General features: G+C 38.6%; 1 protein-coding gene across 1 annotated transcript; it reads left to right on the top strand.

Annotated features, from left to right (window-relative positions):
- The first annotated feature begins 64,474 nt into the window (after window positions 1-64,474).
- Window positions 64,475-68,342, top strand: LOC107771508 (beta-ureidopropionase). Its single transcript, XM_016590883.1, has 6 exons — window positions 64,475-64,771; window positions 65,636-65,743; window positions 66,649-66,837; window positions 66,931-67,158; window positions 67,227-67,451; window positions 67,753-68,342. Exons 1-6 carry the CDS (start codon window positions 64,631-64,633, stop codon window positions 68,113-68,115), a joined length of 1,254 nt encoding a protein of 417 aa, XP_016446369.1. The 5' UTR covers window positions 64,475-64,630; the 3' UTR covers window positions 68,116-68,342.
- Window positions 68,343-72,089: the final 3,747 nt, after the last annotated feature.

Below are 72,089 nucleotides of genomic sequence, written 5' to 3'. Positions count from 1 at the left end.
TCGATACACATCCTCAGCGAGCCATCTTTCTTCCGTACAAATAGTACCGGTGCACCCCAAGTTGAGGTACTGGGTCTGATGAAACCTTTCTCCAGTAAATATTTTAACTGCTCCTTTAACTCTTTCAATTCGGCAGGTGCCATTCTATACGTAGGGATGGATATTGGTTGAGTTCCCGGAAGCAAATCGATGCCAAAATTAATCTCTCACTCTGGAGAAATACCTGGAAGTTCATCTGGGAATGCATCTGCGTACTCTTTTACTACTAGAATAGACTGAAGTGTAGGTATCTCTGCATTCATATTTCTAACTCACACAATATGATAAATGCACCCTTTTGTGATCATTTTCCTTGCCTTCAGATAGGAAATAAACCTACCTCTGGGTGTCGCTATATTACCTACCCATTCAAGGACTGGCTCACCCGGAAAATGAAATCTAGCTATCTTTGCTCGACAATCAATTGTGGCATAACAAGCTGCCAACCAGTCCATGCCCATGATAGCATCAAAATCCAACATTTCTAGCTCAACTAGGTCGGCTGAGGTCTGATGACCACGAACTGACACCGTATAACCTTGGTAAAGCCGTCTAGCGATAATCGATTCTGTGACCGGTGTAGATACTGCAAAAGGATCACTTAGTATTTCAGGAACTATACCAAACTTTCCCGCGACAAATGGGGTAATACATGATAAAGTAGTTCCTGGGTCTATCAAGGCATAACCATAGTGAGAGCAAATGGTCAACATACCTGTCACAACGTCTCATGAGGATTCCTGGTCATGTCTACCCTCTAACGCATAGCTACGATTCTGGTTACCACCAGAACTGAAACCTCTACCTCTGCCTCGACCTCTACCAGCCGAATACTGAGACTCGTGCCCTGAAGGATGCACAAACATAGATGATCCTGTTGCTGAATTCGCTGGTTGCGCCATACCCTTAGAATCTCTATTTGGGAAATCTTGCATCATATACCTACATGTATAACAAGCATCGGAACCGGCTCGGCATTGGCCCAAGGGTCCTCTACCGCAGATGGCACACCGCGGCAGAAATGGTCATGTATGCCCCGAACCTCGTTGTCACTGCAAACCTGATGCCTGGGAGCTTTCACCTGGTCCTGACTGAGTATAACGGTCATACCTGTAACCCTGTAGCTGAGGTGGCGGAGGTCTAGGTGGTCGTTCGAAGTACTGGGGCCTGTAACTACCCTGAGACTGCTCCTGAGACCTGGCAAATCTCATTCTCTTACGCTGCCCTGAGTCAGTCCTCTCCATACCCTGCTGTCGACACCTACCCCTTTCTATATTCTAGGCAAATGCCTGAATCCGGGAGATATACATATTATCCTGTAATGCAACGATGGCACATGCCTCGATCAACTCTGGGGCCAACCCTTCTATAAACCTTTGGATCCTGTCCCGCATAGTAGCAACTATGGATGGTGCATATCTGGCCAATGAGTCAAAACAGAGACTATACTCTCGAACACTCATATTGCCCTGCTTGAGGGCTAGAAACTGATCCACTTGAGCCTGTCGGATCTCCCGCGATAAGTACTGGTCAAGGAAGGCATCTGAAAAATTCTCCCAAATAGCTGGAGGTGCATCACGTCCCCTGGACCTTTTCCATCCCTCGTACCAAAGGATGGCTATATCTCATAGTCGAAAAGATGCTAGCTCAACTGCCTCTTTTTTCGTGGCATGTATAACCCGAAAGATCCTGTGAAGCTGATCTATGAAATCCTGTAGGTCCTCCATCTAATTTTTCCCCGTGAACTCTGGGGGGACTCAGAGCAATAAACTCTCGGACCCTCGAACTCCCAAACCCCTCAGAAGATCCTGCACTAGAGAATGCCCTAGCCTGTTGCTGGGTAGCTACCAACTGTGTCAACAAATGCACCGCACTCCTCAAGTCCTGATTTAATGGTAGCGGAGGGGTAACTGGATGTGCGATCTCCCTAGGAATCTCCTCAGGTGGCAGAGGAGCCGGTAATGGCTGAGTAGGGGTCTCTCCCTGGGCCTCCGATTGGGCCCCATCTACTGGGGGTACCTTGCTAGTCCCCTCATCTACTGCTGTTTCGCTCCTCTGGGTAGCCATAGTCTTCCTAGTTACCGTCATCTTTGCATGCAAACGCCAACACGTAAGTTTAACTCAAATTTCCTATAGCTCAGTTCTACAGCACGATTTAGATTTGAAAGAAGGGTAACCAACTCCTAAATGCCCTGTAGTCCCCTGCTTATAAATGTGGTGCACCACACATCTATAAACAAGACCCTACTAGAAACGGCTTGTAGACTCCCTAGGAAAGAATTGCTCTGATACCACTTTTGTCACGCCCCGAGCCTGGGGGTGTGACTGGAACCCGGTGCCTCATTTATCCTTGCATACCAACTTGCGACTTAAGAATTCTGGACATATAATGTCATACTTTGGCCAGGGGCCACATTGCAAGACAATTCGCAAAGCAAAATATAAAACTGAAGAGAGACTAACGCTGACTAAATGTCGACATAAAGCTGGGCCGGCAAGGCCTCATAACTACTATAACTAACAAGCCAACAAAATATACGTACAGGGCCTACAAGCCCAACATACTTCACTAGCTGACAGGATATGTCTTCAAGCCTCTGCTGATAGATGTACTGTGATCAGAACAGGGCCCCAACCTACCCATAACCTATCTACATATATACACAAGATGTACACCAAACTTCTAGACCCGGCAACTCTGAAGGACGGGGAGCTTACCGATAAAGCAGAACCCGGGTAATACCTACTGAGGAGGTCTACCCGATTGTCTGTCTGAACCTGCACGCATGAAATGCAGCGCCCCCAGAAAGGGACATCAGTACGAAATAATGTACCGAGTATGTAAGGCAATAGACTGAAAGTTGAAATTGAACTGATAATATAATAACTGAAAGTAACTGGGAGTCAAAGATAATCTGAAGATATGCTCACCTGCTGATACTGACTCAACTCTCTCAATATAGTAAGTAAAATAGTTGTTCGGCCTTATAAGGCTCGGTATATATAACTGCTCTGCCGTAGTAGCCTCGCTCATATATAGTAAGTAAAATAGATGTCCGGCCTTATAAGGCTCGGTATATATATAACTGCTCTGCCGTAGTAGGCTCGCTCATAGGCGCTCGGCCATACTAGGCTCTGTATCTCGGCCAACTGGGCTCGCTCATAGGCGCTTGGCCACAGTAGGCTCGGTATATAACTTACCATCTGATCAGAGGTTGCCCAATAGGGGCCTGCTCATTGATTATAGCTCGATGATAATAAAAATACTGTAATACTGTACATATAGATTCTCTACTGTCTTGACTGGAAGAAGATAATACTCAATTGAACATAAAGTCCCGATAAGGGAGAATGCTATAACTTATGAGACTAGGAAATATACGTAAATTCAGGAATATGAATTTCTCTTTATGCCTCGTTATCAAACTCATGTGGTTACCAGATAATGCCAAAATGAAGGAAGGGCTTAGCCTTAACATACCTGGAGTAGGGAATAATCCGTATAATATTCTTGGAAAAGGTTGCATCGTACTCCACTAGGATCACAAAATCTCACGTTGCTAATGTGCTAATACTTCTTGTTTGAATTATTTGGTTGCAAGAACTTTTGTTGAGAATTTGTAGTAATTGACAAATTGCTAACGTTCTGATTGAAGTGTTCTTGGTATTGAATATCTTGGAAATGAAGTGTTATGAAAATGAAATTTGTTGAAAACTTATAAGAATGGCTAACGTACCCCACTTCTGATTGTAGTATTGTTTTTGTATGGAAATTCCTAGAATTGAAATGTCTTGTACTTAGCATATTAGGTTGCCACCTAATCAAAATGACTAAGAGTCATTTCTCCAAGAAGTGGCTTGCTGCCACGTGGGGGTGGGGGTGGAAACGTTTAATCTTTATCCACTTATTAGGTAATTAGGTAATGTCCTGTTACCCGGTAATTAACCAATTACCCGCAAAATTAAGAATTGTCTCAAGTTACTTAAAATTCTACTTATTTTCTATACACTTTATACATAATACTAACATGGTCATATGGTACCTTGTATGGTACTAGTCCATAAATATCAGGTATTATCGCTCGGCCCGTATTTTATCCCAAATCGACAACCTTCAACGAAACTCATTTTCTTTAATTCGTGTACCCTTTATCCTTCATGGTACTTACTTATTGCTTGTTATAAATAGCATAAATATGCTAACTTCAAGATAATCTCATCCCCGAGTCTATGTCAATTAACTGAAGACGAAACTTTAACGTACGAGAAATGCGAGATGTAACAGTATGGATTGGTTGTCTCCATGTCATGCTATTCTGGACTGTCACGCAAAAACCGTGATGTTAACGATGCGAGGGTTGCCAAAGATTGAATGGAGAGGTTCTCTAGATTTTGTTCCTGGCAGGGTAATTTCTTATTTGAAGGCCCAACGTATGGTTGGAAAGGGATGTTTGTCATATTTGGCATTTGTGAGAGATGTTGATGCATATACTCCTATTATTGGTTCAGTACCGGTAGTGCGAGACTTTTTGGATGTATTTCCTGTAGACCTGTCGGGTATGCCACCTGACAGGGATATTGATTTCGGTATTGACTTGGTGCAGGGCACTCAGCCCATTTCTATTCCTCTGTATCGTATGACACCAGATGAGTTAAAAGAATTGAAAGAGAATCTACAGGAACTCCTAAAAAGGGGTTTATTAGGCCTAGTGTGTCACCTTGGGGTGCACAGGTTTTGTTTAAGAAAAATAAAGATGGTACCATGCGGATGTGCATCGATTTTAGGTAGTTGAACAAAGTTACAATCAAGAATAAATATCCCTTGCCGCGTATTGATGACTTATTTGACCAGCTTCAGGGAGCGAGGGTGTTCTCTAAATTTGATTTGAGATCTGGGTATCACCAGTTGAAATTCGGGATTCGGATATTCTAAAGACGACATTCAGAATTCGTTATGGCCACTATGAAACCATCTTCAGTTACTGAGATTCAGAGCTTTCTCGGCTTAGCCGGTTATTATCGTCGCTTTGTGGAGGGTTTCTCGTCTATTGCATCACCTACGACTAAATTGACCCAGAAAGGTGTTCCGTTCAGGTGGTCGGATGAGTATGAAGAGAGCTTTCAGAAACTCAAGACAGCTTTGACTACAGCTCCAGTATTGGTATTGCCTACAGGTTCAGAATCTTATACTGTGTATTGTGATGCGTCGCGTATTGGTCTCGGCGTAATGCTTATGCAAGACGGTAGGGTGATTGCCTATGCATCCAGACAGTTAAAGGTACATGAGAAGAATTACCCGATCCACGATCTTGTGTTAGTAGCTGTTGTTCATGCCTTAAACATTTGGCGGCATTACTTGTACGGTGTCCAGTATGAGGTATATACCGATCATCGGAGTCTACAACATTTGTTTAAACAGAAGGATCTTAATTTGCGGCATCGAAGGTGGTAGGAGTTGTTAAGGATTATGACATTACCATTCTCTATCATCCCGGAAAGGCCAATGTGGTGGCCGAGTCCTTGAGTCATAAGGCGGAGAGTTTGGGCAGCTTAGCATACTTACCAGTAGCAGAGAGGCCTTTAGCCTTGGATGTTCAGGCCTTGGCCAACCAGTTTGTTTGATTGGATGTTTCCGAGCCGAATCGAGTTTTGGCTTGTGTGGTTTCTCGGTCTTCTTTATATGATTGCATCAGAGAGCGCCAGTATGATGATCCCCATATGCTCATCCTTAAGGACACAGTTCAACATGGTGATGCCAAGGAAGTCACTATTGGAGATGACAGTGCATTATGGATGCAGGGCAGGCTGTGTGTGCCTAATGTAGATGGTTTGTGTGAGTTGATTCTCCAGGAAGCTCACAGTTCGCGGTACTCCATTCATCCAGGTGTCGCGAAGATGTATCAGGATTTGAGGCAGCACTATTGGTAGAGGCGAATGAAGAAAGATATAGTTGAGTTTGTAGCTCGGTGTTTAAATTTTCAACAGGTAAAGTACGAGCATCAGATACCGGGAGGATTACTTCAGAGACTTGAAATTTCGTAGTGGAAATGGGAGCATATTACCATGGACTTCGTAGTTGGGCTTCCACGGACTTTGAGGAAGTTTGATGCGGTTTGGGTGATTGTAGATTGGTTGACTAAGTCCGCACATTTTATTCCAGTTGGTACAAATTATTCTTCAAAGTGGTTGCCTGAGATTTATATCTGCGAGATTGTGCGCCTACACGGTGTACCAGTGTCCATCATTTCAGATCGGGGCACATAGTTTACATCATAGTTTTGGAGAGCAGTGCAGTGAGAATTGGGCACACAGGTTTAGTTGAGTACAACATTTCACCCTCAAATGGACGGATTGTCCGAGTGCACTATTCAGATATTAGAAAATATGCTACGCGCTTGTGTCATTGATTTTGGGGGTTCTTGGGATCAATTTCTACCACTCGCGGAGTTTGTTTACAATAACAGCTACCAGTCAAGTATTCAGATGGCTCCATATGAGGCTTTGTATGGGAGATGGTGCCGGTCTCCAGTGGGTTGGTTTGAGCCGGTGAGGCTAGGCTCTGGGGTACTGACTTCGTTCAGGATGATTTAGAGAATGTCAAAGTGATTTAGGAACGGCTTCGCATGGAACAGTTTAGACAGAAGAGTTATGCTGACAGGAAGGTTCGTGATGTTGTTTACATGGTTGAGGAGAAATTTCTGCTCAAGATTTCACCCATGAAGGGTGTGTTGAGTTTCAGGAAGAAAGGCAAGTTGAGCCCTACGTATATTGGGCCTTTTGAGATACTTAAGAAGATTGGAGAGGTGGCTTATGAACTTGCTTTGCCACCTAGTCTATCAGGTGTTCATCTAGTGTTCCATGTATCCATGCTCTGAAAGTATGTCAGGCATCCGTCTCATATTCTGGATTTCAGTACAGTACAGCTCGATGGTAATTTGACTTATGATGTGGAGCCGGTGGCTATTTTAGACCGGCAGGTTCGAAAGCTAAGGTTAAAGAGTATAGCATCAGTGAAGGTACAGTGGACAGGCCAGCCAGTCGGAGAAGCTACTTGGGAGATTGAAAAGGAGATGCGGAGCAAATATCCACATCTATTTGAAACTCCAGGTATGATTCTAAACACGGTCGAGGACGAACGTTTGTTTAAGAGGGGAGAATGTAATGACCCGGCCGGCCGTTTTGAGTATTAAAACCTCATTCCCCCATTTACTACTCAATTTATGCTTTACAGTTGTTTTATGACTTACCGGGTTAGGTGGTTCGGGTCCGAAAGGAATTCGGAGTAAAACGAGACACTTAGTCTCATAATTAAAAATTTAAGTTAGAAAAGTTGACCAGATGTGGACTTATGTATAAACGACCTTGGATCTGAATTTTGATGATTCCAATAGCTCTGTATGGTAATTTTGGACATAGGAGCGCGACCAAAAAATTATTTGGAGGTCCGTATTGGAATTAGGCTTGAAATGGCGAAAGTCGAATTTTTGGAAAGTTTGACCAAGGGGTTGACTTTTTTATATCGGGGTCGAAATACGATTCTGAAAATTTTAATAGGTCTGTTATGTCATTTATGACTTGGACACAAAATTTGAGGTTAATCGAATGTGATTTGATAGGTTTTGGCGTTGTTTGTAGAAATGGAAAGTTTCAAAGTTCATCAGGCTTGAATCTATGTTTGATTTGTGTTTTTAGTGTTGTTGGATGTGATTTGAAGACTTGGCTAAGTTTGTATGATGTCTTAGGACTTGTTGGTATATTTGGTTGAGGTCCAGAGGGGCTCGGGCGTGTTTCAGATGGTATTCGGATTATTTTCCTTCATTTTGGCACTGCTGGTAGCTGCTGCTTGCTCGTATTTCAAACCTTCTCCGCGATCGCAAAAATTGGGATGCGATCGCGTAGATTTAGTTGGGCAGTGGAGATTTTTTTATATGTGATCGCGTGGGGATATCCACGATCGTGTAGGGTTAATTAGGGGGATGCTGTGTTTTGTTCTACACGATCGCGTGAAGAAGGATGCGATCGTGTAGCTCTGGGATTTTGTGACTTGTGAATGCGTGAAGAAGGTCGTGTTCGTATAGATTAAGTGGAGCGTAAATAGAAGTCACGCATTTTGTACTTCACGATCGCGTGGACGAGTCCGCGATAGCGTAGTCTGTGAAGTTGTGCATCGCGATCGCATGGAAAAGTCCGCGATCGCGTAGGGTTAAATCTAGGCAGTAGAAAATTGTTCCTTGCGATCGCATGTGATTGTTCGCGATTGCGTAGAGCAAATGACTGGGCAGTGAGTTAAAGTTCTTTCCCATTTTTCATTTTTGACGGATTTGAACTCGGGAAAAGGCAATTTTTTGGAGTTTTTCAAGGAAAACAACGGGGTAAGTGTTTTTAACTCAATATTGGTTAAATTACCCGAATCCATTGTTGTTTTTATCATTTAATTGGTGAATTAAGTTGGAAAAGTTTGAAAACCCTCTTGGATAAAGTTGAGGATTTGAGGGCCGAATTGTTATCGGAATTTAGTAATTTTGGTATGGTTAGACTCGTGGTTGAATGGGAGTTCATATTTGGTAACATTCGCCGGATTCTTAGACGAGGGCCTCACGGGCAATTTTTGAGCTACTTTTTGGATTTTTATGGAAAATAAGTATTTTCTTATGGAATTAATTCCAATAAATTTTATTGACTGAATCGAATTATTTGTGGCTAGATTCGAGGCGTTTGGAGGCCAATTCACGAGGAAAAGACATTGCAGAGAAAAGAATTACACGGTTTGAAGTAAGTAACATTTATAAATCTGGTACTGAGGGTATAAAACCTCGGACTTTGTATCATGTGATTGTTTTGGAGGTGACGCACATGCTTGGTGACGGGCGTGTGGGCGTGCACCGAGGGGATTGTGACTTGGTCCGTCCCGTGGAAACTGTAAAGTTGAATAACTTGTTGTTAGCTATGTGCTCTCCATGTGTCGTGGAAATTTGACTGTAAGTCATGTTAGAAACCATGTTTAGGCTATATGTTCGTACTGTTGGGACCCATAGAGGTTGTGTACATGTTGAACTATCTGCTTAATAGTTATTTTGTACTCAGTCATAGTTTACTTGATTATTTTATCCCAGCCTCTATTGTTCATTATTGGTGCATCATATCATTGTTGTTTGGGCTGATTTCATGATTGTTGAGAGCCCGAGAGACTGGAGAGATTTATGATTGAGCAAGGCTGAGGGCCTGATTGTGAGATATTATACTATAGCACGTGAGTTGTCCGCGCAGTACGTGAGTTGTACGTGCGGATCTAGATATTATACTATAGCACATGAGTTGTCCATGCAGCACGTGAGTTGTCCGTGCGGATTATAGCGCTTGGGCTGTAGGAGCCCCTCCCGAGTCTGTACACCCCCAGTGAGCGTGGGTACCCATTGAGTGTGAGTGCTGAGGGCTGAGAGCCGAGTGATTGAGTTGTTATGACGAGTTGAGTGACTGTTGCCTCGAGAGGTTGTACTTGCTTTTTATTTGTTGTTGTACTTAGTTTCTATCTGTCATTGTTGTGAAATTCTCCGAAAGATTTTATATCCGGATTACATGAACTTGAACTGTATAAAATCGATTTAACTAAAACTGCCGTTTGAAAGCATGTCTACTCTCTGCTGGAATTATTGAAAATGAACTGTAATTGTGTAGCTCGTCACTATCTTCAGTTCTTTATTTATTATTGTTACTTGTTGAGTTGGTTGTACTCATACTACACCCTTCACTTCGTGTGCAGATCCAGGTGTTCCCGGATATAACGAGTGTTGATTCTTTCGCACAACTGATTTTCTGGAGATTCTGAGGTAGCTGCCATGTTTCGCAGACCTTGCCTATCCTTCCCTATCTCCTTATTTACTGTATTTGGTCTCAGACTGTTATGGATCGTATTTTTCAGATTTGTATTCATAATTAAATGCTCATGTACTCAGTGACACCAGGTTTTGGGAGTGTTTTTAGTGGTAATTGTGAGATTTGTGGATTGTGTTTAAATATTATATTTTCAAACTTAAAAGAAATTGTGGTTTATTGAGATTGTCGGCTTGCCTAGTATCGAGATAGGCGCCATCACGACAGGTTAGAATTTTGGGTCGTGAAAAGTTGGTATCAGAGCCTAGGTTACATAGGTCTCAAGAGTCATAAGCAGGTTTCGTAGAGTCTTGCGGATCGGTACGGTGATCGCTTATGCTTCTAGGTAACTCAAGAATCATGAGAAGCACTATCCAACACATGACTTAGAGCTTGCGGCGGTGGTATTTGCATTGAAGATTTGACGTCATTATTTGTATGGGGTCTATGTGGATATATTCACCGACCATAAGGGCCTTCAATATATTTTTCAAACAAAAGGAATTGAATTTGAGGCAGAGAAGATGGCTTGAGTTACTCGAGGACTACGACATCGATATTTTATATCATCCGGGGAAGGCTAATGTTGTGGCGTATGCTCTTAACCGGAAATCTATGGGTAATTTGGCTCACTTGGAGGCATATCAAAGGTCGGTGGCCAAGGAAGTTCATCGGTTAGCTAGTTTGGGAGATCATTTTACAGACTCTAGTAAAGGAGGGTAATCGTGCAAAACAAGGCTAAATCATCGCTGGTTGTGGAAGTCAAGGAGAAGCACTACGACAATCCGTTGTTGGTACAGTTGAAGGAGGGTATTCATAAACATAAGACTATGGCTTTTTCTCTTGGCATGGATGATGGTACGCTAAGGTACCAAGGGCGACTATGTGTTCCAAATGTGGATGGTCTCTGGGAAAGAGTCATGACCGAGGTTCACACTTCTAGATATTCCGTGCACCCGGGCTCTACGAAGATGTATCATGATCTTAAGGATGTCTGCTGGTGGAATGATATGAAGAGGAATGTAGCAGACTTTGTAGCAAGATGTCCAAATTGTCAGCAAGTGAAGGCCGAACATCAAAGGCCCGTTGGGTTGGCACAGAACATAGGAATTCCAATGTGGAAGTGGGAGATGATCAACATGGACTTTGTGGTAGGGCTACTTCGCACTCCTCATAAGTTCGACTTGATTTGGGTGATTGTGGATCAACTCACAAAATCAGCACACTTCTTACCTGTTAAGGCTACCGACATAGCAGAACATTATGCTCAGTTGTATATCAAGGAAATAGTCAGGTTGGACGGCACTCCAGTTTCTATTATCTCAGATCGAGGGGCACTGTTCACAACTAAGTTTTGGAAGAAATTTCAGCAAGGTTTGGGTACTGAACTGAATCTTAGTACAACCTTTCACCTGCAGACTAACGGGTAGGCAAAGCGGACTATTCAGACACTTGAGGATATGTTGTGCGCTTGTGTTCTTTACTTCAAAGGTAGCTGGGATGATCATTTTAAACTCATAGAATTTTCCTACAACAACAGTTATCATTCTAGAATTCAGATGGCACCGGTCGAGGCTTTATATGGTAGGATATGTAGATCTCCCATTAGATGGTTTGAGATTGGGAAAGCAGAGTTGATAGGACCAGACCTCGTGCATCAGGCTATGGAGAAGGTTTAGATCATTGAGGAGCGGTTGAAACCCGGTGTTTCACGTATCCATGTTGAAGAAGGTGGTTGGAGATCTATCGCTTATTGTTCCACTTGAGGCTATTGAGGTTAATAAGGAATTGACTTATGAAGAAATTCCAGTTTCCAATCTTGATAGGCAAGTCCGTAAGCTGAGAAATAAAGAAATTTCCTCCGTGGAAGTGTTATGGCGAAACCAACAGGTGGAAGAGGCCACCTGGGAGGTCGAGGAAGAAATGAAGAAGAAGTACCCTTATTTGTTTGAGTATATATGTATTTATGAAGTTGTGTTCTATGAAAATGCTAAGAGTTACACTTCTATGAATTATGTTTCGCTTGTAAAATTGATGTTAAGGGTGTTTCTTTTGGTAATATACTGCTCATGAGACCACGGTTGGTATTGTTTTCATGTTATGTTATGTCATTGGTTTATGTATATGTTGTTAGGTTTGGTTTCTGGGATTCTCTAACAAGTGGATAGGTTCAATTACAAGGGAAACTCTCGCAAAACTTTTGAAAATTTAGGGAGTTAGTCAAACTAATTGGGAACTGTTGGTGTGTGAAGTAATAGCTGAATCACATTGGATGCTAAAGGCGGATTTTGTCCCTCATTCGAGGACGAATGATCTTAAGTGGGGGAGGATGTAAGGCGCTATAAATTTCTGGAAAGTAATTTAAGGTTTCGTGGTGCCTAGGTAGGCTAATGTATTGTATTTTCGGACCTTTTGGGTTGCACAGTGCATTGGGGAATTGTATCATTTTGGCCTCGCGTCGCCCAGCTCCTAGCGCGCTAAACCATGCTATATCCCTCACGAAGCTTGGTGTGTAGCACGCTAGACCGTGCTATATTCCTCGCGAAGCCTAGTCTATAGCGCGCTGTAGAGCTCATCTAGCCTGGTCTATAGCGCGATCCGGATTTCGGAGGGTCTATTCTTCTATTTTTATAACCCGACCCTATCTCGATAAATAGACGTAAGGGGCCATGTTTTAAGGGAATATATGATATTTTTAGAGAGAGGAAGTGCCCTAGAGTGAGAGGAGAAATCCCTATGCTAATTGTTCATCCAAAATCTTGCTCAAGCCTTGAAATTCAACAACAAAGCTCACTAGGTCTTCAACCAAGAGGTAAGATTCTAACCCTAACCTTCATTTTGAAATTTTGTTTGGGAATAGGTAATGGGGAGAAAGGTTTTGAGAATGAGGGTTGTTGTTTATGCATGCATGTACTAATATAGGTGGTAGGGAGGTTGTGGAGTAATTGTGGGTGGATTATTGAAGTAGGGGTTGATTGTGGGGTAAAGGAGTCCACCATAGGAGGACCTGGAGACCTTAATGCACACCCAGTGCTTGATTAAATGCTCAAATGAGCTGAACCCCTGAGAATCTTCCTAATTATAGTTAAATTTTATCATGTATTTAATTAAATTGAAGTCGCTAGGAGTTTCGGAACGTTGTAGTAAAATAAAGAAAGTTCAATCAAGGTATGTTGGCTAAACTCCTCTTTTAGAATTGAACCCCCACAATATCCTTGTAAATCCCGAATTGTTCATTATAAATTGATTATTCCGAATAAGCCTTGTGTCAAAAGATATATGTGTTCAATATGTATTTCAAATGTTCTTGTTATGTTATGTTACTATTTGAGAATGTGTTCAAGGTATGGGTTGCATATCTAAATGTTATAACTTCAAGTCGTGATTCTAATGAAAGCTATTATGCCAAATTGTGTAAGAAATCTCAATGTGCTTAAGACTCTTACATGCTCACACGTGTACTTAAAGTCTTCAATAAAAATGCCTTGTTGTTGATAATCCATGATGATGTTTGAAAGTGAAAGAGGTGAGCATGAAATATGAAATACGGCCAATGTGCCAAGAATGATATTACATTTGGGGCCACTTGTGCCAATAAAGACGTATAAAAGACATTGAAATGAGCTGAAATGAGTTGTAAATCCTTTTAATAATAAACATTTCGGGAGTATCGTTAGTCGCCGAGGAAGGGTAGGTTGAAATAGCCTAACCTTGAAAATACACATGCCGGTGTAGAAATGAATTGTAATTATTTCCCTCATTTGGGATGAGATTGATGTGATGAGAATATTCCTCTTTTTTGGCATGAGATGATTGCTAGAAAAGGGTGATGTCGATCCACACTGCATTGTGGTGAGACGGCCTAGCCGATCAGGTCGTGTTTGGACGCCATGTCTCATACATGGTGGTGATTGTGCTTTATATTGTGATTGAGATAATGATTGAAGTTTATGATAGTAATTGTGATTGTGGTTGATTTCTTCGGGTGAGACAACATAGCCGATCGGGTCGTGCTCGGACTCCGTGCAAAATACACGATGGTATATCTATATCGGTGCTATATCTACATCGGTGCTAATATCTCTCAACCTAAAATAATGGAAATCTAATTGAAAAGTTATCTTGCTCCTAACTTGATGTTTAGTATTGTTTGAGGCTTCCGTTGATTCTGTGACTGTTCTTTCTTGTAATGCTACATGTTCTAATGAGAGGGTGTTTAGTCATACATACTAGTACGATTCCATATGTACTAACGTCCCTTTTGCCGGGGGCGTTGCATCTTTAATGGATGTTGGTGGTTCCGCAGCAGGTGGCATTGATCATTGATAGCATCACACCCTCTTCCCAGCAGATTTGGTGAGCCCCACTTCATTCCGGGGTCATGTATCTCTTGTTCTTTATACATAGCATTTTGAGGTATAGCCGGGGCCTTGTTGTCTTCACTGTCATATCACTCTTTCGTTTCTGTAAGAGGCTCCGTAGACGTAGTGTGGGGTGTACCTTGTTTTGGGAAGGTTAAACTAAAAATGTTGTAATCGTATCACTTGCTCCACTTTAACTATGATTGTATAGTGTACTATTTTGGAGACTTGTTAATGATGTAACTTATGGAAATAAACTGGCGTTGTTCACATGACCTATTACCGTCTAATTAATGAAATGTATTCTTCTCATTATTCATGGGCGAGTTGGGTAGACGGTATTGTGCAGGCTTGCTCGACCAGGGTATCCCTATTGAGCGTCGGTCGCGCTCCCCAAGGTCATGGCGTGACACACAGAATAACTAAGTACCACTTTTTATTGAAGATAACTTAATGATATATTCATGTAAGCTTCACAAAAACCAACAGTAGTTCAAAGAGATTAAAGGGAGGGAAGTATTATACCAAGTATGTTTTGAATTAAACATGTATCTGAAGATTTTAACTAATCATGAGAAAACTGGGTTCAGTTATATAGCAATTACCAGTTGACTGTAACAAAATATGATCATGACTTGTTCTATGAAGAGGAAGATAGCTTAATCTTAACAGAATATCTAGTAGAGGTTCATGAAAAGAGGAAAATTCAATTCAAACAAGACTAGGTCAATAGATGCAACCAATAATTAGATGAGATCATGAGAATGTCATAGTGACAACCCAGAAATTGCTTCCAAAGTTAACAGATACAAGTATAGAGAAGAAAAGCACCTAAGCACTTAGATTTTCATGCTTAAGTTAAATGGTAGATGATATGAACTTAGGCACCTTCAGATTCATCTCAGTTATGATTATCAAACATTAAACTCAACCACAAGACAAACAGAATACAGAGAAGCAACATATAAACATAAATGTCACTCCAAAATCATCAATGAACGGTTGTGGAGCTTAGGTAAGTATGAACAATCATTCAAGACTCATTATAGCTTAAACATATAGACTGTTGGAACTCAGAAACAAAAATCATTGAGAATCACTTAATAACTTGATCAATCATCAATTAAAGAATCAAAAGGCATGACAAATAATCACGAGCAAACAATATACTCTCAGAACATAAGCATTCTCATACTAATTACAAACATCATAAACTATCTGTAATTCTCAGAAGATAACTAACACATTTATGGCATTCAAAAGAGATGAGCAAAAGAGAGAGATGAGGGATATGCTAACCGTTTTTAGGGCAGCAAACCAAACGAAGACTCTCTTAGTTTGAATAAGACCCCCAAAAACTTCAAGTTCGAAGCAGCGACAGTACCCAGAAATAAAAAAAGAAAGAAATAGTAAGGAACCCTAGCCTTTTGAACTCAAAATTGCTCTTAAGTGATCGTGTAGATGATTTCAGTGAGAGGTTGTCGTGTTCGTGTCCATGTGTTTGGTGAGAACATTAAAGGCCCCTTTTATAGTGCCATTAAGGCTCTGAGGTTTCACAAATTCAAACCAGTAGTGGAGAGTGACACATGGTAGATGATGATAGCAAATCGAGTGAAAATCAGAAAGAAACAAAGGGGGAAAGCAGGGTCGATTTTACCTGAGAGGAGGGATCGATTATTGAAGGCTTTGAACCAATGGACAAATCCTAAAACCCAGATGTCACTGCGTTGACCTCTGGGTATAGAATTTCATGATGAATCTCTGAAGGAATCTCCATGCATGCTCCGATTTGATGGAGCATAAGAGGATTTGAATGATTTAAAGTTTTGATGTTTAAGCTAGGGTTCCAGATATTAGGCGTTTGAATTTGAACGATGAAATGGGGAAGCAACCGGCGGGATTCGCGGATTCAGAAGGCATAGTGGATGATTTCTGGTCGATTTGTGACGTTGCACGAATTGGTGCAAGGTTTTTTTATTTATTAGGATGATATAGGTTGAGAGACGGAAGAGAGAAAAAGGGAAAGGAGGGCGGCGAGGTCAGAGGGGAAATGATTTTGGATTGGGGGTCGGTCTTTGAGGGTTATGTTTGAAAGATGAAATATGGGTCGTTTGATCATTTGATCAATGCCCCTGATAAATCGAGGCTTTATATGCTTAAAGAAATTAATTTGGAAAAATACGGGAACCGTTGGATTTGTGTGATCCACCGGTGGAGATACTATCTGATAACATGTCAAATTACAGAGAAAATGGAAATAATCGTGGGTCGTCGATGGTTTGGATCAACGACTTACATCATTTGTGTTTCTTATGTGAGTGTTGAAGACGGGTGATGTGGCAAGCGTTAATTGGTGCAAATATGGTGACTTGGATCGCCATGGTGGAAAAAGATGGGTTTTTGGGCTGGGTGTATTTTCGGACTCGGCTTGTCAATTGGGCCAACAATAATTTAAAAAATGGCATTTTACCTTTGATTTGAGAATTGCAATTGTGGCCTTTTGGTCTTTTAATACCTTTTGAATTTAATTTAAATAAACTTAATAGTTTTCAATAAATGTGGTAAAATTATAATTATTATATATACTACTAGTTACTTTAATTAATTAGCTATAAACAATACATAGTTTTTCTAAATTGTAGCACTAATTTTTGAATTTCTCATAATAATATAATTAACTAGAAATTAAAGAGTAATTTATCAAATTTATTATAGAACATATGTAATGTATATATAAAAAATATTTTAATAATCTTAAAAATAGTAAATATATTTATAATTACATAATGTTAACACTACGCGATTAATTTGAAAACTATCACTTAAACTAATTTGTAAGAATAGGTATTTGTTACTAGAAAATATTATAAAAATAATTATTGTAAATTATTAAGTATAAATAAATTAATATAAAAGGCGAGGGTCAAAATTGGCCGTCAACAACTGCCCATCTTTGATCAGAGACGATGAAAGGGTTTTCGGGCAAATAAATTGAACCAAAGCCAATTTTGTCCCGCCTTTAGGCAAGTATTGCAGGAAATGGGGATGGTGAATTGCAAGATTGAGTTAAGAAAGAATCTAGAAAGATTTGGGAGTATTGGGGGCCGAATTATAGCTTTGAATTGCTTATATACCTCGGGCTTAACAAGGATCAAGCCTCATATAGTTTTGGAGTAGAGATTTTGGGGAAGCGACACTCGCAGGAATTGCCCCAGTATCATATTATGACGATGCAGCAAGACAAAGGATTCGTCACTCATGATGGCTTGATTTTGAGGCCTGGTTTTGAATGATTCAAAATTTTGAGTTTCATTAATCGTCTTGAGCTTGGATCTTAGGCCCGCTAGTGTGTTGGTTGTCCCTATAGCGTTGTGGTTCGATCTACTGCTAAGAAAAAGTTCCACGTTGCGGTGTTTATTCCTACAAAATAAATAAAATATACGCATACCAATATATTAAGATGCGATGTAAATGATGCGGGAATGATGATGCCTGGCTGCCGGCGAGCCGTTATTTGGGATCGGGATAATGGGATACTTGATCTTGACTCGATTTGTTAGCCGGGATGTATACCGTTCTGCAGCTGTTGGAATATTTGAAAATTGTCTCCAATTGTTGGGAGAGCTTGATTGGTAGAGTGCGTCTTCGCTTGTTGGGAGAGATTTGCACTGAGGAATGTCTCCGCTTGTTGGGGGAGCTTGATTTGTAGAGTGTGTCTCCGCTTGTTGGGAGAGCTTTGCACTCTGATCTAAAGTAATCTCTGCTTGGAAGTGATTGACTAAAATCGTAATCATGCATGAAGTTGTAGGAGAAAAACATTAAAATATTCAAAGTAATAGTAAATGAAATGAAAGCATTCCCAAGAGATACTCTTGACTGCGAAACTAAGTTGCGGCCATCGATTGGCAGAACGTCGGTGAAGAGGTTTGTGACTGTCTATTCTGGCATCCGCTGCGACCGAGCGGTGATGCAAATTTCTTTGTTGATGGAGTTTGCAGTTTGCTATATATAAGGCTTCGATTGGCGAAGTCGTCGTTCGATTTGTACAGGGTGCTCTGATTGTTTGGGCTGACGGTTTGCTATATACAGGACTTCAATTGGCGAAACCAATGTTCAATTTGTATAGGGCACTCCGATTGATTGGGTTGACGATTTGCTATATACAGGACTTCAATTGGTGAAGTTGATCACTCTTTTTTTACATGGTGCTCCGATTGATTGAATAGGCGATTCGATATGTACAGGTTTTCCGTACCAGTTGTCTGATTCCGAGGTACCTGCAAAGGATTCAAAAGTTAGCTTTAGTTGTACCAGAAAATTTTAAGTGAAAGAGGAAAGAGATAGTCTTAGGCAAGTAGTGGATCCGTCATTTTTCCCAGTGTGGTTCTAGTGCTTCTTTATTCCCTGTCGACCCTGCACTCAAAGAAAACTTCTCAGTAGGGGGGAGTTGGTTTGTGTCGACCACAGTGTTGGTTTGCCCCGGCTTTTGGCATGATTGCACCGCGAAGTTTGGTAAATGAAACAAATTACTGTATAGGTATATTTGTTTTTTAGAAAACATTTTGAAAATGCTTTGTTTTTAAGGCAAATACCGTCGTTCCGGATTATGACATGTTACGAAAGATTCTCCACATGCGAACATATCCTCTTGAAATCTTTGTCATGTTAATGTCGATTTTCCGTGATGTTTCTGATAATGCGGTTGCTTGCTGTCGTGACTGCGTCCTAATTTGAATTAATGCATTACACAACTTTCCTAAGGTTATGACTGAACCCTTTCAGGTTGCCTACATATCCGAAATGGAATCAGGTCTGAACATAGTTTGTGGGTTGTGATCAAAATTACCGAGCCTTACTCAGGCAGCCTACGTATCCAAATGGAATCAGGTCAAATCGTAGTTCGATTACAACAGATGTAAAATCATGAGATTAAGAATGAAAATGGCCGAGTCTGACTTAGACTGCCTACGTATCCAACTGGAATCAGGCCAGAACATAGTTTAATTACAAAAGATGATTGAATCTGATGATGATTGCCTATGTATTCCTTTCTGAGGAAATCAAGTCGGTGTAGTTCTAGAGCAACATACAAAAGTGATATTTGGTTTTTTTATTACAAGAGAAAGGGGGAAGAGAAACCAAATCCTACGTGGATTGCCTATGTATCCCTCCGTGAGAAGTCAGGTTGAGAATAGTTCTGTTACATCAAAAACCTAACTTTGTTTGTCTTCAAATATAGTATCTCTTGATTGTGTCTGAGTTAACAAGCTTCGTGTTGACTATTCTGTCCATTTCCACCAAGATTAGAGCTTCTCCCGATAGTGCTCGGTGACTCACGTAGGACCTTGCCAGTTTGGTGCAAACTTTCCTTTGGCCTATTCTTGATGGGGAAAGATTTTCTTCAGAACCAACTGCCCCAGTGTGAACTGGTGAGGCGTCACTCTCTTGTTAAATGCACTGGCCATCCTGTTCTTATATAGCTAACCATGACATACTGCATCCATTCTTTTCTCATCAATGAGAATGAATTGTTCTTGTTTGACCCGTATTCATTCTACGTCATCCAATTTTGCCTTTTGAATGACTCTTAAATACAGTATCTCGACCTCTGCAGGTATCACAACTTTAGTGATTGTCCACTATCTTCCACAGGATTCTCTAGATATTCTTGTTGGATGCCTCGACTGCCCCATTAATTTGTGGTCTGTAGGCTGTGGAATTGTGTTGGACGATTCTGAACTTCTCACAGATTTCTCTCATGACGTCTTTGTTGAGGTTAGCTGCATTGTCAGTGATGATAGACTCTGGTATCCCAAATCTGTAGACGATGTTGTTTCAGACAAAATCTGCCACTACCTTCTTTGTGACGGCCTTGTAAGTAGATACCTCGGCCCATTTGGTGAAATAGTTGATAGCTACCAAAATGAAGTGATGTTTTTTTTATGCTATAGGCTCTATAGGTCTAATCACATCCATGCCCCAGGAGGCGAACGACTAAGGTGAACCTATTATGTTTAACTCATTTGGTGTAACCCATATGAAATCTCCGTGAATCTGACACTGGTAACACTTCTGTACATAGCGGATACTGTGGATTTCCCTAGTCATCCAAAAGTATCCAGCTCTCAAAATCTTCTTGGCTAATGTGAACTCGTTCATATGGAGTCTGCACGTCCCTGCATATATTTCTTCTAACAATCTGGTTGCTTCAGCAAGGTCTACACATCTTAAAAGACCTAAGTTTGGGGTCCTCCTGTACAAGACTTCCCCGTTGAGGAAAACGTGGTTTGCCAACCTCTTGAGTGCTCGCTTTTGACCATTAGTGGCATTCTCTAGGTACTCTATAGTTGCAAGGAATCCCTTGATGTCACTATACAATGGTTTACCATCTGGTTTGTTCATCTACATGGAAGCAATAGGCATGATGATCCTTGATCTCTACCTCGATGGGGTCGATGTAGTTCTTATCCGGATGCTGAACCATAGATGATAGGGTTACAAGGGCGTCGGCGAACTTGTTCTGAATTCTGGTGATGTGCTTGAACTCAATCTTTGTGAACTTCTGCACAAATCCTTCACACAATGCAGGTATGGAAGTCTCTTGACATTCTTAGTGGACCATTCCCCTAGGACTTGGTGTATCAACATATCGGAATCCCCTATGACCAAAAGTTCTTTGATGTTCATGTCAACTGCCATTCTGATTCCAAGGATGCACGCTTCGTATTCAGCCATATTATTGGTGCAACTGAATCTTATCTTTACTGATGCTGGATAATGCTGTCCAGATTCTGAAATCAGGACTGCCCCAATTCTGACTCCTTTGGAATTTGCTGATCCATCGAAAAACATTCTTCACCCAGGGTATGATTCTACAATATCCTCTCCGGCAAATAATACTTGTTCATCGGGGAAATATATGGTAAGTAGTTCATAATCCCTATCCACCAGATGTTTTGCGAGGTGGTCGGCTAAAGCTTGTCCTTTAATAACCTTCTGAGTTATGTACATAATGTCAAATTCGATGAGGAAAATCTTCCATTTAGCTAGCTTTTCGGTAAGCATCATATTTTGGAAGATGTACTTGAGCGGGTTGAGCCGAGATATCATATGCGTATTGTATGCCGACATGTAATGCCTTAGATTCTGAGCAATCCAAGTCAGGGCACAACAAGTGTGTTCTATCAAAGTATACTTGGCCTCGCAGGGCATGAATTTCTTACTTAAGTAGTAGATGGCCTGCTCCTTTCTCCCAATTTCGTCATGCTGCCCCAACACACAACTGAAGGCGTTATCCAAGACTAACAAATAGAGAAACAATGGCTTCCCTGGTTCGGGGGGGAACTAGCACTGGTGGGTCGAAGGCTTTATGGAACTCTTCTATCCATTTTGTTACGGCATCTTTCTTCAACAGTTTGAAAATGGGCTCGCATATTACCGCGGACTGGGCTTTGAAGCGACTGATGTAATTCAACCTACCCATGAAACTAATGACATCTTTCTTGCTCTTCGGTGGCGGTAATTCCTGAATGGCCTTGATTTTTGATGGGTCCAATTCTATTCCCTTTCTGCTTACAATAAAGCCCAATAGTTTTCCAACGGGGACTCCAAACGCGCACATTGCTAGGTTTAATTTCAAACTATACCTTCACAGGAATTTTAAAAATTTCCTCAAGTCGTCCAAATTCTTGGAACTCTTTCGAGACTTTATGATGTTGTCATCCACATACACTTCAATCTCCTTATGAATCATGTCATGAAAGAGGGTCATCATGGCCCTCATGTAGGTGGCACTGGCATTCTTGAGACCGAACGGCATAACTCTATAACAGAAGAATCCCCAAGATGTGGTGAAGGTCGTCTTCTCTGAATCTTCCTTGTGCATTAAGATTTGATGGTATCCAGCGAAACAATCCACAAATGACTGTAGTTCATGCTTTGCACAGTTGTCGATTAGGATGTGGATATTTGGAGGATGGAAATCGTCCTTTGGACTAGCTTTGTTGAGATCTCGGTAGTCCACATATATTATGATCTTTTCGTCATTCTTGGGTACTAGGATGATGTCTTCCAACCAGTTTGGATAGTTGGTGACCCTTACCACATTCGCTTCTATCTATTTGGTCACTTCTTCCTTTATCCTCCAACTTAAATCGGGTTTGAATTTTCTGGGTTTCTGCTTGACCGGTGGTCTAGTAGGATCGGTGGGTAGTCGATGCGAGACAACATAAATGTTTAATCCCAACATGTCATCATAAGACCATGCAAACACATCGATGTACTATCGGAGGAGCTCAATCAGTTTTTCCTGCTGCTCGGCTTCTAGGTGAATGTTGATTCTAGTTTCTTTTACATCTTCTTCACTTCCAAGATTGACCACTTATGTTTCTTTGAGATTGGGCTTTTTCTGACTCTCCAACTGCTCGATCTCCTGGGAGAGATTGTCGGGCATCATGCTCTCGTCATACTCCTCATAATCTGGGTCATTGCGCTCAACGATTTTGTCACATGTCAAAATCGCGGGACGCGGTTTTTAGCGGTTTGATTACTGAAAAGAAAAAACTAAGTATAAATAAAGTGGTAAATAAAGTTGCAATATTTGAGAAAATTATTCCTTTATTTTATCAAAAGGGGAACATCTTAAGCGTTCATGAGAGGCAAACGACAAATGTTACAAACACGGTACAAGCCTCAATTGATCGTGCTCTTTTCAAAAGAAAGATTTTACAGTTCCATACTACCAAGACTCCCCGGGAACTAAAGATGGACTGGCGGTCCAATTCTACAGCTCTTCCCCTAGTTCGGCATCCATGATAGTCGGTGTCTTGATGTCAGTTCCTTCACGGCATATTTCAATCATATTAATGAATAGCTCTCCCATCCCGTCGATGATTTCATCTTCGGGTACTGAACTTTGTCCCTGACTTGCAATATGCTCTGGCAAAAAAACCTTTTTTCCCCGAGCTAATGGTGCGAGCTTTCCCTTCTGGAGGCTGATCTCTTATGCCAACCCTTCCTTTCTGCCCATTATGTTCAATTAGCTCTGCGATTCCGTCTTACTTGGCTCCCCACTGTGTTTCTGGCCTGTATCCATATTTAATCATCTCCCTCATAGCCATCTTGGATCTATACGGTGACTGCATTCCCAAGTTTTGTCCATTCTTCTCCATCTCGGTAGTCTGCATGATTTCCACTGCGTGGAAGGCAACTCCGCCTAGCCCTTCAATGAATGGAACATCATACTCCAAATAGGCTGATTGATCCCCATTTGTTGTGAACCACGATTTCCTGACATCCTCACTCAAATTTCATGCATTGGTGCAAAGTGGATGGCACGACCCCTGCCATGTGTATCCAGAGCCTGCGTAGCAGCAAGTTGTAGGAAGAGAAGATTTCCATTACTTGAAATAACACTAGAAAATCGACCGGCCCGATCTGCAAGGCTAAATAAATTTCTCCAATAACATCCTTTTACGAACCATCAAAGGCTATCACCCTTACATGGCTTTGCTTGACTTCCCTCAAATGAATTCCTAGCTCTCGCAGGGTGGAGAGCGGACAAATATTAACTCCTGAACCTACATCGACCAGCACCCGGGACACTACTTTGTCCCCGCACTTGACAGTGATATGAAGAGCCTTGTTGTGACTTGCGCCTTGGACAGGAAGTTCATCTCTTCAGAAAGTGATCATGTTTTCTTCGACCATTTTCCCAATTGTCGCGGCCAGCGCTTCACTAGTGGTGTTACTTGGTACACTTACCCCACTTAGTACTTTCAATAGGAAATCCCTATGATTGTCGAAACACACTAATATATCCATGATTGATATATGTGCTGGAGTTTTCTTTAGTTGCTCCTCCACAAAATACTCTTTGCTTGATATTCTTTTCCAAAACTCGATAGCTTCTAGGTCTATTATGTTCCTTTTTGGAATTTGTTCTCTCCCCGGGTTTCCTCGATTGACATATTCAGGAGCGTAGCATCTCCCAGACCTAGTCATACTATGGGCTGCGGTAGAGTCTATCATTTTGGCCTTTCCCTTTTGTTGGTACGTCCATGGGACAGTTTTGTATTCCCGACTTTTTTCATATCCTGTAGCATCGACAGGTTGCTGCGGATAAGTCTGAACCGTCATTGTAGGCCTTAGTTGTACTGTAATAATCGGAGCCTTTTGAGGAGGTATCCTGGTAGCTTCTGCATTTCCTATAGTGACAATTGTTCCCTTTAGGTCATACTCTTCGTCCAATGTGATTATGTTAGCTCCATGATTTTGATAATTTCGCAGCGGATTGCGATTTACATTGGACGGTTCCAGAGTGCACTGAATGTCTTCGAACTTGATCGGTTCTCAATTTCATTTTTCAACTTAAAACAATCTTCAATATCATGCCCAAGTACATTGGAATGGTACACGCATCTCTTAGTGGCATCAAAATACTTGGAGGGATGTTTAGGGATCTTTCCTTCGACTGGGTGTATCAACCCTGCTCTTCTCAATCTCTCAAACAATTGGGCCATAGGCTCAGCAATCGAGGTATAAGTTCTAGGACCCCATTCTTCAATATTGGGACGAGGGCGTGGTGCATAAGCATGTCGATTTTGATGAGTAGTGGTTTGGACAGGAGCATATGATCGATGTGGGTTTTGGTTATTGTTGGCTCGAGGAGGGTTGTATTGTGGTTGAGGGTGGTAATATGGCTTGGTATTATAGACCGGAGCGTAGGGTGGTGGTGAATGGTTGTTTGGGGAATAAGAGGTGCTTCCGTGATGTGGGTTGGGTTGATAGTAAGGGACGACTGCTAATCCCTCTTTTTTCTTCTTCTTTCCGCTACCGATTGGCCCTGACTGGATGGCCTTGCTGGCCGCTTGCAGTGCTGCCATGGATTGTACTTTACCAGATTTTATGCCTTCTTCTAAGAAATTATTACACCCCATGTTTTCGTACGTGAAAGTACGCCATAAGTAAATTGATAGAAGCTCGGAAATGAGATAGTACATCCCGTATTTTCCTATGTTAAAATTTCGTCGTAAGCTAATCGACATAAGTTCGAGAATGAGATTATTTTGAGATTATAAGCATTAGGCTATTTCGAACAAGTGATGAGTAAATTCGTGAAGGTGAGAGGGTAAGCAAATCAAAGAAAATGAATTTTCGTCAAAGTTTAACATGTTGGGATAAAATACGGCCCGAGCTAAAATACTCGGTATTTATGAACTAGTGCCATGCAAGGCACCACCTGACCATGATAGTGAGGTGTATAAGGTATGTTAAAAGTGAGTGGTATTTTAAGTAATTTAAGATAATTCTTAATTATTAGGTAATGAGATATTACCTAATTAATTAGGAAATTATATGGGTAATTGGTTAATTATTGGGTAATGGGATATTACCTAAATAATTAAGGAATTATTGGATAATGATTAAACCCCCAACTAAGGAATTATGTGGCAACACCCCAATCCCATTTAAGTGACTCATTATGTCTTACATAGATGGCATATTTGGAGGGATTAGGAAGGCTTAGTCATCCAACAAGTGGGCCACACCCAAATGCTTTCTATAATTAATAAGACTATCAACTTACTTCATATTTTGGCAACGTAAATTCATGTGTCTTACAAACAAATTGAATCTCTTATAGAAGAGTGGTTGATCGTGAGCTCTTTAAAGAGCAAAACAAATTCGTACCAAGAATTGATAACGTTGGTTGATTGATTTTGTAAAGCGTGAATTGCAAATTCTACGAGAATCGGTTCAGGTATATTAAGTCTATCCCTTCTTTATTTTTGGCATAATCTATACGACACGAACGAAACGAGCAAATGCACAGATTCCATAAATAACTTTATTCATAGAAGTATTAGAGATGCCTATGTTCTTGAATTTCCATGTCTTATTATTCTATCGTCTTTTTATGGGTCTCAGAAAAATACGTATTTGATAAAGTCTATCCGACATGTATATTATTTTATGACATTCCGAGAAATTTTATAAACGTATTTCTTATGCATTTCATGCATTTATACATATACATTGACCCATGACCATATGGCGTTATATACGCGTATATATGTATTTATATGTATATGGGATATGGGAAAAGGTTACGGCATTATATACGCACCACCACCTGATCAACTGGTATACGTTGATGATTTGCCCACAGTGGCCGAAATGATATGATGGGATGCCCTCAGAGGCTTGATGATGTTATGAACACATATACCTATGCATGGTATGACATTTATATGCATATGCATGACGTTATAAAAATGAAATGATTCACAGAGCTATGCAGACGTACATGTCGAGTCTTTTACTCCATGTTTCTCTCATGTCTATTATTTACTGATTTTCATTCCTTACATACTCGGTACATTATTTGTACTGACGTCCCTTTTGCCTGGGGACGCTGCGTTTCATGCCCGCATGTCTTGATAGACATGTCGAGAGTCCTCCAAGTAGGCGATCAGCTCAGCAGAAGATATTGGTGCACTCCATTTGCTCTGAAGTTGCTTGTTTGGTCAGTATGATTTAGATGTGTATGGTTTGGTATGGCGGGGCTCTATCCCGATCTTTATGACAATTATGTATTCTTAGAGGCTTGTAGATAGATGTCATGTACGTAAAAGATTGTATGGCCTTGTCGGCCTATGTTCAATGTACGAGTGGTTATTTTGGTCTTAGAGGCCTATATGTCTTATGTATAAGTTGGTATTACTTGTTGTATTCTACCTATCTCACGACAACCTCTCCGGCTCAGTTATCTATGATAGTATGATACGAAAAGATACGTTATGTTGGTACTCGGTTGAGTAAGGTACCGGGTGCCCGTCGCGGCCCATCGATTTGGGTCGTGACAAAAGTGGTATCAGAGCAGTTCTGTCCTAGGGAGTCTACAAGCCGTGTCTAGTAGAGTCTTCTTTATGGGTGTGTTGTGCACCACACTTATAAGCAAGAGGCTACAGGGCATTTCGGATTGTCACTCTTTCTTCTCACTCTAGATCGTGTGGTAGAGCTCAGTTGTAAGAACTCAATTTCCTAAATTCTATCTTATTGATAATACGATGATGCCTCCATCCAGAAAGATGGTTGGTAAGAGATATAGCTATGGAAGAGTTGAGTCAGAGGAACTCAATTTTGTATCATGCTTATGATGAGTAAACATGAAGTTTTCAGCAGAACATGTGTGTAAGCTTCTTGATAAGGAGCCTTAAGGTAAGAATATCTACCCATATGGTGAAAAGCAATGAGAGATTTAGGAGGTATATATAAGTTTCAACAAGTAAAAGAAGCAAGGTGAAAAAGGGTACGAGGTACCCAGATAATGAAGATTATCAGTATTTACAATTCAGGCAGAGGAATATAAGCCTTTTGAGTTACCTTCAACAATAACAGAGGTATATATAATTGGCCACATCCATCTCATTTATGCCCTATGAAAGCAAACAGAAATAGTATAAGAGATGGACAGATATAAGGATCCGGCTGGGGTTAGAGTAACCCAAAATGGTAAATGGATTGTTTGTGTTAGTTGACATTCCTGAAGGATATTTTAAATGTGCTAATAGATCTCCTTGTGAGACACCCACAGGGTGCACTCTAAAATAGTACAGCTAGATATGAATACTACAAAGATAGGCACTGAAAGCCTAGAAGGGATAAATATTACCTTAGTTTGACTCGCGTCCCTAGTAGAGTGAGAATGTTAAGCAACCCGAAGAGCCATTAGATGGAGCAAAGGGGAGCTAAAAGCAAAAGAATGTCTTGTTCGAGTTTTCAAAATAAAGTGATAGACATAAATGTTAGCGGGAAATAAGAAAAGAGTTGATGAAGCATTATGAGAAAGATGTAATACATGGATGACAACGGTAGATTAAAAAGATGACAATATTACAGAGTCTACAGTCAATTGAAGGAAAAGACGAGAGGTGACAGGCCTTGAGACCACAAAAGAGTATAGGCCATAAAGTCATATCCTCATTTCAAGAAAAAAGTTGGTGACTCCAACACGACTACCGGAAAGGTTAGGCCCAAGAGTAATAAGAAATCAACATGGACGGATGAACAAGGTAAACTAAACATGAACTAGGGACTGAGTAATAGTCGGCATCATGAGAATTTCAGAGATTGCGTCTCGGCAATAATAGAATGGAGGACAGAAGAATACCCTTTAAAGGTCATTCAGGAAGATGCTTCCCTAAAGCAAGCAAGGTGAGCAAAGTTAAGCTTAAGGGATTGTATGTGCTAGTTACACTAAGTGTCACCCTCATGAGTGAGGAAGTTCGTTATCCTTGGTATAGAAGGTTTACCACGAGGCGAGTAAGGATTATCGATGTTATGAAAAGATGCCAAAGATGAAAAGGTAAAACATCTATATGTAGCTCGTCGTAACACTAAATCTTAGAACTCCCCTAAAGGACGGAATATGGAGTGATGTGGCATTAAGACAGAATTAAGTGGTTCTAGTAACTATGGATTAATAAAGGAAGAATGTGATAAGAATGAGAAAGGGATAAGATTGCACTTATTCAAATCCTACAGATATGCTATGATTCCAGAACATATATGCAAACACGACGTCAAGGAGAGGAGGTAAGGGTTCCTGCCTGAGTTGTTATTGATAGATAAGGAGCCAGTGCAGAACGTAAGTTAAGATAAATGAAATGACCCATGAAAGATTACGCAGAATATTGATATGAGAATGAGCCAATGAGTAGTTAGTAGTTGATTCAGGAAAAGACTAGTCATGGCAAGACAAGAGGATACAGACAAATCAACAGATCGTGCAAGATAAACATAGTGGACCCCAACATAAGAAATTCAGTCTCGCAGATATGACATTGTGATACTTGAGAAATATTCAGATAGGAGTCGGGGTAGTAAAGGTATCATATGAGTGTTACGGAAATAAAAGAGAGTCCCACTGGAAAGACAGTCAAAATATCAGTTCAGAAGCAACCCTACAATCACAAGGGCGTGGAGGTAAGTAACTACGGGTAATTATATGCGAGGAAGGACAAAAAAAATTCCATTGGGTATACGATGTGATAAGCTCACATCTTTACAAGAATCAGAGGATCCTCCCTAAGTACTACAATGAAAGACTAGCTGAGGAAATAAGGAAGAAGGATTCAACCTAAGCACAGTGACCAAAAGAGGAAATGGTCTTTTAACAACAGTCTCACAACAACATTGTATGCGCTTCATAAGGAAGTGGCACCTAGAGTGGCTAATGAGCGGGAAATGAAAACAAAAGTAATATTCGAGACCATATGAATTGCACAAAATTCCGACATGCATGGGAATTAAGATAAGCTAAGTAAGCATGCAACAAAGAGGCAGAAAGACTATGAAAAGTAATAGCTTGTGTTTAAAGAAAGCTGAGAAGGAACAAAAAGAATTATTCGATCAATGATCCAGAGTTAGTTACGTTATGAATGCACTTAAGAGTTCAGAGTATTATGCATGCAGCATATATGTTGATAATCATACATCTGTAGAAGACTCCGTTATAAGTTAAAAGAAAGAATTGAGTCCAGGTCATAGACAAAGGATTGAATTGTTAGAAGATTGTATCCTGGATATTCCATAGCGTCCATGAAAGGCTAAAGTAATACCATGAGCCACAGATCGGAAGATAGCTTAAGCATAAAGGCTGATCAGAAGGAGGAGGAAACTAAAGAGTTACATCAACGAAGTAAATCAGGAATCTGATTATTGGACCCAGAAATTATAGACCTTGTGATTGAGAATATTGCAGGATTACTCTTAGATATCAGAGGTAAAAAAGAGATAGTACAGTAGCGATATTCTATAATGGCTCTACGATAAAGCTAGTTAGAAGAGTACCCGTCTCATAAGAAGTCAGCATGAAGCTCCCACTGGATTGTGTATGCATCAGAGGTGCTAGTATTATAATAGAGCTTCAAGTCGTGGTTATGAATCATACCTATGTGGAAGAGAGGTTATGAAAGATATAGAATATATGATATGAGACTTTAAGATAAGAAAGGTGAAGGTGGACAACGTATGATATACTCAAATGCAGAAGGTTGTGAATAGTCCTTACTTCGGATAGAAGTACGGGGGTTCAATATCCAGGAATGATAACAACATCGTCAGTGGCATGTCTTCCAACCTATGGTTTCTAGGTATCGAGAAGCCTGGTTAAGAGAGTAAAGAAGAGTTAGAGATGATGTGATGTCTCACTTGATATTCCAGAATAACATAAGGAAATCTATCGTGAAAGCAAGTTGAAGGAAGATTGCGAGCAGTATAAATGGATACGTATAGGTCGCAAGCTAAAGTATAGTAAAGCGACAAGGTTTTATGACAGGAGTAAGAATAAGAAAAGGCGAGTGAGAAGATGATGAGAATGGATAAGTCCTTAAGATTAAGCCCGTGAGAACAAGAGAGATGATGGTTTCTCTAAGTTATAGAAAGCTCAGTATAGCCTGAATAAACTCAAAGGAGTCTAAGACTAATAGCATTTAGAAGAGATAGAATGATGCCCTGGAAATAGAATAAGGGTGTAATTGTGATAGATAAAGGATGGCGTTTGGGCCTTCGATTGAGTGATGATTTGAAGGGATTTCATAAATTGTACAGGATTAAAATAGCCACGTAAGTGAGTCACATTGGGATGCTATAAAGTACGGTTATTGAAGTACAATATCATCGCTAAGTGGATCAGGAAAATCACTTCGAATATTCCTCGATGCGACGTAAACCCTAGTGGCATTATATTACTTAAGAAATTTCCATCTATCAGTGGTAGATTGTAGATCAACATTGAGGTGAATCAACAATAGATGGATAAAGTTCCAACGTATGGGAGGAGATAAGGTTGCCATCCTTTAGATGAACAGTAATAAGGAAGCATGGAACGACTTGGATTTGTACATCTATGATAAGAAGCGAGAAGGTAACCTGGAGTTCGATAGCAAACCCCAGTAACGATAAATCGAAGTAAGAGTTATGGCAGTAAAGTCATACGAATGGATAACTGGGTCTATTGATGCCCAGAGAGACATCTTATCAAGTTCTGCATATTTTCACAAAGTGAGGCCTAGAGATTGGCTAAAAGCAAAAAGGAGAGAAGAGTCGTATAGGCGCACATACAAGGGCAAAGTCGTATATGCTGCAAGATAGAAGGTAGCAACAGCTACGAGATTTGAAGGATTTCGACCACAAGTCGTGGTGTGAGCAAGAGGCCTAAAGGGGGGAATGCCCTGGCCTTTGGATTTATTCAAAGAACAGTTGCCTAAATGGCAAGGAGAATATTAAAGTATTCGGAAGACATAAGTTATGAAAATGATAAGTGCATCAGTCAACATTCGAGGACGAATTTTCCAAAGGGGGGAATGATGTTACACCCCATATTTTTTGTAAGTGAAAGTATGCCATAAGTAAATTGATAGAAGCTCGGAAATGAGATAGTACATCCCACATTTTCGTATGTCAAAATTTCGTCGTAAGCTAATCGACGTAAGTTCGAGAATGAGATTATTTTGAGATTATAAGCATTAGGCTATTTCAAACAAGTGATGAGTAAATTCGTGAAGGTGAGAGGGTAAGCAAATCAAAGAAAATGAATTTTCGTCAAAGTTTAACATGTTGGGATAAAATACGGCCCGAGCTAAAATACTCAGTATTTATGGACTAGTGCCATACAAGGTACCACCTGACCATGATAGTGAGGTGTATAAGGTATGTTAAAAGTGAGTGGTATTTTATGTAATTTGAGATAATTCTTAATTATTAGGTAATGGGATATTACCTAATTAATTAGGGAATTTTGTGGGTAATTGGTTAATTTTGGGTAATGGGATATTACCTAAATAATTAAGGAATTATTGGATAATAATTAAACCCCCAACTAAGGAATTATGTGGCAGCACCCCAATCCCATTTAAGTGACTCATTATGTCTTGCATAGATGGCATATTTGGAGGGATTAGGAAGGCTTAGTCATCCAACAAGTGGGCCACACCCAAATGCTTTCTATAATTAATAAGACTATCAACTTACTTCACATTTTTGGCAACGTAAATTCATGTGTCTTACAAACCAAATTGAATCTCTTATAGAAGAGTGGCTGATCGTGAGCTCTTTAAAGAGCAAAACAAATCTGTACCAAGAATTGATAACGTTGGTTGATTGATTTTGTAAAGCGTGAATTGCAAATTCTACGAGAATCGGTTCAGGTAAGTTAAGGCTATCCCTTCTTTATTATTGGCATGATATATACGACACGAACGAAATGAGCAAATGCACAGATTCCATAAATGACTCTATTCATAGAAGTATTAGAGATGCCTATGATGATTTGCATACAGTAGCCGAAATGATATAATGGGATGCCTTCAGTGGCTTGATGATACTATGAACACATATGCCTATGCATGGTATGACATTTATACGTATATGCATGACATTATAAAAATGAAATGATTCACAGAGATATGCAGACGTACATGTCGAGTCTTTTACTCCATGTTTCTCTCATGTCTATTATTTACTGATTTTCATTCCTTACATACTCGGTACATTATTTTTACCAACGTCCCTTTTGCCCGGGGATGCTACGTTTCATGCCTACAGGTCTCGATAGATAGGTCGAGAGTCCTCCAAGTAGGCGATCAGCTCAGCAGAATATATTGGTGCACTCCATTTGCTCCAGAGTTGCTTGTTTGGTCAGTATGATTTAGATGTGTATGGTTTGGTATGGCAAGGCTCTGTCCCGACCTTTATGACAATTATGTATTCTTAGAGGCTTGTAGACAGATGTCATATATGTAAATGATTATATGGACTTGTCGGCCTATGTTTAGTGTACGAGTGGTTATTTTGGTCTTAGAGGCCTATATGTCTTATGTATAAGTTGGTATTACCTGTTGTATTCTACCTATCTCACGACCGCCTCTCTGGCTCAGTTATCTATGATAGTATGATACGAAAAGATACATTATATTGGTACTCGGTTGAGTATGGTACCGGGTGCCCATCGCGGCCCATCGGTTTGGGTCGTGACAGAAATCTCCCATCTTGACCAGCTCGGGGAATTTATGTCCCAACTTTCCCATCATCTTTTCAAAGTATATTCCCTCTTGGGCTCTGATGAATTACTTGGTTAGTTCACTGTCGTCCAGCAGAGGTTTCCCTGGCGGCCTCTGACCTCCACCGACGTGCATATTCTTAGAATGACTCAGATGGTTTTTTCTGCAAATTCACCAGTGCGAACCAATCAGGGGTGATCTCTGTATTGAATCGAAAACTATTCATAAAGTCCTCCACCATATCTTGCCAAGTTCTCCAATTTCGCGAATCCTGTCGAGTATACCAGGTGAGTGCTTCTCCCATCAAATTTCTTATAAATAACTTCATCTTAGCTTCTCGTTCCTCCCCACTCCGACTAACTTGTCACAATGTGCCCTCAAATGTGTGTGAGGGCCCCTGTCCCATTGAAGATATCGAACTTTGGGGGTTTGTATCCTGTTGGCATATCCACATATGGATGAATACACAGATCCTCGTAGTCCAAACTTTCACTTCCCCGGGAAACTTGGAGGCTCTTCATTTGCCTTCTCAACCTTTGTAACTGCTCAAATACTGACTCTTTTTCCTTACGCCTGGCTTCTCTCTCCATCTCGGCATATTGGTCAATCTCATAAGGCACCCTGACCGTGATAGGTGCTGTAAAGGTAGGTTCAGAAATGGCATATACAGGGGAAACATACTGCTCATGGGTGGAGGCATGTGCCACAGGTATGTGCTGGTTAGTGGTGAAAGTGACTCTGTCACGAGGAGGGGTAGTTGCATTAGTGGTAATAGGTGAGTTTTGTGATGTCTGGGTGTATTGTGGTACATAGGTAGTGTGAATAGGGGTATATGGTGAGCTAGCAGGGGTAATTGGAGGTATGACTTGAGTGGTGGGAGTTGAAGTTGGGGTGTTGTTATTTTTGCATGATGTGGAAGGAAAGAGGTCAGAGAGTGAATCCAAAGAAGGGAATCGAGGTGGTTGAAGAAATGTTGTCATGTCTAGGTGCACCAGTTCTCTGATATGCTCTTCCTCCTCCCTTAAAGAATCCATTTCCTGGGCCATCCTGGCTATGTGTTCATCATTCCTGGTGTTGTCTTTTTCCCCCGATCGCCCTGGACTATCGACTACGACCAAATCATGTTCAGTTGGGTCATTTTTTGCTGATATCTTTCCTTTTGACCTTAGATTGTATGGTGGTTCCGCTAGTTTTGATCGACACAAACAAACTTTCTTTTCTTTTTAGGGATAATCATAAGAAGAAAAATAAGCAGAAAGAAAAGAAAACGGAACAAGAGTTAGTCTCTTCATTTATACAAGAAGGAAGTCACACAGAGCAAATAATTTGTGCATTACAGCTAGCGTGTTTCCTAGGATTCACTGGGACCTCTCATTGCCGGAGGTAGGCCTAATGCGCAGAGATTTGACAAATATTTAGACTTGACACATTTAGATCTGAAGTAATTTATTTTCATTGATAATTTGGACTAATACAAGTGGGAACAAGGATTAGATCATTGTTTCATAGAACTGCATGGGCTTGGACATTTTGCCCTTTTGGAAAGTAAAATAGAAAACTAGGGATAAGGGTACAAAAGTGGGAAAGAGGGGAAATCAACCAACTCTAATAACCATCCCCTGAGTCATTTCCCATATCTTTCTCTTCTTCCGACTCCTCCTTTGGGTCTTCCTCAAACTCCTCCTCATCATTGTTGAATTCAAACTCCTCATCCGGATCTTCTTCTAGCTCTATACTTGACTCTATCTGGATGCATTCCATTACCCGGTCATCGTCTTCTGCAGGTGGTAACATGTGGTCAATGGATCCCGGGATCACCTGACGGTGCATTGAAGTGGTCACAAGATAATGTGGCAGGATCTCATGGTAAATCTATAAAGCAGCCACCGCATCCTCTAACCAGGCGATGCCCTCTCTGCTTGGCCGGGCCAATTCTTCTTCTTCTTTAATCCAGACGTAATACTCAGGAGTACACCACGAGTTTTGACCCATAGGCATTGAGACTAGGTCGCTCCACTATTCTTGTAGCCTTTTTATCCTGGGAATTGGGATCTGCCCATTGTACTCATCCTCATATAGCGATGTCTTTATCCACAGAGGCATGTCTTGGATCATCCCAAACTGTCTGAGGACCCGCAGTGGTGAGTATGGTTGAATGCCTTCCAGTCCGATCCGCTTAATGAAGTATTTCTGATGAGTCCTCAAGATTTTCCTTCCACCTAACTAGGAGAGCTTCTATTTGATCCATTCTCCATTAGATTTGTCAGTGTTTCCCCTCATTCTACTTGCCCATGTGGGGAGACCCAATGTCTCATTCTTTCATTATGGTTGCGGATCATATTGTTTACGCCCACGAAGTAGTCAATAGTGGCCTCGCACTGGAAGAAATGTTCAGTAGCTCAGATCTGAAGCAACAAGTTTCAGCCTTTAAAGAAATCATACGCTTGTGCACATGCGGATAGAGCCCTCAGCATCTTAGCTAACACCATCGGCACCAAAGTAGCTTGAAGATTGCCACAGAAGGTCGCCAGAACCACTAGTCACAAGTTGATAGTGATACAACCCCTCCATTGTGGGAAGACCAATAGTCTCAATAGTGCCATTGATAAAGTGATAGGCCTGAGACTCTCCCACGTCACTTGGTCACATTGAAACTCCCCTGAATACAATTTGTAGCTCTCATGATGGCCAAATCTATTGAACAGTTGGTCGAGGCTCACCCATCTGCCTTCGATACTTCTGAGACTCCTACTGTTATCATGGCCTAAGGCATCCAAGAACCGGTATCTAGGAATAGTTACTAGCAATACTGGCTTTCTTCCATTGAACGATAGCTCCGTGAAACTTGTGACTTCTTCCAATATTTGGACTAACTCACAGTCAGCAAATTTGAACACCACCTTAGCCGGATCCCAAAATTCTATCAACGGGCGAGTGAATACCATGTCTGCTCGGATGTTCAGCAATGTGGTTAATGCCCCCAGGTGCGTCCGAACCTCATCTCTATGTTCCCGCGAATATTCTTCCACCATTGTTTCAACTTATATGGTGCTCCCATTACCATGCTGATCTTAGGGATGTTTCGGTTGATTTTCATTTTCTGAGGCGGGTAAAAGAAAGATGTTTGGGTAACTGTTTGCTTTGGATCTTTAAGTGTCTTGTCAAGTTTGTTTGTCTTTCCACAGAAGCTATGTCGTTAGGTGTATGACTCGCTGACATTAGGGTGGCTTTCCTAATTGTGTGTCGGTGCCAAGGACCGACTCACCTAAGGTTTATGCAGTATGACCTATTTCACTATAGTAGCATGTTTCCTACTTTTGAATTAGACTGAAGGTTGCGAAAAGTTATGTCAGTTGACCTGATAAAGTCATTCTATGAAACTAGAGAGTTTTGAAAAGAAGGTTCGGAGGGGTGTAAAAGATAACCCTTGCGTGCCATTGTGTGGTAGTGTATAACCAAGACTCGATATGAAGAATGTGATGACAATGTATATAAAGCAGTAATAGACATGGGTGTAGAAACAATAAGCATGATAATTATAAATAGCAAATAAAGCAGGTAAGCATGTAATTGCAATTTTAACTATAATCAAAGCAAGGTATAAACAAATCTAGATGCCAAATTAGTCTAAGTCTGATAAGGCCAAAACCTAAGTGTGTATCCCCAGCAGAGTCACCATGCCCTATTTTGCACTAGTCAAAACAGGATTCAACTTGTGATTTCTCTGTTATTGATGAAGGAGAGTCGTCACCTAATATTTAAAGGTATACTAGGGTACCTATTTAATTACTAAGTCATGTTCCTTATAGGTATGCTAACCGGTGAGATTATGGCTAAGGGTTCTTGTTCTTCTAAGGGAAAGGTGTTAGGCACCCCTTAAAATCTACCCGAGGTATCTCCATAGGACATAGACTAATTTTTTAGGAACCAGTTATTATCACGATGCTTAATTACTATTAGGGAATGGCTTACTATATATATATTTAAGGGAGGGTATATATAAGGGATGTAAGACTTAAGAAGGATGTGAGATTATAAAAGAGTTATGAAAGGTTAAAAGAGTTCTGAAAGTAGTCCATATTTTATAAGGCTTGTAATAATGAGATTATGTTATGGAAGCAGTTGTTTTAAGGAATGGGTGCTTATATAACTCTAAAAAATATTTGTAAGAGAGTGAGCCTATATGTACCTTGATTATAAAAATCTGAAAAAGAGGTAGTCTTTTGGAAATCCATTTTTTGGACGATAGTACTTCACTGTTTGATGAAAATTTGATTTTGTGTCATGTTAGTAAAAATCGGCGATTCTTTCTGATTTCCTTTCTGAAAATGGGGCTATTGTTTTTTACTAGAGTCTGGGCTTCAAAATCTTTAAGAGAGGTGAGTGAGCAAGATGAATAAATTATAATTAGCGGAGTGAAGATTGATTACTAACTAATTCTCTTTAAATCGTATATTATTTAAAGTTTGCCTATGTTCCAGGTGATATTAAAGCATGAAGGTAAAGTACATGATCTAATATAGGAGTGTTAAATACATAATAACAAAATACAATAAAACGACAAGGGTAGTAAGAGAAAGTAATGAAGCAGTAAAGTAGGTTATGGAAGCAATGAATAGTAATGAAGGAAATGAGGGAAAGAAGACTAGACTATGGTGGTTGGGCCTCAAGAAGGTAGGCCTATCAATTGAAAGATGCAGCTATAGCTGATTGGACCCTCCAGAAAATGCAACAAGGTTGGTTTGGGCCGGAGTTCCTTAGGCACTCAGCAGGCCCAAATATGTACATGCTCAAAAGGAAAGAAGGTCATTAGATGTATATTCCACATTCTCAACATATTCAAACATATATGAAATGTATATAGACAAACAACTGGAATAATAAATTATCAATATTCAAATGATATGAGAAATTATATTAATGTGGTGGTTATACACGACAAATAATTTACATTGAAAACCTTTCATTGTCATTAAACACTAAACCCCTAAAGAATCAAATGTGTCAATGAATTAAGGGCTAAGGAGGATGTTCTACTCAAGGTCAATGCCCCCTTTGTATCCCCCGACACTTCAAAGTTCCCAAGGGACTTAAGGCCCAGGGAAATGCTTGTGCTGGGGAGGGAAGCCCAACCTAGAGTCAAACAGGAACATATAATACTCAATAAGTTATACATAGGCAGTGCAAATGAGGTTATGACTTTATATAGACAGGGGAGCTTTGCACATTACAAGATCAAGTTAAACATGTCACGAGGAGAGAGAGTTACAGATAAAGGAAAGCATTATATTAAACAAGTTTAACTTAAGCATAAGTCTAGTTTAGTATCTGAATGTGAAGTAGTCTTGTTTCATCTTTTAAAAGTTATCACTTGATTAATACAGAATAACTAAGTCCCACTTTTTATGGAAGATAACTAAATGATAGATGCATGTAAGCTTCACAAAAACCAACAGTAGTTCAAAGAGATTAAAGGCAGGGAAGTACTATACCAAGTAAGTTTTGAATTAAACATGTATCTCAAGATTTTAACTAATCATGAGACAACCAGGTTCAGTTATACAACAATTACCAGTTGACTGTAACAAAACATGATCATGACTTGTTCTATAAAGAGGAAGATAGCTTAATCTTAACAGAATATATAGTAGAGGTTCATGAAAAGAGGACAGTTCAATTCAAATAAGACTAAGTCAACAGATGCAATCAATAATTATATGAGATCATGAGAATGTCATAGTGACAATCCATAAATTGCTTCCAAAGTTAACACACACAAGTATAGAGAAGAAAATCACCTAAGCACTTAGATTTTCATGCCTAAGTTAAGTGATAGATGATATGAACTTAGGCACTTCATATTCATCTCAGTTATGATTATCAAACATTAAATTCAACCACAAGACTAACAGAATACAGAGCAACATATAAAGGTAAAGGTCACTGCAGAATCATCAATGAAAGGCTGTGGAGCTTAGGTAAGTATGAACAATCATTCAAGACACATTATAGCTTAAACATTTAGACAGTTGGAACTCAGAAACGAAAATCATTGAGAATCACTTAATAACTTGATCAATCATAAACTACTGTAATTCTCAGAAGATAACTAACACATTTATGGCATTCAAAAGAGATGAGCAAAAGATAGAGATGAGGGATGTGCTAACCCTTTTGAGGGCAGCAAACTAAACGAAGACTCTCTTAGTTTTCTTAAGACCCCAAAAACTTCAAGTTCAAAGCAGCGACAGTACTCGAAAATGAAAAAGAAAAGAAACAGTAAGGAACCCTAGGCTTTTGAACTCAAAATTTCTCTTAAGTGATCGTGTAGATGATTTCAGTATGAGGTTGTCATGTTCATGTCCATGTGTTTGGTGAGAATATTAAAGGCCCCTTTTTGAAGTGCCACTAAGGCTCTAAGGTTTCACAAATTCAAATCAGTAGTGGAGAGTGACGCATAGTAAATGATGATAGAAAATCGAGTGAAAATCATAAAGAAACAGAGGTGAAAAGTAGGGTCGATTTTACCTGAGAGGAGGGATCGATTGTTGAAGGCTTTGAACCAACGAAAAAATCCTAAAACCCAGAGGTCACTGCGTTTGACCTCTGGGTATAGAATTTCATGATGAAACTCTGAAGGAAGCTCTATGCATGCTCTGATTTGACGGAGCATAAGAGGATTTGAATGATTTAAAGTTTCATGTTTAAGCTAGGGTTCTAGGTATTAGGCGTTTTGAATTTGAATGGTGAAATGGGGAAGAAACCGGCGGGATTCGCGGATTTAGAAGGAAAAGTGGATGATTTCTGGTCGATTTGTGACCTTGCACGAATTGGTGCAAGGTTTTTTGACTGATTAGGATGATAGAGGTTGAGATACGGAAGAGAGAAAAGGGAAAGGAGGGCAGCGAGGTCAGAGGGGAAATGATTTAGGGTTAAGGGATTGGTGGTTGGTCTCTGAGGGTTATGTTTTAAAGATGGAATATGGGTCGTTTGATCATTTGATCAACGACCCTGATAAATCGGGGTTTTATGTGTTTAAAGAAATTAATTTGGGAAAATTCGGGAACCGTTGGTTTTGTTTGATCCAACGGTGGAGATAATATCTAATAACAGGTCAAAATTAAAAGAGAAAATGAAAATAATCGTGGGCCGTCGATGGTTTGGATCAACGGCTCAGATCATTTGTGTTTCTTATGTGAGTGCTGAAGACGGGTGACGTGGTAAGCGTTGATTGGTGCAAATAGGGTGACTTGGATCGCCATGGTGGAAAGAGATTGGTGTTTAGGTTGAGTGTATTTTCGGACTGGGCTTGTCAATTGGGCCAAGAATAATTTAAAAAATAGCCATTTTACCTTTGATTTGAGAAATGCAATTGTGGCCTTTTTGTCTTTTAACCCCTTTTATATTTAATTTAATTAAACTTAATAGTTTTCAATAAATGTGATAAAATTATAATTATTATATATACTACTAGTTACTTTAATTAATTAGCTATAAAAATACATTGTTTTCCTAAATAGCACTAATTTTCGAATTTCTCATAATAATCTAATTAACTAGAAATTAAAGATTAATTTATCAAATTAATTTTAGAACCTACGTAATGTATATATAAACAATATTTTAATAATCTTAAGAATAGTAAATATATTTGTAATTATATAATGTTAACACTACGTGATTAATTTCAAAACTATCACTTAAATTAATTTGTAAGAATATGTACTTGTTGCTAGAAAAAACTTTAAAAATATTTATTGTAAATTATGAAGTATAAATAAATTAATTTAAAAAGGAAGGGTTAAAATTGGTCGTCAACAACACCTACAAAATCTAAAATCACGTCGGTTCTTTGAGTTCTCCTACTCGCCAAGCACAATATTTCTGTCCCCGTCCTCATTCAAGAGTTTGTAGAAGTATGACTACCACATGCGCCTGATGCACGCCTCTTCAACCAATACCTTGCCATCCTCATCTTTGATGTACCTCACTTGGTCTAAGTCCCGAGCCTTCCTCTCTCGAACCTTGGCTAACCTGAACAGTCTTTTGTCACCGTCTTTGCCCCCAAGTTCCGCATACAAGAGTTTAAATGCGGCGGGCTTAGCAGCCGTGACCGCTAGTTTCGCCTCTTTCTTAGCCTTCTTATGACACTCCCTAAGCGTCCTCCTCTCCTCCTCGTCGGCGTTCTCCACTAACTTCATATACGCCGCTTTCTTGGCTTCTACTTTACCTTAGACCTCTCTATTCCACCACCAGTCACCTTTGTGACCCCTGGAGAAACCCTTTGTGACCCCTAACACCGTTCTAGAAGCTTCCCTAATACAGTTCGTTGTCGAGGTCCACATACTACTCGCGTTCTCACTGATAGTAAATTGTATTTATAAAATAATTCTGGAGAAGATAAAATAACATATAAATATAAATGTAAAAGAAACAGGATTTAATCCGAGCCCATTGAATTCACAGTGTTTCCTTAAGGAATTTAATCCCCTCCTAGTACCCAAGTTTGTGGATTATTTCCTCCCAGGATAGAACGAATTATACATTGGTGTAGCGGTACTTCAAACTCCAGTGTTTCAGCGAACACAAAGATTGGTATCAAATCACACCTACTGTTGCTTTCTTTGTAGTTAAAACAATGCAGAAGAAAGGAGGAGAACTCAGAAATTCGTATTGAAAATCTAAGAGAATGGACTGGTATTTATAGCCAATGTTGAGCTCAAACTAAAGATGTGCAACTCTTCAAAACTGAAGAGGTGCAACTCTTCAGAAGGGATGTTTGTGTAAAACGGCCATAACATAAATGGCTTTTACAAAAAGCGAAGGGCATATAATATTCCATTGGATTTAATATTAATTTTCCGTTTAAAAAAATAAATATTTAATAATATTTATGTTAATATTTACTATTAACAAATAAATTTGGTCCAAAATATTAATCAATCAATTGATCATTTAACCAAATCCAAATCCGAAGCCGAAGCCGAAGCCGAGCCGAGCGAGCGACGACGACGCGAGGCTTGCCTTCTTATTAACTCTTTAAGATCTAGAAGAAGAGAAATTGTATATATACCCATCAAAAACCTTTTTCTCTTTCAATATGGGATAATGTCCCTTTGTCATGGAGGGAAACTCAAATATTTTCAATTTTTCTCCATTTCCCATTCATCCTTTTTTAAGCTACATTTAAGCTTAAAAACCCAACAATCCCCCACATGAATGGGGAATGGCTATATCACGGAAATATGCATGAAAAACTGTGTGATTCGCAAGCAAGGATTAATTGCATCTGGATAAGTAGGTTTCCCTTTGAACTTTTTGTAGTGAACTTATGTCAGATATACTCGGTCAATTGGTAGATTTGATATCTTTGAACCGTCGAACTTTGGTGTATACCGAGACAACCATAAGTCACACAACCAATCCTTAACTGTCTTTGGCTCTCATTGTTGTGTTCGTTTCATCCATGAACATCGCCTGGTTTCATAAGTGCATAGAGAACTAGCCTTACAAAATTCTCCTTGAAGCGGCTAACTCTTCACATTTACATAGGTAATTCCTAAACGTGTCATCCCGTAGATACACTATATGATATACCCCGTATCAAATTTAGAAATCATTAAAAAACCTTAATGCTTTATCCTTGGTACTGAACATTGTCTCATCACGAGAATGGACCAAAGTTAAGTTAACAATGTTGAACCATCATTAATGACTTTGTTTGATCTCCTTGAACCTAGATCTTGGAATCTCCAGTCTTCTAGGTAGATTTATCGCCACAATGGCTTGTTCTCGACTATAGTCCCATTCCCCTCGATGACTTCTCAACTACCTCTCTAGTTAGGCCTTTTGTAAGTGGATCTGACACATTATCGCTTGACTTTATATAGTCAATTGTGATAATTCCTCTAGAGAGTAATTGCCTAACGGTTTTATGTCTTCGTCATATATGATGAGATTTACCATTATACATCACCCTCCCAGCCCTTCCAATTGCCGCTTGACTATCGCAATGTATGCATATTGGTGCTAATGGTTTGGGCCAAAATGGAATGTCTTCCAAGAAATTCCGGAGTCATTCAGCTTCTTCACCGGCTTTATCTAAGGCTATGAACTCAGCCTCCATTGTAGAGCGGGCAATACAAGTTTGCTTGGACGACTTCAAGGATACCACTCCTTCACCAATAGTGAATACATATCCACTTGAGGACTTAGAATCAGTTGAACCGGTGATCCAATTTGCATCACAGTATCCCTCAATCACTGCAAGATATTTACTGTAGTGCAAAGCAAAGTCCTGGGTAAGTTCTAAGTATCCCAAAACTCGTTTCATTGCCATCCAATGAGATTGACCTAGATTGCTCATGTATCGACTCAATTGACTTATAGCACAAGCTATATCTGGTCGTGTACAATTCATGATATACATTAAGCATCCCAACACATGAGTATAATCCAATTATGATATGATTTGGCCTTTGTTCTTTGCTAATGCAAGATTCACATCAATCGGAGTCTTTATAACTTTAAACCCTAAGTGCTTGAATTTTTCAAGTACTGTCTTAATTTAATGAGATTGTAACAATGCCAGACCTTGAGAAGACTTATGGATCTTAATCCATAGAATTAAATCAGCAATTCCCAAGTCCTTCATATCAAACTTGCTAGTTAGCATACGCTTAGTCGCATTTATGTTGGCAATGTCATTACTCATTATCAGCATATCATCCACATATAAGAAAACAATGACTATGTGATATGGAACATTTTTAATGTATACACATTTATCACATTCATTTATCTTAAAACCATTTGACAACATTGTTTGATCAAATTTCGCATGCCATTGTGTGGGTGCTTGTTTTAGTCCGTAAAGGGACTTAACAAGTCTACATACCTCCTTTTCTTTACCTGGAACCACAAACCCTTCAGGTTGTTCGATGTAGATTTCTTCCTCCAAATCTCCATTTAAGAAGGCCATCTTAACGTCCATTTGATGACTTTCAAGATCATAAACTGCAACTAATGCTACTAACAATCGTATGCACGTAATTCTTGTAACTGGAGAGTATGTATCAAAATAATCAAGACCTTCTCGTTGTCTATACCCTTTGATTACAAGTCTTGCCTTATATTTATTAATAGTGTCACCATATTTCATTTTCCTCTTAAAAATCCATTTAGAACCCAAAGGTTTATTTTCAGGAGGAAGATCAACCAATTCCCATGTATGGTTGTTCAATATGGATTCTATTTCACTATTGATTGCCTCTTTCCAAAACAATGATTCCGAAGAAGACATAGCTTCTTTAAATCTTCGAGGCTCATTTTTCAATAAGAAAGTCACAAAATCTTGTCCAAATGAAGTAGACATTTTGTGACGTTTACTACGTCTTGGATCCTCCTGATTAAATGTACTTTCTTTTGTTTCTTCCCGAGGTCGTTTAGATCCTTCACCAATCGACTCACATTCCTTTTTATACGGATATATATTTTCAAAGAACTCAGCATTATCTGATTCTATAACCATATTATTATGAATGTCGGAATTTTCTGATTTATGAACTAGAAATCGATATGCTTTACTATTGGTCGCATATCCTATGAAAACACAATCAACGGTTTTCGGTTCTATTTTTACTCTTTTGGGTTTAGGAACTTGCACTTTTGCCAAACACCCCAACACTTTAAAATAATTCAAGTTGGGCTTCCTTCCTTTCCATTTTTCATATGGAATGGATTGTATTTTGCTATGGGGTACTTGATTTAGTATCCGGTTAGCTGTAAAAACGGCTTCCTCCCACAAGTTTTGTGGCACACCAGAACTTATCAACAATGCATTCATCATCTCCTTTAATGAACGATTCTTTCTTTCCGCAATCCCATTGGATTGGGGCATGTAAGGAGCCGTTGTTTGATGAATAATTTCATATTCTAAACATATTTATTCAAAAGGAGATTCATATTCACCACCCCTATCACTTCTTATCATTTTGATTTTCTTGTTAAGTTGCGTTTCAACTTCATTTTTATATTGCCTGAATGCTTCTATTGCTTCATATTTACTATTAAGTAAACATAGCAATATTGAGTACTGTCGTCAATAAAAGTTATGAAATACTTCTTTCCACCGCGAGATGGTATTGACTTCATGTCGCAAATATCTGTGTAAATTAAGTCTAAAGAATTTGAATTCCTTTCAACTGACTTATAAGGATGTTTAACATACTTAGATTCCACACATATTTGACATTTTGATTTATCACATTCAAACATAGGCAATACTTCTAAATTAATCATTTTTCGCAAGGTTTTATAATTGACATGACCCAAACGTATATGCCATAATTCATTTGACTCAAGTAAGTAAGAAGAAGACGAAATTTTATTATTATTCTCAACAACCATTACATTCAGCTTGAAAAGGTCGTCAATGAGGTAACCTTTTTCCTACAAACATCTCATTCTTACTTATTACAACTTTATCGGATACAAAAATACACTTAAACCCGTTCTTAACAAGAAGTCCAGCAGAGACTAAGTTTTTTCTAATCTCTGGAACATGAAGGACTTTGTTCAAAGTCACCACCTTACCAGAAGTCATTTTCAGAAATATATTCCCACATCCTTCAATTTTGGCCGTTGTAGAATTTCCCATAGAAAGCATCTCTTCGGGTCCAACAGGAGCATATGTAGCAAACGCTTCTCTAACAGCACAAACATGGTGAGTGGCTCCAGAATCAATCCACCACTCCTTAAGATTTCCCAACAGATTGCATTCAGAAAGCATAACACACAAGTCATCAACATCTTCGTGTTTTTCAACCATGTTTGCTTGACCCTTCTTCTTGTCTTTCTTTGGAGCACGACAATCTGCAGATATGTGTCCATCTTTTACATAGTTGTAGCAATTTTCGTTGAACTGCTTCTTGCTTGGGTTGCTTTTCGGTCCAGAATCCTTCTTGCTCTTTCTATTATTTTGAGCAGTATCCTCAACAATGTTTGCTCCCATTATTGTTGAGTTTCCACGGGTTTTCTTTTCAGCAGCTTTGTTGTCCCCTTCGATTCTCAACCGAACAATGAGATCTTGAAGGGACATATCCTTGCGTTTGTGTTTCAAGTAGTTTTTGAAGTCCTTCCACAAAGGAGGCAACTTCTCAATCATCGCTGCAACTTGGAATGCTTCATTGATGACAAGACCTTCAATGAAAATTCTGTTAGTAAAAATAAGATAATTAATACTTTCAACATTAGTATTAATTTTACTTATACCTTCAGCAAGGAGATCGTGAATAATCACTTGCAATTCCTGAAGTTGGGTAATAACAGACTTGCTATCTACCATTTTGTCGTCCAAATATTTAGCAGCAACGAATTTTTTTAACTCGACATCTTCCGTTTTGTATTTCCTTTCAAGCGCTATCCACGGTTGTTTTGACGTCTCCACATTACTATAGACGTAATACATATCGTCCTCCAGTTTGCTAAGAATGTAATTCTTGCATAGAAAATCAGAATGCTTCCACGACTTAGTCACGAGAAAGTGTTCATTTTCTGGAGTTTCATCGGGAAGAACAGGAACATCTTTCTTAATGAATTTCTACAGACTTAAAGTCGTCAAGTAGAAGAACATCTTCTGCTTCCACCGCTTGAAATCAATCCCGAAAAATTTTTCGGATTTTTCTGCCGGTGTTGTTCGACTTGTCGATGCATTGGCAGTCACCATAGGAACAGTCTGGTTCCCGTTGTCATTCGTCATTTCTGTAAAAGAATGACACAAACAAACGTTAAAATAACGTAGATTTTAATCTCCAATGGAGTAGAAAACCACAAAGGTTTTAGTCTCCAGAACAGTGAGAATAACACAAATACAAAAATATTAAATTCCTTAAGCTTGATAGTAAACTGTATTTGTAAAATAATTCTGGAGAATATAAAATAACATATAAACAGAAATGTAAAAGAAACAGGATTTAATCCGAGCCCATTGAATTCATAGTGTTTTCTTAAGGAATTTAATCCCCTCCTAATACCCAAGGTTGTGGATTATTTCCTCCCAGGATAGAACGAATTACACACTGGTGTAGCGATAGTTCAAACTCCAGTGTTTCAGCGAACACAAAGATCGGTATCAAATCACACTTATTGTTGCTTTCTTTGTAGTTAAAACAATGCAGAAGAAAGGAGGAGAGCTTAGAAATTCGTATTGAGAAGCCGAAGCCGAAGCCGAGCGATGACGACGACGGTGCGAGGCTTGCCTTCTTCTTAACTCTTTAAGAGCTAGAAGAAAAGAAATTGTATATATACCCATCAAAAACCTTTTCCTCTTCTAAAATGGGACAATGTCCCTTTGTCATGGAGGGAAACTCAAATATTTTTAATTTCTCTCTATTTCTCATTCACCCTTTTTTAAGCTACATTTAAGCTTAAAAACCCAACACCCACAACTTCTCCAAGGCCCCATATCTAACAACTTCTCCCCTAGAGCCTGAGCTTTGTCCTCAGTCAAGGCTCCCCACTTGATTTTAGGTAGACCAAACACCACTCTCTTCTTCTTCTCCCTCTTAATCTCCAAGTCCATAACCAAGAGCCTATGTTGGGTCGAAAGCCATTCACTCGGAATAACCTTACAATCAGTGCAAAGGCCTCTATCTTTTGATCTTCTATCTTTTTTCTTTGTTTACAACCTATTATGGCCGGTAAGACTTTTACACTCCTTCAAGCTGAACAGACCGCCGCTGATGCATGTGAAACAGTAATGGAGGCTGAGCTTCTAGCTCAGTTACAGGAGGCAGTCAAGCCCCTCATCGTCCATCTGAGGTGCGACACATCTCTATTCACACCCATTGCTGTGAACACCTTAGGGCTCACAGTTAAAAATTACATCCATTTGATGAATGTGTTTTTGAGAATGTCTGACCCCGCAGTGCTGAAGAGGATAGTTTGGGACGTACTTCAAACTAGGATATACGATTCTTATACTCACCGACCCTGTAATCTCGCTTTGTCTGATGTTCTAAAGATATCCAAATGGATGCAATCACCTAAGGGTGTTTACTGTACTGTGCGCATCAAGAACAAAAGGCAGAAGCTAGACAACAAGTCGTCTGTGAAAGATCCAGAAGGTATACTGGTTCAAGTTCTCCCGAAACAATTTGAACATTATAAAGCTAAGACTAAGGAGACTAGCTAGGAGACGCTACGATGAAGAGGTTAACAACTTACGTCTTAAGATTCAACGGTTAGAAAGGGGAAAAACCCGTGACCTGAAGCAAATCAAGGAATCGTTCTTTCCTGCATGCTACTTTAAGGAGCCAAGTAGTGGTGTAATTAGGAAAGAGTCTTATGACATGTATGTTAGTGAGGTTACAAAGAGTGGAAGGTGCCAATGCCGTTGTCGGATCGTGCCATAGAAATGGCAATGGAGATGTATAGTGCAAAGGTTCTAGAACTGAAGATGACAGATTTTATCCGGCAGAATCAAGTTGCGGGACAAGCGCTTGGGAACTATCTTGAGAAGCGCATCGTCAAGTTAGCTGAGGCGGGAGATCTTGGCCAAATCCAGAAACTTCGGAGGGACTTTGCTGCAATTGGTGGAGAAACACAAGCGGCAATCCATCCCAAATTGGACGCCCAAAAGTAATAATGATTTCTTTTTGCCTTTTTCTATCTTTTGTTGATGATCGTTGGTTACTTCTAAGTTGGACAGTTCCTGTGTCGTTTGGAAAAATAAGATTATTTGAAGACAGAAAGAAGAGTATTTGAAGTTGAAGTGAAAAAAGAGTATTTGAAGTTTGAAAAAAAAGGGTTGAATTTTTGTTAGAGAAAACAAGAAACATCCTAATAATATCCTAACTTCAAATTCTAGATTTCAAGTTGACTTGTCATAATGGACCAAACGCAAAACCAAACACTAATTTGAAACTCGTTTTTTCAAATATTTCAAAAATAACTCATGGCCAAACACTCAAATGTCAGCAAACTATGGAACTAACAAAGAGGAAGATTTTGTATACTCCTCCTTTTGTATCAAGGTTTTGTAATGGATTTCTTAAGGATCCGCGTTGCCAAGGAAAATCCTTTATTTAATATTGTATGTAGTAAATTTCCTTTTGATTTCTCTTTGTGGAACAATGATGGAAAGCTTTATATCTGCTTTAGTTTCTTCTGTTCCACCTCTTTGCCAGATCGATAACTATTGCCAGATAACAATGTCTATTAGGTTTGGGCATCTTCATGCATCCTATTTTATACTCTAGATTTCCCTCAAGCGAATAATTAAATATTTGATAATTTGGAATTAGAAGTGTTTTCATTTAAGTTGATGAATTTGATGCTTTCTTTCATTTAACTATATATATTCATGATTCAGGTTACAAGGGGAGAAGAAGAATTTGAACGAGAAGAAGCACTTGGACAAGAACAAGCACTTGGACCAGAAGAATCAGTTGAAATACTCTCAACACACACACCAAAGTTTAAACAGATTACTGGTAAATTAGCTTTTCCTAATACTAATATGTGATCAATATTAGCGCTAGCTTAGCCTTATTCGAGTGCTTACTTGTGCATTTTTCGGGTGCTGCTACCAGCTTCTTGTTGCTGCTTGCTATCAAACTTTTGGTGTTGTGGTGTTGCTAGGGGTGCATTTTTATGTTGTGCTATTTTTGCTGCCAGTTTTTTAGTGTTGCAATACATTTTGAGTGAAGTGATGTGGTGTTGTGTCACGACCCAAAATTCATTATAGATCGTGATGGCGTCTAATGCTGTTCATTTTATTACTTTTGAAATCATGAATCTCATTGAATAAGTAGTGTAAAATCTAGTACTCGTAGAAAACCCGTGATTTTATTTTTTTAATTTCCGTATAAGGTATAAATTATAAGATGAAATGATAATAATTACGCGAACTACAATAATGAACACCCAGTAGGTACCCCTAAAACCCGGTGTCACAAGTGCATGGGCATTTACTAAGGAGTACGATAATAATATAACATCTTTCTAGAATGTAAATAAGAGAGGATAAAATAAATAGTATGATAGGGACTCTGTGGACTGCGATGCGTAGCCTGGAATACAGCTCACATGAAGTCTCCTTAACAGCTGCGCCTACGCGCCAAGATGATCATCAAATGAACCTATTAGAATCTGCACATTTAGTGCAGAAGTGCAGCATGAGTACGTAAATCAACGCGTACCTAGTAAGTATCTAGCCTAACCCCAGAGAAGTAGTGACGAGGTGTCGACATCGACACTTACTAGTGTTCCAATAAATTTATATGGTAAATAATAAACAGATAAGAGTACAACAAAAGTAGTGAGGTAAATCTGTAACTAACACAATCTTCCTCAATTTATTTTAACAATATCAATTTCTCAATCTCGTATTCTATCTCGACAGCTCAGAAATATCAAGTGCCAATAACAAACGGATAAGAATTCCCATATAAAATGCAAGGCATCACTGAAAGGAAAATCTCACCAATATTTGGACTGCTAGCAATATAACGCACGATTATGCCGAGGTCGTACGGCCAGATCTAAAAAAGAATATGACACTGCCGAGGTGATCGGCCCGATCCCATCATAACGTATTCACTGCCGAGGGTCGAGCGGCATGAACCATAGATGCATCTATTATACTGCCGAGGTAAACGATCCGCTCCCATGAGAGTGTGGTACATAATCCTGCCGAGGCGTTCGGCCTGCTCCACAAGAAAGGAAAGGAATTATTGAATTACAAGGCACGAGCTTACGATACAGTATATGGACACAAGGTGAGTATAACCTTTACCGTTTCTTAAATAACTTGCCAACAACTCAAGGTAATAAGGCTCGGTCTAATATATATGTATATATATATATTTCTAAATCAAGTTCAATTATAATTTCAATTAATTAAGCGAGCAGAATGAATTTAAATATTCCAAATAATACATGGTAAAGTCCTAAGTATACCCGGACATAAACATGCTTTAGCTACATACAGACTCTTGTCACCTCGTGCGTACGTAGTACCCACAACTAATAGCACATAACAATTACATTACCTAAAGATAGTTTCCCCCACACAAAGTTAGACAGGAGACTTACCTCGCTCTGAAGTTCCATAACTGGCTACAACGCCTCTCTAACACCTCAACTCAAAGCCAAATATTCCGCAACTAGTCAAGCAATGTGCAAATCAATCAAAATATACTTCAATGCTTACAATTTAACAATTTATAATGATTCTCAACTCCGCTCGAAAAGTCAATAAAGTCAACCATCGGGCCCACATGCCCGAATTTCGAAACTTATCGAAAATAATTATTACCCATAACTTATATAGTTTATATTCCAAAAATCATCCAATTTCGCCCATGAATTGACCCTCAAATCAAGGATTTACCATCTCATAACTTTGGGGCTCAAAACCCCAATTTCTACAACCCAAACACGGATAAAAATGATAACCAACGAAAATAATCATGAAAAAACATAAAAATAAAGGCCAGATACTTACCCCCTTGTTGAGCCACGGAAATCACCTCAAACGGAGATCTAGAACTCAAGATATGCTCAAAATACTAAAATACTCGGTCTGCCCATTTAAAACACTGTCTAGGCGATTTTTGCTCTTCGCCTTCATGGGACACCTTTGCGTTCGCGAAGAGCAATTTTTCGCGTTGACCGGTCAATCCAAATTTCCTTCTTCGCATTTGCGGGACCTCCTTTGCATTCGCAAAGAACAAAGTCTGCACCAGAAACAAGCAATCTTTCACAACATGGAAATGGGCATAACTCTCTCATACGACCTCGGAATTCGACAATTCTTATTGCTATGGTTCCGTAATTACGATAACAATCTAATGGTTCAATCAAATCACAAATAAAAAGCCGTTCTCTCAATATGGTACCCTTTATGTCCAAAGAAATGATGTTGAAACATCAAATAAGAGCGCGATACAACCCAAACACATCCGAAACACATCTGAGGCCCCCGGACCCCATCCAATTATACAAACCAGTTCCAAAACATAACACGAACCTACTCGAGGCCTCAAATCACACCAAACAACATCAAAACCATGAATTGACGATCAAATCCTCCTTTTAACTTGCAAACATTCAAACTTTGACGAATGCGTCCGAATTACACTTAAACATTCCGGAATAACGCCAAACTTTACGTACAAGTCATAAATCACGATACGAACCTATTCCAAGGCTCAGAACCCAAAACGAATATAGATAACACCAAATTCCATTTCAAACCAAACTTAGGAAATTCTAAGACCTTCGAATGGCCAACTTTCCACAATAAGGGCTGAAATGCTCCCGAACCATCCGATACTCAACCCGAACATACACCCGAGTCCGAAATCATCATACGAACCTATTGGAACCTTCAAATCCCAATTCTGAGGTCGTTTACTCAAAAGTCAAACCTTGGTAAACTCTTCTAACTTAAAACTTTCGAATTGAGAATTTTCCACAGGTTCTGATGGGTAGCAATAGAAGTGAAGTTTTTACAGAATGTTTTATTTTCTTTGCATTTTAACATCCAGACTTGGCTCCCGACCCCTGAACGCGATCTCGGTTTAATCCCTTAGGCTTTTACTTAGATTTCAAAGCTCCAGCTTATTCAATTTAGCTCCTGAATATCTTTTTAACTCGAAATCACTTCCTACAAGGCATAAAACACATAATAAGTGCAATACACTAACATTCAAGCTCAAACACAAGTAAAATGCAGTAATTAGAGCGCAAAATATGACTAAAACATGTGATTCTAGCCTACCATCAACACTTCACACTTAAATTATTGCTCGTCCTTGAGCAATCAAACTGCACTTCACATAAAGACGACCTTCTCATCAGACAACTTACCTAATCATTATGCCAAGAATATTTAAAACAAACTAAGAACCATATCATAACATTCTAAACTCAAGACTCGACTCAATAGCACCACGCATTTTCCACAATCTTCTCACTTACTCTAACATAGAGGTCAAAGATTTCACCTTACCTTCGCAAATCATGTGCCCTCACACAAACAATAGAGAGTAGTTCCACATACGATAAATTTTAAGAACAATTAGGAACTCAAGATAGAAAGAATTAACTCACTCTCGAAAATAGAATTCATGTGCCACAGAAGATGTACCATAGGCTTGCTCGTAGTGTAATACTCTACTAATTGAGCTCATTCAGTCAAAGATCAAGTAGAACTTAATTTGGTTGTCATGTAGGCTGCGGGATGGGTAGGATAGATTTGGATATAGTGACCACACCTCCCTTAGTATTTTAATACATATACATTAACAATTCAAACCCCACACTTATGTTGAACCAAACCCTAACCTTCATTCATAATAGCATCAAGATCCCAATATCTTTAAGCACAAACAAGATGAGAACTACCACTAGCATAGAATCCATTTTTTTTTCAATCAAACTCTTTTTCAATTCCCTACAAGTGGCTCTCACAATTTTTCAAATAGTACACATTTCTCCTTTTTCTATAGTTCCACTCAAAACCCGACCATAACTTATAACAAAATCAAGTGCTCACGAGAGGTAAAAGGTTCAAACAGATAGACAATTCAAACAAAGGGTCAAGCTTGTAGTGTGGTTGCCAAAGAAATAAGATTACAGGCTCAAAAGGGCTAACTAAGATACATCACATTTAGGTGGGTAAAGCATATATCTGGCTCAACAAAGAAATGCATATATCACTTCCTAGACTGAACAAGACTATTATTTTGCTTTACAAACACACGGGAAAAGTTCTAGACATCAGTCGACATGCACAGAATATCAACCAAAATCTCATACACACAATGGCATATAACTCCCATAGGATCGGATCCATCCTAACTCTCTAGTCAAAGCAGTTAAGCAAAGTTACAATCAAACAATTTAAGGTACATATTCATGAGTCAATAACTGAGCCTAGGCATCACAACTAAGGCACTCACCGCTCTCAAGGCACAACAGAGTCAAGGAAAGTCATCTCCATTTAATACATAGCACAAGACTTCACTACTCCTACTAAAAGAAACACTAACTACATCTGGTTCAAACAAAACCCTTGGAAAAGAATAGCGACACAAAAAAAAATCAATGGGGAATTATTACACTACCTACGGAAAATAAAATATTTTTTCTTCGACTTTGATCCCTTAAGAAGACAGCCGAGGAAATCCATCATCGGGAAAAGTTTTTTTCCAATCAAAAGAAACGATTACAAACACACATATACATTTATACATTCCCCACCCCACACTTTAAATTGTGTCATATCCCCATGACACACAAATAAAAAGCAAGAGGTAAAGAAAACTTCCCTGATTCATCTAGTCGGGGTATGAATCGAAGTCGGGATCTCCTTTACACGCCCGAACCAGTGCACATATCCATGCAGAGAGCTTCTTATTCGCCTTCTTTGAGTATACCCTACACTTATCAGTTTCACTCTTTCCAATTTTCTCTCTTAGCCCCCCCCCCCCCCCCTTTTCTCCTTCTATTTTGAAGATCAGCCTTTCATCCCCCACTCTGAGCATGAGATGCTTTTCCTGAATATCTAGAATTGCTCTACTCGTAGCCAAGAAACATCTTCCTAAAATCATAGGAACCTCCCTATTCTCCTCGATGTTCACCACAATGAAGTCCACAGGGAACACAAATTTGTCCACCCGAACCAGCACATCTTCTACTATTTCTTCAGGTATGATTGTGGTCTGATCCGCCAGCTGCAAGGACACATGTATCGACCTGATCTCTCCAATCTCTCCCTCCAATTTCCTGAAAATATACCTTGCATAAGATTAATGGAAACACCTGAATCACATAAAGATTTTTTAAATTTAGTACTTCCTTAAAAGCAAGGCATAGTAAAACTCCCTGGATCTCCACATTTTTGAGCGGCTATTTTGATCTTATTTTGCAAGATGGCACTACAATGCTTTGTCAACTTGAAAACCGATGTCTCTTCCACTTTCTGCTTCTTGGACAATATCTCCTTCATGAATTTAGCATAAGCTGGCATCTGTGAAAGCACCTCTGTGAAAGGTATATTCACATGCACCTGCCTGAACACTTCTAGAAAGTGCTCGAATTATTTGTCTAACTTCTCTCTTCTTTGCTTCTGGGGGAATGGTAGAGCAGGCATGTATTTGCTCTCTTCAGTCTCATTATTTATTGCATTATCGTCCTTTTTCTTATTTTGAGATCTAGTCTTCCCCTTCTTCTTCAGACCATTATCTACCATCCCTTCACCTTTTTGAATGTTATCATTCTTCTGCTCTTTCACAATCTCCACCTGTCTTTCAACCGGCCCATCCTTTTTCTTTGCTATGGGATCCTCCAACTCGTGCCCACTCCTCAAAGGCACTGTATTTATTGTCTCTTTTGGATTTCTTTCAGTATCAGCAGGGAGCGTTCTTGGAACCCTCTCAGACAATAGAGTAGCTAGTTGCCTAACCTGTCTTTCCAGGTTTTGAAAATGTATGCCCAGTTCTTTGATAGCTGCACCATGTTCTCGTATAGCTGAGCTATGGGTTTCAAGCCTCTCATCTGTCTTAATAATAAAGGCCTTCATTAGATCTTCCATGCTAGACTTATTAGACTATGGAGGCTGATATTGCTACCTCTACTGATTTTGAAAATATGGAGCTCCTTGTCCCTAGGCCTGGAGTTATTTTGCTGGCATGAGTTTAGGCTACCACTTGGTGAATTCAAAGAAAAGCATGGGTACCTCTGTCCCATATGATTGAAATTATTACCACTCTGGTAGTTACCTCTATCAAAGGTTCCCACAACATTTACTACTTCATTTGCAGCTACGGCCTGACACTCACGCGTTGGATGACCCATTCCACAAAAATCATAAACTGGTGACGGTTGGCTATGGACCTTGGCTAAGGTCAACTCTCTTATCTCTTTGGCCAAGACGTCTATTTGGGCTTACACTCCTGTGTTAGAATCTACTTGATGAACCTAACTGCTTTTCTTCTATCATTACTCTCAGCAGGCCACTAGTTAGCATCTTTAGAGAGCTCATCAAGAATTTCCACAATCTCTTCAGAAGTCTTCTTCATTAAAGGACCTCCAACTGTAATGTTCAGAGTTCGTCGTGAGGGAGGTGTCAGTCCATCTCAAAAGTCATAGAGTTTCATCCACAATTCAATCCCATTATGCTGACACTTCCTTACTATCTCCTTGAATCTTTCCCGGGCCTCAAAAACTATTTCGGTGTCCGTCTGGCAGAAGTTGTGAATTTCCCTTCTGAATTTCACTGTTATAGCAGCTGAGAAGTATTTGTCAAGAAACCTTTTAGTCATATCTTCCCATGTACGGATCGACCCGTTAGTAAGCTACGAAGCCAGTGCTTCGCGTCATCCTTCAGTGAAAAGGGGAATGCCCTTAGGTAGACTGCATCTTTCGACACTCCATTGTATTGGAAAGTGTTCATGATTTTCTCAAAATCCATCAAGTGAGTGTTAGGATCTTCATTCACCTTCCCTCTGAAGACACAGTTGTTCTGGATAGTTTGAAGCAAGCCTTGCTTCAACTCAAAATTATTTGTTGCTACTAGTGGAGGTCTGACACTTTACAGTCCCTAATTGTAGACTGGTCTGACATAATCACCCAATGCTTTACCAGGCCTGGGTACTGCATTCTCGAACTGGTCTTCAACCAAGGGTCGATTTAGAATGAATCTTCGACCCCCATCATCGTTGACGGTCTCATAAGTAGCTCTACGGGTTGCCTCAGCTGCTATCTGTACAACTTTTTGTTGTGCTTATTCTCTTGCAGCTAAATCTACTTCGTTGTCACCGTTCTTAGCCATGTGTTCTAGTGTTGAAGATTTCCCCAAGAACTTTTCGGTGAGTTCTTTCTCTTTCCTCAACTATCGTAGACTCTTTCCACCTCTGGATTGTATGGAATCAATTCCTTTGAAGAAGATCGAGTCATACACTAGAGAAGTCAATATGTTGCTTGCACAAGGAGGGGGAACCCGTGAAGAATAAAAAAAATCCTTAATTAGCACCAAAAACTAATTTGAACACTATTGATTGACAATCCCCGGCAACGACGCCAAAATTTTACTAGCGCAAAACACAACACTAAATTGATGCTCGCTAATCAAAGATAGTATAGTATAATATTGTCTCCACAGGAATTGGATTTAAACATTGTTCGAGTAATTCCTGATTTAATTGCTATTCAGAAGGATCAACACTTGAGTTAAATGATTATGAACTAAGTTTAACTACTAAAATAACGCAATTGACAATTGACAGCAAGGAATTAGAGATTTGCATAGTGGTTTTCTTATTAATGTGAGGGATAAGGGTTTTGACATGATAGGTGCAAGATGGCTATTTGGGATTTAACTCTTGTTTAATTCACTCTAATGTTCTAATGATTCTCACGAATTCACTAGACGATTAGTTCAAACGTGTAGTCAAGACTCCTATCTCGATTAAATCTTAACTCTAAGAGGTGAACTAATATAAGCACTGTGAAGTATGCCAGCATGCGTTAATGGATTGGTCCTTAGGAAAATGTCTCTCGAATATTCTCCTAACTTGATTCAATCAACAATTCAACAAGTTCTTTAGATTACTTAAGAGAATCAATGAATTAAATCAAACAAAATAATACAAAGATAATCACCAAGATATTCCTCTCTTGATTAAATAAATTGATGAATAAAGTTGCAACAATTCAAAACTCCATAAACGAATGCAAGCACGAACTAGAGTTAAAATCCACAAATATTTATCAAAATGCCATATCTGTCAAACCCTAAGGTAAACTACTCCATAATCATGGAGGAAGTCATCACAATTATAATTAAAGAATATGAAAGCATTAATCAAACTTTACAATCCAAACTCTCATGTGGAATTGATGGAAAGATGATGGAATCTTGAGACTTGTAGCCTCCAATGCTCTCCCAAAGCTTCCAAGGTCAAAAGTCCCTTCAAAAATATATTTTTGGTGTATTTATACCCTGTAGGAGTTGGCCCAGGCGAAATTACCTTTCCCAAGCAGAAACAGGAAAGTACTCTGAGAAAATTATACCGGCGTGTTGCGCCATGCCGCCCTATAAGGGGAATTAGTTGGGAAGTTCAGAGACCAGGTTCTGACGGGCAGCAGCAGAAGTGAAGTTTTTACAGAATGTTTCATTTTCTTCACGTTTTTACATCCAAAGTTGGCTCCCAACCTTCGAACACGATCCCGGTTTAATCCCTTGGGCTTTTACTCAAACTTCAAAGATCCAACTTGTTCAATTTAGCTCCCGGATATCTTTCTAACTCAAAATAACTTCCTACAAGGTATAAAACACATAATAAGTGCAATACACTAACATTCAAGCTCAAACACAAGTAAAATGCAGTAATTAGAGTGCAAACTATAACTAAAACACGTGATTCTAGCCTGCCATCAGGCACTTATTTATAGCACATAGGCAGTCTTTTGGACTTGACAGCACAATGACACGTGTTGTCTACAGCTTTTGCCTCTTGGAAGGCTAATGCTAATCAGTTCCTAACTTGTAATTGACATCCACAACTACTTAGACCATGATAAAAATTAAATTATAATCGCTACAAGCATAAAGCAAATCTAGTTACAAGCAATTACAAAAAGGAAACTGCCAACTACCTTGGCATGTGCATTGCATGTGCGTCTTTTGTTGGCCAGCTACTGCATGCCCAACGCTGGCATTGCGCCCAGCCTTGGCCCTTTGACTTTTTTTCCGCCCCAATGCCATGTCCGCAGCCTGCCGCCCATGACTTTGCCGCATACGCCCGATGTCACTGTCACTCGCACACGTCTTGGCCGAGTTTCTACCTTGTCCATGTCAACCCTTATTTCACCCGTGTTATTGCTTGTATTTTGCTTCACATAACCTTGCCCTAGCTATCTAAAGTCTTTGCCATTAACCTGCACTATTTTGCCTTGCTTAGCGCACGCTTGGCATCACCATATGCTAAAGTGTTTGTACCACTGTCTTTGGCGTGCATGCCATTACTCCCCAACTCACCCACACTGCCTAGTCAAGCCTTTGCCAAGCATGTCTTGCCTGTCCCAAGGCCTTGGCTAATACTTACCCACAACAGCTCACTTGATAATGCATCTCTCATTGTTCGCATGATCGTTTTGCCCGCACATTAGCCATTAGCAAGGCCATCATGCCCAATCATTACCACAGTCGTGCCACGCCTGATGTCAAAGCGCCAGACCCCTAACACCTATACTCAATATAAATAAAAGTTATTTCAATAAACAATTTAATTTTTGTACTTTTGATTTGTTTTTTCCTAAAATCGGGCAAACTCAAAACAGAAACCAAAATAAATGTAAATTTTCTTCATTGTGAAACCTACAAGGAAACATTCAAAAATCGAATTTAAAAAAATATGGTTTTTTTCCCCTTTCCCAATTTTATCCATGCACTGCGCCCTCATAATAGAAAAAGAATTGTACTGTTATAAAATAAAAATTGTAAAGTAAAGACAAGTATAGAGAGAAAACTGATATATTATTCAAATTTTAAACTTATGTACAATTTGAACTGAAAACTCCTCTATTTATAGAAGAAAGGAAGCAGCTGCGAGGCTTTTCAGAAAGCAGTTGCAAGGCTTTTCTTTAGCTGTTTGTAAGTTGTATGCATGAGCTGCTTGTAACATGCCTGTTTAATAAGAAGCTGCTGCAAATCATTTTTATTGAGTTGCTTGCAACCTGCCTGCATCAGCTGCTTGTAGATAAACTTCAACAGAGTACTAAATGGATAATTTTTTTAAGGAAGATTATCTATAGCGAAGTAATTAATGAACATCCACAATACAATATTTTCATAGCACTCCCCCTTGGATATTCATTAAAAGATAATGTGCCTTGTTAAAACCTTACTAGGAAAAACCCAGTGGAAAAAATCCTAGTGAAAGAAAAAGAGTACACATATTTAGTAATACGCATTTTTAGATGCCTCATTAAAAACCTTACAAGAAAAACCCTATGGAAAAAAACTAAGGAAAAAAGAGTACAGCGCGTATTTCACTCCCCCTGATGAAAACCTTGTTTCAAATATTTGAGTCTCCGCATTCCAATCTTGTATACCATCTTCTCAAAAGTTGAAGTTGGTAAAGATTTAGTGAACAAATCTACTGGATTGTCACTTGAACAGATTTGTTGCACATCGATGTCACCATTTTTCTGAAGATCATGTGTGTAGAATAATTTTGGTAAAATGTGCTTCGTTTTTTCTCCTTTTATAAATACTCCCTTTAATTGGACTATGCCTACAGCATTATCTTCGTATAAAATTGTGGATCTTTTATCACATTCCAAATCATATTTTTCTTGAATAAAATGAATCACTAATCCCAACCATATGCATTCCCTACTTGCTTTATGAATAGCTATTATCTCAGCATGATTTGAAGAAGTAGCAACAATTGATTTCTTTGTGGAGCGCCATGATATGACAGTACCTTCACATGTAAACACATACCCGGTTTGAGATCGAGCTTTATGGGGATTAGATAAATAACCTGCATCTGCATAACCAACAAGATCTGTAGTACCTTTGTTAGCATAAAACAAACTCATATCAAGAGTTCCCTTTAAATATAGTAAAATATGCTTAATCCCATTCCAATGTCTCCGTGTAGGAGAAGAGCTATATCTTGCTAGTAAATTAATAGAAAATGCTATGTCAAGCCTTGTAGCATTATCAAGATACATAAGTGCACCAATTGCACTGAGATAGGGTATTTCAGGACCAAAGAGTTCCTCATCCTCTTCTGGAGGTCGGAACGGGTCCTTATTCATTTCAAGTGATCGAACAACCATTGGTGTACTCAATGGGTACGCTTTGTCCATGTAAAAGCATTGTAAGACCCTTTCTGTATAGGCATATTGATGCATAAAGATCTCGTCTGCTAAATGTTCAATTTGCAGTCCAAGACAAAGTTTTGTCTTTCCAAGATCTTTCATCTCAAATTCTTTCTTAAGATATTCAATTGCCTTTTGGAGCTCTCCTGGAGTTCCAACAAGATTTATGTCATCAACATAAACAGCAAGTATAATAAATTCTGATGTCATTTTTTTTATAAAAATACATGGACAAATAACATCATTTATGTAACCCTCTTTCAACAAATATTCACTAAGGCGATTATACCACATGCGTCCAGATTGCATTAAACCGTACAATGATCTTTGTAATTTGATTGAATACATTTCCCGAAATTTTGAATTTGCTTCATGCATTTTAAATCCTTCAGGGATTTTCATGTAAATCTCATTATTAAGTGACCCGTACAGATAAGTTGTAACCACATCCATCATATGTATTTCAAGCCTTTCACGTAAGGCTAAACTGATGAGATATCAAAATGTTATGGCATCCATAACGGGTGAATATGTTTCTTCATAATCGACTCCAGGTCGTTGTGAGAATCCTTGTGCGACAAGGAGAGCCTTGTATCTTTCAACTTCATTTTTGTCATTCCTTTTTCACACAAAAATCCATTTATGACCAACTGGTTTTATACCAGCAGGTGTTTGGACTACTGGTCCAAAGACCTCTCTTTTAGCAAGTGCGTTCAATACTGATTGAATTGCTTGCCATTTTGGCCAATCCGATCTTTGTCGACATTCTTCGACAGATCGGGGTTCAAAATTTTCACTATCTTGCATAATGTTAAGTGCAACATTATAAGCAAAAATATTATTCACCACTATTTCAGATCGATTTAAATTAATCCCATCACCAGTAGAACTTATTAAAAGTTCCTCGCTCACTTGAGTCTCGGGTTCAGTGATTTCTTCAGGAATCTCATAACTAATTAGATCTTGGGTCTCTTCAGGAGATCCATTTATAGTATCATTTTGATCATTTGTCGATTTTCTTTTTCGAGGATTTCCATCCTTAGAACTCAAAGGCCTACCACGCTTCAGGCGTTCTTTAGGTTGAGAGCTAGTAGATGGTCCTGCTGGGACGTCAATTCGGATAGTCACATTCTCTGCAGGGATATATGACTTAGTTATCCTTTTCAAATCAGTAAACGCATCTGGCATTTGATTTGCTATATTTTGTAAATTGATGATCTTCTGGACCTCCTGATTACATATAGGGGTACGTGGATCAAAATGAGATAATGATGAAACTTTCCACACAATTTTTCTTTTGATTTCCTTTTTCTCTCCCCCTAATTGTGGAAAATTTGTTTTATCAAACCGACAATCTGCAAAATCGAGCAATAAATAAATCTTTCGTCAATGGTTCAAGATAGCGAATAATGGAGGGTGATTCAAACTCAACATATATTCCTAACCTTCTATGCAGTCCCATCTTACTGCGATGTGGTGGTGCTACTGGCACATATACAGCACATCCAAAAATTCGTAGATGTGCAATATTTGGTTCATGACCAAAAACTAATTGTGACAGAGAATATTTATTATTATGTGTCGGTCTGAGACGGATAAGTGATGCTGCATGCAAGATAGCATGGCCCCAAACAGTAGTGGCCAATTTTGTTTTCATAAGTAGTGGTTTTGCTATCAATTACAGGCATTTAATAAATGACTCTGCAAGGCCATTTTGAGTATGAACATAAGCTACAAGATGTTCAACTTTTATCCCAACTGATAGACAGTAATCATCAAAAGCTTGAGATGAGAATTCTCCAACATTATCAAGGCGAATAGCCTTTATAGGATAATCTGGGAATTGAACCCTTAATCGAATTATTTGGGCTAATAGCTTTACAAACGCCAAGTTGCGAGATGATAGTAGGCACACATGAGACCATCTTGAAGATGCATCTATTAGGACCATAAAATATCTAACAACCCACTTGGTGGGTGAATAGGTCCACATATATCCCCATGTATACGTTCTAAAAAGGCAGGGGATTCAATGCCAACCTCCATTGGTGATGGGCTAGTGATCATTTTGCCTTGATAACAAGCATCACAAGAAAATTCATTATTTGTAAGAATCTTCAGTTTTTTTAATGGATGCCCAATCGAATTTTCAGTAATTCGTCTCATCATTATTGATCCAGGATGGCCCAAATGGCCATGCCAAAGCACAAAAATATTTGAATCAGTAAACTTCTGGTTTACGATAGAGTATGCTTCAAGTCTTCAACTGTACTAATATTTTGGATAGTATAAGCCAGAAGATAAAGCTGGTAACTTTTTTACAATGCACTTCTCGCTCGAAACATTCTTTGTAATACATAGATATTCCATATTCATTTCATCTATCATCTCAACATGATACCCATTTTGGCGGATATCTATAAAACTCAACAAGTTTCTTCGGGACTTAAAGGAGAATAATGCATTGTTTATTATAGGTTTTGTTTCCTTAGACAGATATATAGTAGCTCTTCCGGAGCCTTCAATCAAACTTATATTACCAGAAATTATAGAAACATTTGCTTTTTCCCTATGCAAATAAGAAAAGTATTTCTGATCTTTGAATATGGTATGAGTTGTTCCACTATCAATTACACAAATATCTTCATGATTGGTTTTTGATCCAAACATAATTTGAGGATTATCCATATTCGCTGATACTTTCAAAGTATTTGCTCGAGATGGCAGAGTCTCGTGCTGATAACGTATTATAAAATAAAGATTGTAAAGTAAATACAAGTATAGAGAGAAACTCATATATTATTCAAACTTCAAACTTATGTACATAATGAACTGAAAACTCCTCTATTTATAGAAGAAAGGAAGCAACTGCGAGGCTTTTCAGGAAGCAGCTGCAAGGCTTTTCTTTAGCTGTTTGTAAGTTGTCTGCACGAGCTGCTTGCAACATGCATGTTTAATAAGAAGTTGCTGCAAATCATTTCATTAAGTTGCTTGCAACCTGCCTGCATCAGCTGCTTGTAGATAAACTTCAACAGAATACTAAATGGATAATCTTTTTTAGAAAGATTATCTATAGCGGAGTAATTAATGAACATACACAATATAATATTTTCATAACATGTACAAAATATTTTAGAACATTTTAAAATGAGAAAAATGGCATATAACTCAACAGGAAAAGAAAAGAAAAAGAACTCAGCTTGATCTAAAAGGTTGTAGTACTCAATTGGCGGTCGGGGCATGTGAGTTCCACCTCGGAGTACTATTTGTTTTAAAGCGTGACGTTAAAATATTCAAACACTATAGAAACTACGCCATATGTGTATTTTGATTCGAATAAAGCCGTAATAGCAATCAATCATCTAATCTATTCATCAGAAGAAACTCAAGAACATGGAGAGGAAAGAGGGCGAAGAGACAATTATTGCAGAAAATGGGAAAATAGAAGCAACCCCACAAAAAGACGGTTCAATTTGTGGGTTTGACTCTCTTCATCATCTCCTTCAAGCTTCTCTCAATCCCCAACTTTTCCAGGTCACCCTAATAAAAATTCAATTTTTTGTAGATTCTATATGTATGTGTTTATATATATAGTGAAATAGGATCAATTGTCATAAAATAGAGGGTAAAATTGAAAACTTGAATTCCCCTTTATGTAAATACGATGCATTAAGAATTTTGTGAGAAATTGGTATCCTGTAGCTAAACTGGCAAAGGGTGCGGGGTGAGGATTTGGATCAAATTAATTGTCATAATAGTCAAATTATTGATTATTCGAGTGAGACGGATTAAAGATTCATATAGTTGAAATTTGAGTTTGGGATTGAGGCCAAGTTATTGATGTTTTATTTTATCGGATTGGTTTGCCTAGGCAATGAATTCAAGCTAGTGGGCAGTGCTCAACTTCTGTCTTTGTTTTGTTTTCATGATCAGATAAGGATTTGCATTTCCTGGGAGTTTCAAGTTGTTTTAGTCCTCTAAAATTGCTAATACAAGCTCAGGAGACGAGTATCATATGAGCTTGGTAAAATGGTTTTTGTTTGTTGAAGCTTCATTGATCAAGTTGGTTCTTTTTTGCACATTGCGTTGTAATCTGTGCATTGTGCAGAGAATTATTGGAAAAATCTGTGTATGATCTAATGAACTTACTTGTCTTTTGTGCAAAATCTTTTTATTCTTAATGTCTTGATAATATAATATGCGGAGATTCATGAATAAGCATTGGGATTTTTACCAGTGAGTACGTAAGAAGTTCCATCTTATTTAGGATATTTTTCAAGAGATAGGGGAATCATCGGTTTTGATATGAAAAAGTACTAAAGCAAAGATTGAAGAGGTGAGGTCGTAAGCTTTGAGCATCTCTCTGGTTATGCTGACAAAATAACTTTTGCTTTGCAGGAAGTCAGTCGCATACTTCTTGGGCTAAATTGTGGAAAGAAACTTGAGCCTATTGCTCTTCCGCAGCCTGTCAAAGTTCTGTCCTCTGAACATGATTTTGATCTTCAGGTGAGCACTTACATCTTCTGCTTGAAAAAAAGAGTATTAAATTAACCAAATGGATTAACCTAGAAAGGGGGATAGCTGGTATGTAGGTTTTTTCAAATTCTGATATAGTAGGAAAAGCTGCACATCAAAGGCAGCTTCCTAGGTAGAAAAGCAGGGTGAATTTGATCTTGACACCTCAATTCACTGTTATCTCTTTCTTGGAAGTTCATTCGAGACCTTGTTCTGTCTAGGATATAATAGCTGAGTGGTAGCTTTGATGGTTCTATTTTTGCTCTCATATATCCAATGACGAGAATGAGTTGGTATTTGCATCAAGGAAATTGAAGCGTGTAGATTGCCAGTATGCTGTAGGAGTTACTTTTATCATCATAACCTTGTAAAACATTTCAACCTGAAGAAACGTTATCTACTTGATAAAAGGGGGTTAGGAAAGGGGGTTATTTCTACCTGAATTTGGAATTAACATAAATGAAAGGATAGGTTGTGATTCTTCAGTTGATTTGAGAAGAATAAAGTTAAAGGTGGATGGATGACACAATGCACTGATTTCTGGTTAAAAACAAAAAGTGCAATGAGCTTGGGATGTCTGCACTGGCTGAATCCTGCGTTAGTGGATGTGGCAACCTGTGGTGGAGATAAATTAAAAAATGAGAAGATTTGTGCTTACTTAATGCGACTTGCAGTTACTTAGAATGAGAAATCAACTTTTTTATTTGTATTATGCATAAAGATTCATATAGCTGACCCCAACTTGTTTGAGACTGAGACATAGTTGTTGTACTAGGATATTCTAAGTTGGAAAAATTGTTTGTGACAATGTGGACACCTGAGTTCCCCAAAAGTTTTCACTATTGTTTTTATCTTACAGGTTGTATAACACATCAACTTTCTTCACATAAATGCAGGCTTTTAGCTTTTCTGCGGACAGAGAGTCACTGAGAGAACCTCGGATTGTGAGGGTTGGCCTCATTCAGAATTTTATTTCCTTACCCACAACTGCACCTTTCCTGGATCAAAAGAGGGCCATCTTTAAAAAGTTGACTCCGATCATTGATGCTGCGGGTTCTTCAGGAGTCAATGTTCTATGCTTGCAAGTGAGTTTGAACATAGTTACTGAAGTCTCTGATGGACTTATTGTCCTTTTCAGCGTTTAATCATTGTTGTTATTCTCTTTAACTCCTTTGCAGGAGGCGTGGACAATGCCTTTTGCATTTTGTACGCGTGAGAAAAAATGGTGTGAATTTGCTGAGCCAATTGATGGAGAATCAACTCAATTCCTTCAGGAATTTGCACGAAAATATAACATGGTTATCGTTAGTCCGATTCTTGAGAGGGATGTTTATCATGGAGAAACCCTGTGGAACACAGCAGTGATAATTGGAAATCATGGTAACATAATAGGGAAACATCGGAAGGTAAATCCCGATAACCAAACTCTGTAACATTTGATAATTCCCAGGAACTAATACTTTGAAATTTGCAGAATCACATACCTAGAGTTGGAGACTTCAATGAGAGTACATATTATATGGAAGGGAACACTGGCCATCCTGTGTTTGAGACAGCATATGGCAAGATTGCTGTTAATATATGTTACGGAAGACACCATCCTCTGAACTGGTTAGCGTTTGGGTTAAATGGTGCAGAGATTGTTTTTAACCCATCAGCTACTGTTGGTGAACTTAGTGAACCAATGTGGCCCATTGAGGTACTAACTATTTCCTTTATCCTTTATGCTACAACTGAATTCTCTCAGTGTTTAGCAGTAGTTGATGAGATAGACGTTGAATTCAAGGAAGCATGATAACACTGTCAATTTACAAAGAATTAAAGCAGAGTTTGACAAAAATTGGAAAGAAATACTTGTATTTATTGACCAATGTCTGAACTTGGTTTTGATAAAATATGGAGAAAAGAATAACCTTGAGAAATGAATCATGCTTTGATGAGGCCATCGGTTAACAATATCTACTTTCTTGATTTTTCGTTTGTTATTGTGTTGGCAACAGGCTCGCAACGCAGCAATAGCAAATAGCTATTTTGTTGGTTCAATTAACCGCGTCGGGACAGAAGTTTTCCCCAACCCCTTCACTTCAGGAGATGGAAAGCCACAACATGCAGATTTTGGGCATTTCTATGGTTCCAGTCATTTTTCTGCACCAGATTCGTCGTGTACACCTTCTCTGTCCCGTCACAAGGATGGATTGTTGATATCTGACATTGATCTCAACCTTTGTCGGCAGCTAAAGGAGAAATGGGGATTTCGAATGACTGCTCGTTATGAAGTCTATGCTGATCTGCTAGCTCGTTATGTAAAGCACGATTTTGAGCCACAAGTCATTTCTGATCCCTTGTTATATAAAAATGCTTAAGCTATGCATTGGTCATTAATGAAGGAAAGCAAGAGTAAATTTGCTTTCAGACAATCTGTAAAGTATCACTAAGTTCCCAAGTTAATGGCCATGAAATGTACAAGAACATATGCCCTTGATTTGCAATAAATTGTGGAATTTGTACAAATGCTAAATTCATGTGGACTAGTAGTTTCTTCTTGTTGGACATTTTTTCATCATCAATGTACTTCCAAGTTTATCAGCAACCTGGTTGTGGTGTTGTTAATTACCAACTTGGAACAAGTACATCATTCCTGTGGAAGGCGATACGCAATGTAACAAAACACAGCCTAGGTTAAGGATGTCTGGATCTTTCTTTTTACCAATTCTTAATTTTGAATGTAACTACAACATGTAATTGCGCTTCCTCTTTAAACTAATCCTTCGCTGATAATGACTTGGTTGTACGGGACAAGCCAAAATTTGGAGTAATTACTATTACACTCTATTTTAAATAGCACTTTATAAAATTCATATTAAGATAATAGTTAACCACAGGGGTTGTTTTGTTTGGAGATTAATTACGTAGAAATTGTATTACATAGATTATTTTATCGTAATAAGCAATACGCAAACTGCTTGAACTGCCATAGCCAAATTTCAGGCCATTGATCTTGAATTTGAAATCTGATGAATAAATTATAATTTTCTCATCTTTCTTATTATAATAAGTTTATTCGATGATGCACGCAAGAAGTCACAAAATTTCAACTAAAGTTACAACTATCAGTAATGCACTTCAATTTAGTAGTATTTGGAAGTTTGAATAGGCTGGGCAGGAACAAACTTTCCTTAGAATTTGAAGAACCCCTCATATTCTGTTTCAGATCGTGTCTTTTTCTGTTTGTATTACAAAAGTGGCTATATTTGTTATATTTTGCAAATAGTGATTAAGTTTTAAACAGCAGCCGATAGAGGAATTTACATAGAATACAACTTATTTAATATTTATTTAAATGAGTTAAACTACTTTTAGATTATTACATATAATGCAACTTTTTAAAAATCTATAACATTCCATATTCCTAATATATCTCTCTTAATTGAGTTAATAATATTGACTCCTTAATTTTCTCTTTCATTAACTAGATGGTATTGAGAAATCATAACACACTTGTTCTCTTTAATATCCAATTATCTCACCATACCATATTGAGAATGAACATACATTCTCTTCCACAATTCCATGGAAATAATATTATTTTCTCCTTGCACTTCAATTTCATCTACTCGTATGACCACTCAGAGGAGTCACCCAAACCACTTATTTTTGGAAATATTTGTCGTGTTATCCATGGAAGCAGAAATGAGTTACAAATCCACCAAGAACAACAATATCGCTAATGAATTTGGATTTCTGATCTTCAAACTCATTTTGATTTTTGTTGTTCATACCAATGATGTTCTTTTCTTCCTCTTTTTTCTTTCTTTTGTTCGGTATTAAATTCAATCAATAGAAATTAATATTCTTAAATTTATTTTCTAAGACATTGTTGTGATTCAATATTTTCATTTGAAAGTAACAATATTTAATCACGTGTGGATTAAGGAAAAATATTTATTTATGAATTTGGTATAATATATGCAGATACTTTTCATATAATATATATGAATACATTAATATACGTATTTGCAAAATATATTTAGATGCTCTATTATCTATATACAAATAAAGAACATTGGATATAAGAGGATTATATATAGTATATTTATAGTATATGGTATATAGTATGTAGTATATAGTATATTTATACTATGTAAAATATACAATTTCTTTAAGTATATTGTATATTTACTTAGGTAGAAAGTATATTATTTTATGTATATAAGTTAAACCATTATTTCATATGTAGAATATATAATATATAATATATTTTATTGTTCATTAATGATTAAATACATTATACAATATATTATATATCTATACCATTGTATAAGGGATATACAATATACTTTCAATTATATACAATACTGTAAAAAAATATTATTACTCGATGAACATATATTATATATAGTGTAGTCTCTTACCTATTTTTAAATAACAGCCAAAGGAAATCTTTTAAGAGATGATTCATTTCCTTTATAGTCTGTTCCAATTCCCTCCGTTTCAAATTAGATGAGGAACAGACTAAAAAGGAAAGTACATCATCTAATTTGAAACGGGAGAGTAATACTTTAGGAGTGTTTCGAGCAAAACTAGCAATAAAGTCGATTTTGCTCATTATAAATAATCTTATGGTTGTGATCATTTTCATAGGATATCAATAAAAATTAACACATGAGATTTTTTTTGAGTTATTTCTTATATTCAAAATGTTACTAGTCATATAAGATCATATTCTTCATAGATTTATTATTTTTCTTACGGAAAAGGGCCTAAACTACTCCTATTGTTTGCTAAATAGTTTATAAGTACCCTCCGTCCATCTATTCGTCCGAAAAAGCACACGACGTTAATTCTATTAACAAAAATACTGCCACGTCTAACGACAGAATTGGTGGACCTTTTATATAATGACGTGATAATTTTTTACTGGGCTACGTGGCATTGTCGGCCAAAAATCAAATATGGGTTTTATTTTTACCCATTTACCCGATCTGATCCTATGGTTTGTTACCCGGCGTCTTCACACAATTCGAACTACGATCAACTCCTACGACTTGAACTTCCATTTTAGAGACTATGTATCCCATTTCACTCCGAAATCAAAAACCATACCTCCCGGTAAGTCACGTAATCACATAATGAAATAGAGGGAGCAATAAATAGGGGTTCGTTGAGCTTGAATTGTGGAAATGGGAGTTAATGATTTTGGTGTTGATTTCTGGGAGATTGGTTTTCGGGTCTTTACAGAGTCCTTAGTGTATCACCAACAATCATTTTTGAGACATTAAGTGCCGCTTGTGTTTTATTAGAGTGATTTAACTAACCATAGGGTCGGATCAGGTATTGGGTAGAAATAAGACCCATATTTGATTTTTGGCCAACAATGCCACGTAGCCCAGTAAAAAATTACCACATCATTAAATAAAAGGTCCATCAATTCTGCCGTTAGACGTGGGGGTATTTTTGTTAATAGAATTAACGTCGTGTGCTTTTTCGGACGAATAGATGGACGGAGGGTTCTTATAAACCATTTAGCAAACAATAGGGATAGTTTAGGCCCTTTTCCATTTTTCCTATTCAAATTGTAACTGGATATATAAAATCATTCCTCCCATATACTAACATGTATAGAAATAAAACCTTTCTATACCAATACATATATTGAGTAGATGTTTAGTCTTATATATGTTTTAAACATTTGTTTCAGTTTTTAAAATAGAAATACAATATAAAGAAAAAGTTTATACAGTAATGAAGGTGGAAGAATTCTCTTGGATAAAATTTGGTGGAACAAACTTATTCAGAAATATTTTAAAACCAAACCAGATCACTTTATCATTGATTGAAAGTTTAAATTGAGGTAACAATATTAAACCAAATATATAAATTACATGTCATGTATTCATTATTTAGTACATGGAGAACATTTGATAAGTATTTTCAGAATTTGGCCGATTCCGGAAAAGATATATAATCAAAAGAATATTTGATTATCACCTCATTATTTTCGATTTCATATGAAATTGTTATACAATTAAAAGGACATTTGGGTTGGATAATAACAAGCAGTCTCCACTAATATATGCATATAATATTATACTCTTTTTTGTGTGGTAAATAGTGACTTTCTATTCATTCCAAAAAAGTAACATTTACAAAACAAGTAGATGCTGACCATCCACACTCCTATCTCCTAGTTACAGCAACTCTGAAGATCTAAGCACTATACCTAGTATAGAAACAATCTTTTTACATCAACCATTCAAAACCAAGAAACAATTACATATGTAGAGAGCCTAAGGAAAAGAATCCAACTGTTGCCGTGCTCCCTACCAGTTCTGTAATG

This window comes from Nicotiana tabacum, chromosome 9 (assembly GCF_000715075.1).
Source record: "Nicotiana tabacum cultivar K326 chromosome 9, ASM71507v2, whole genome shotgun sequence".
In the NCBI taxonomy this organism is placed as follows: domain Eukaryota; kingdom Viridiplantae; phylum Streptophyta; class Magnoliopsida; order Solanales; family Solanaceae; genus Nicotiana; species Nicotiana tabacum.
This window is presented reverse-complemented; position numbering and strand designations above follow the sequence as displayed.

What these genes read in the sequence shown, in the direction of transcription:
- LOC107771508 (XM_016590883.1), top strand. Translation starts at nt 64,631, where the DNA reads ATGGAGAGGAAAGAGGGCGAAGAGACAATTATTGCAGAAAATGGGAAA. An exon ending in TCAATGTTCTATGCTTGCAA is followed by an intron (nt 66,838 to 66,930) that starts GTGAGTTTGAAC and finishes ACTCCTTTGCAG; the next exon opens with GAGGCGTGGACAATGCCTTT. An exon ending in TAATAGGGAAACATCGGAAG is followed by an intron (nt 67,159 to 67,226) that starts GTAAATCCCGAT and finishes TGAAATTTGCAG; the next exon opens with AATCACATACCTAGAGTTGG.